General features: G+C 51.6%; 5 protein-coding genes and 1 non-coding gene across 9 annotated transcripts in view; 4 read left to right on the top strand and 2 right to left on the bottom strand.

The window, feature by feature from the left end:
* The first annotated feature begins 2,469 nt into the window (after positions 1–2,469).
* Positions 2,470–13,310, top strand: USP49 (ubiquitin specific peptidase 49). The gene is made up of 5 exons (XM_036867686.1): positions 2,470–3,810; positions 5,443–5,647; positions 8,439–8,547; positions 9,101–9,306; positions 10,244–13,310. The coding sequence occupies exons 1-5, from the start codon at positions 2,488–2,490 to the stop codon at positions 10,432–10,434; spliced, it is 2,034 nt and encodes a 677-aa protein (XP_036723581.1). The 5' UTR covers positions 2,470–2,487; the 3' UTR covers positions 10,435–13,310.
* Positions 7,801–7,873, top strand: TRNAW-CCA. The gene has a single exon. It is a non-coding gene; the product is annotated as a tRNA-Trp (tRNA).
* Positions 13,311–16,638: 3,328 nt separating the features above from the next.
* TOMM6 (translocase of outer mitochondrial membrane 6) lies at positions 16,639–18,134 on the bottom strand. Its single transcript, XM_036869874.1, has 3 exons — positions 17,826–18,134; positions 17,178–17,282; positions 16,639–16,955 (listed from the first exon to the last, which is right to left on the bottom strand). The coding sequence occupies exons 1-2, from the start codon at positions 17,951–17,953 to the stop codon at positions 17,186–17,188; spliced, it is 225 nt and encodes a 74-aa protein (XP_036725769.1). The 5' UTR covers positions 17,954–18,134; the 3' UTR covers positions 16,639–16,955; positions 17,178–17,185.
* A 193-nt stretch (positions 18,135–18,327) lies between these two features.
* Positions 18,328–22,659, bottom strand: PRICKLE4 (prickle planar cell polarity protein 4). Of its 2 annotated transcripts, none has more exons than XM_036869873.1 (6): positions 22,117–22,659; positions 21,497–21,604; positions 20,660–20,797; positions 20,163–20,366; positions 19,382–19,586; positions 18,328–18,911 (listed from the first exon to the last, which is right to left on the bottom strand). In XM_036869873.1, exons 1-6 carry the CDS (start codon positions 22,288–22,290, stop codon positions 18,538–18,540), a joined length of 1,203 nt encoding a protein of 400 aa, XP_036725768.1. In that variant the 5' UTR covers positions 22,291–22,659; the 3' UTR covers positions 18,328–18,537. The 2 variants fall into 2 exon arrangements, with proteins under 2 accessions (XP_036725768.1, XP_036725767.1); XM_036869872.1 differs by having other exon boundaries at positions 22,114–22,659.
* FRS3 (fibroblast growth factor receptor substrate 3) lies at positions 18,905–33,855 on the top strand. Of its 3 annotated transcripts, none has more exons than XM_036869870.1 (7): positions 18,905–19,204; positions 26,814–26,957; positions 27,981–28,069; positions 28,979–29,165; positions 31,182–31,343; positions 32,176–32,333; positions 32,617–33,855. In XM_036869870.1, exons 3-7 carry the CDS (start codon positions 28,004–28,006, stop codon positions 33,529–33,531), a joined length of 1,488 nt encoding a protein of 495 aa, XP_036725765.1. In that variant the 5' UTR covers positions 18,905–19,204; positions 26,814–26,957; positions 27,981–28,003; the 3' UTR covers positions 33,532–33,855. The 3 variants fall into 3 exon arrangements, with proteins under 3 accessions (XP_036725765.1, XP_036725764.1, XP_036725766.1); XM_036869869.1 differs by lacking the exon at positions 18,905–19,204 and adding an exon at positions 25,035–25,186; XM_036869871.1 differs by lacking the exons at positions 18,905–19,204; positions 26,814–26,957 and adding an exon at positions 25,035–25,186.
* A 21,313-nt stretch (positions 33,856–55,168) lies between these two features.
* PGC (progastricsin) overlaps positions 55,169–60,223 on the top strand; it is an 8,630-nt gene continuing 3,575 nt past the window's right edge. The window contains exons 1-5 of the mRNA XM_036869250.1: positions 55,169–55,264; positions 57,252–57,402; positions 57,814–57,931; positions 58,893–59,011; positions 59,648–59,847. Coding sequence (XP_036725145.1) covers positions 55,206–55,264; positions 57,252–57,402; positions 57,814–57,931; positions 58,893–59,011; positions 59,648–59,847 — 647 coding nt within the window. The 5' untranslated portion in view covers positions 55,169–55,205. The remainder of the gene's footprint in view (positions 55,265–57,251; positions 57,403–57,813; positions 57,932–58,892; positions 59,012–59,647; positions 59,848–60,223) is intronic.

Consider the following 60,223-nt stretch of genomic DNA (forward strand, 5'->3'; position numbering starts at 1 on the left):
TTTTCCCCTTTTCATTCTTTTATTACTGACTTTCTTTTGTGTCCCCAGTAATTGGTTGTAAGCATCATGTGTATCCAACTTAAATTCTTGATTGGTAATAAGTAGCAAAAAGACAATTCATTTATTTACCATTTTATCTTTTAAATGTATGTCTTTTTTAATTTGGCTATGCCCTACAAAAAGTAAACAGAAATGGTTATTTCAATACTGTTCTGGTCTGTGTGGAGAGGTGATTCTGACAGAACACCTTTGACTACTCAAGAGTTGAGCACCCACAAGTCTTGAAATTATAAAGAATTATAAAGAAAATTTTCTTTTTTAAAAAGAAGAATAGGGAATTCCCTGGCGGTCCAGCGGTTAGGACACAGTGGTTTCACTGCTGTGGGCCCGGGTTCGATCCCTGGTCAGGGAACTAAGATCCTGCAAGCTGCACAGTGCGGCCAAAAAAAAAGGAAAGAAAGAAATATAACACATGATCTCCTCTCTGAAGGGTTAGGAAATGGAGAAATACATCCACAGAAATGACTTAAAGGGCACTTAGCAACAAGTCAATAATTAGAAAAATAATATAGTAGAAACTAAATCCTGACAGTACTCAAAGGAAAAGCATGATCTGACTTGATGGAAGATAATCTAGGTTACTTTCCTTTGTATGATTTAAGGATTTCTTATATAGGGACATGGCCTCTGCCCACTGGAATGGGCAATTTAAAAATGGGAAGGATCTCTGGTTTGGTCCTGTGGTATATTTGTGGGGTTTAGCAATAGGGCCAAGCCAAAAAAGGCATCTGGAAAACCAACTAAAGGAACTACTCAGAGTGCTTTGGATTTAGAACTTCTCTGGGTGACCCCATAGTCATAGAACTGTATTTGCTCACAGAAATGAAAGTGGGCAAGAAATGGGGTGAAGGAAATCCAGTTTATAAGAGGATCTGCCTTTAGGGAATTTAAATGCTGGTATTGGGGGGGGAAATAGTCAAGTTTCCAAAGAATAAAAGGTTTTCTTTTAAAATAGCCTCTTTCCCTTGGAAAAATTGCTTATTCGGCTTCTCTGATGAACAATGTTGAAGAAGCAATGTTAGAAAGACAAAAAAAAAAAAAAAAAGCTCAGTATGCTACCAATGTTTTTAAAAATAAAAAGCATTTTTACATATATCATCCAGAAGGTTTGCTTTTTTTTCCTTTTGTCTCGGTAGTTTGGTTAAATACTGTAATACCAGTAGCCACTACACCTCTTGTCCTACGAGTCAGATTTGTCTAGTTCTGTACTTAACTATTCTTTCAGTAAGGAAGGTAAACGTTTTCCCATCCTTTCTACAAGATGTAAATGTTCTTTTCAAAAAGACACTTTGGCTTAGTCCCTCAGGATTGCTGTAACAAAAATATCATAGACTAGGTGGCTTGTGAATAACAAACATTTATTTCTCACAGTTCTGGAGGCTGGGAAGTCCAAGATCATGGCACCAGATTCCGTATCTGGTAAGGACTAACTGGTTCATAGCCATATGGCTGGCTTTTCACGGTGTCCTCACATGGAGGAAGGGGTGAGGGAGCTCTTTTATAAAGGCACTAATCCCATTCTTGAAGGCTCATCCCATGAGGGTCAAGCCATTCTTGACCTAAGCACCTCCCAAAGGCCCTACCTCCTAATACCATCACCTTTCAGGGTTAAGATTTTAGCATATGAATGGGGTGCAAACATTCAGACCACAGAAGACAAAATGTTAGATTGAGGCTCAGTCTACCTACTTAGCCGGATCTCTGGACTCAAGAAAATAAAAATGATACTTTGTACTGCAGAGGACTTTCTCTTTCTTACCATTTATCTTTTTTACCCTATCTTCTTATCTCTACTTTGAAATACAGTGAAACCGACCTGAGATTGCTACTTGAGAGTAGCAATTATTTGAGAGTCTTCATCTCTCCTACTGGTATGTGAAACGCTGTCTATGTCTCTCCTCTCCTTTCCTCTGCCCTGTCCCTTTTTGCATGCAGCCAGGATCTTGTCAGTATGAGACAGAGAGGCTTTCACTTCCAGGACATCATCAATTCAGAGATGGTTCAGAATACAAGTTTCTTTCCCCTGGTGGCCAGTTGGGTGCAATGTGAAATAAGGGTAATGACATTTCCAAATCAGCCTTACGTAAAAATTAGCTGACATTCAAGAATTAAAACAGCCTTGGAAAATGTAAACTTACACATTAGGGCTAAGGTCTGTCGTTTAGTATTTTATGATTCTGTCTTTTTAAGGAACTTAACTGTCTTTCTGTTATACCCAGTCTATGCCAAAATTGCTTTTCTTTTTCTTTTTTTAAACTTCCTTCCAAAAGAACCAGTTTTGAATTGAAAACTAATGAATATTGAGTGGAAAATGCCGGTTGCAAGCCTTTTTCTAGGAAAATATTTTGCTGAAAGCTTTCTCTTTCTCCCTCTCTCTTCGAGGGCCCTAATCGTGACAGGTTGAAAGAGTGAAGACTTCCATAAGACATGGATAGATGCAAACATGTAGGGCGGTTGCGGCTAGCCCAGGACCACTCCATCCTGAACCCACAGAAGTGGTGCTGCCGGGAGTGCGCCACCACCGAGTCCGTGTGGGCTTGTCTCAAGTGCTCGCACGTGGCCTGCGGCCGCTACATCGAAGATCACGCCCTCAAACACTTCGAAAAGACTGGACACCCGCTAGCCATGGAGGTCCGGGATCTCTACGTGTTCTGCTACCTGTGCAAGGACTACGTGCTCAACGACAACCCGGAAGGGGACCTCAAGCTGCTGAGAAGCTCCCTCTTGGCGGTCAGGGGCCAGACGCAGGACCCGCCGCTGAGGCGCGGGCGGACGCTGCGGTCCATGGCCTCGGGCGAGGACGCCGTCCCGCCGCAGCGCGCTCCTCAGGGACAGCCGCAGATGCTCACGGCTCTGTGGTATCGGCGCCAGCGCCTGCTGGCCCGGACGCTGCGGCTCTGGTTCGAGAAGACCTCGCGGGGCCAGGCCAAGCTGGAGCAGCGGCGGCGGCAGGAGGCGCTGGAGCGCAAGAAGGAGGCAGCGCGGCAGCGGCGGCGCGAGGTGAAGCGGCGGTTGCTGGAGGAGCTGGCCAGTTCCCCTCCGCGCAAGAGCGCGCGCCTGCTGCTGCACGCGCCCCGCGCCGCCGCGCCGCGCGCACCCGCTGGGCCCCGCCCCGCGCCGCGCCGCGCGCCCGCCATGGCGCCGGGCGTCACGGGCCTGCGCAACCTGGGCAACACCTGCTACATGAACTCCATCCTCCAGGTGCTCAGCCACCTGCGCAAGTTCCGTGAGTGCTTCCTGAACCTCGACCCGTCCAAGACGGAGCAGCTGTTTCCCAGGGCCGCCAACGGCAAGGCCTCGCTCGCGGGCAGGCCGGCCGGCAGCTCGGCCACCGAACTGTCGCCCAGGAGCCACGGGGCCGAGGCCTGCGAGCTCGAGGGCCTCTGCTTGAATGGCGGGGCCTCTCTCAGCAGGAGCCTAGAACTCATCCAGAATAAGGAGCCCAGCTCGAAGCACATCTCCCTCTGCCACGAACTGCACACCCTCTTCCGCGTCATGTGGTCCGGGAAGTGGGCCCTGGTGTCGCCCTTCGCCATGCTTCACTCGGTGTGGAGCCTGATCCCCGCCTTCCGCGGCTACGACCAGCAGGACGCGCAGGAGTTTCTCTGCGAGTTGTTGCACAAAGTGCAGCAGGAACTCGAGTCCGAGGGCACCAAGCGCCGGATCCTCATCCCCTTCTCCCAGAGGAAGCTTACCAAACAGGTCTTAAAGGTGGTGAACACCATATTTCACGGGCAGCTACTCAGCCAGGTAGGTGTGTGCCCAGCCCACCCCCAGCTGCCCACCACACTGGAGCGGGGCTGGTGTAGTAGTTAGGCTTCCCGTGCGTATCACTCCCCCAGGCTGTTGGCCTAACTAGGGTAGCCGACATTTGCCGTAACTATGCATAGCTGAGGGCAGCCACTGTACCTTTTACTGTACTGTGCGACGGCCTTGTTGGTGAATTTGCCTCCTGTCTTAACAGGCAGAGTTTTAGTTTAACTTGCCATATCATTTCACTTTCAGTAAATGTCTTTAATCTTTAATGATGATACGAGTAATATAATATTCCCATTGTTCTAATCAAGTACCCATTGTTGACGTGCCATCCTTTGATCAGTTTTAGGAAATTGAAGAGTTTGCCTATAACCTTGGTTCCATAGTTGTTTGAAAGAGCACTCTACTTTCCAAGGCATTCTTTACATACAAGGGAGGGAGGTGGCTAGGAGGATGCCAAAGGGTAAGCAAGTCTCCCTCCTGTTCCCCATTACCTTTCATTTCCTTAGCCATCTAAGGACATGAGTGAAGACTCATAGATAAGGCTTTGTGAGAATATGCAGAAAGAATTTGTAGAGGCAAAGAGGTGGGCAACTTAAAGAGATTCAGGTGGCTTCCCTGGTGGCACAGCGGTTGAGAGTCTGCCTGCCAATGCAGGGGACACGGGTTCGAGCCCTGGTCTGGGAAGATCCCACATGCCGCGGAGCAACTGGGCCCGTGAGCCACAATTACTGAGCCTGCGCGTCTGGAGCTTGTGCTCCGCAACAAGAGAGGCCGCGATAGTGAGAGGCCCGCGCACTGTGATGAAGAGTGGCCCCCGCTTGCCACAACTAGAGAAAGCCCTCGCACAGAAACAGAGACCCAACACAGCCATAAATAAATAAAAACACACATTAAAAAAAAAAAAAAAGAGAAATTCAGGTAAAACCTCTACACTATGCTACTGAGGTTTTGTGTCCTGGTATTTAGGGTTTTAAAAGAATGATGAGTAGGATGGGAAGAGGAAGTTTATTTAGACTTTTGTTTTTCAGCATGTGAAAGGGGAGTGTTTCTCGGCACTTCCTCTACCCCCTGAGGGTCTGTAGGAAGAAAGGTGCATCTGGGAAGGTTACAGCGGGGGAAGAGGTCTAATCACAAGGTACTTTGAGGCTCTTGGAACACAGGGATCAGTGTAGGGATGCTGCAAGAAACAAGGGCAAAAAGAGAGGCAAGTTGGACTGGATGGAAGGAGCAAAGTCTGGAGAGAACAAGAGTATGAGGATGAGAGAAGCAGACAGGAATCTGCAAATTCTCCATCTCAGATTGATGATGCCTTGACTCCACGGTAACTTTCATCTGTAATACTGCAGCATTGAATGGCAAAGCATGCTTTATGAGAGAAGAGAGAAAGGGGTAGGTAGTAATAACTGTGCTGTGTGGTTTTCCAGTTCCAGCTAGCGTCATGGTTAGAGATACATACCAGAAGTAATATGCTCTAATTCTGTTAAAGTTATGTTTATTATTTTAATATTGCAGTTAAATGTTTTTGGAAAACTATACACTTAGTTTTGGTTGTTATGTGCTAGCAAAAATGTATGTGGGAAGCATGGAAGTTATATAACCTGTAAACCAATCTTTTCATTCTAGGTCACATGTGTATCATGCAATTACAAATCCAATACCATCGAGCCCTTTTGGGATCTGTCCCTGGAATTCCCTGAACGCTATCACTGCATAGAAAAGGGGTTTATCCCTTTGAATCAGACTCAGTGCCTGCTCACTGAGATGCTGGCCAAGTTCACAGAGACAGAGGCCCTGGAAGGGAGAATCTACGCTTGTGACCAATGTAACAGTGAGTGCTGGGGGGAGGGGTAGGTGTGTGTAACTGGAATATCAGTTTAAGGTGTTTCATTTGCCACTTTAGTCAAAAGTAACACTGTAATATTGAGTGGTTTTAAAGCATCTTTTAAAGATTTTTTTTCTCCTATTTTCCTGAAAACAAGCATATGGACATTATATGTTAAAAAGCAAAACAAAACCTAGGAGTTGGGCCTCCTTTGACTCCTGCTGTGATTGACATTAGTTATCTTGGGAGGCATTTGAAAGTATGGATCCTGAAATGGGGACTCCAAGAATGTGAGTACTTAGCTTCATAGTGTACAGGGGTCCTGCTTAAATTCATGAATACAGAGTCTGACAGTTCTTATTTAAAGTTCAGGTGGCATAGCCTGTTTGAGGGCTATGGTATCAGAAAAGTGTGCTTTTGTCCTGAATTTGTAGATTTAAAGTACAATGAAACCAAGAAAGGAAGTTGTATGGTGCATTGCTGTATGGCAGCTTCATAGTTATTTTCACATGCCTGAAAGGTTCACATCTCAGAAGGGTCATAAGGAAGTATTTCTCTGTCATGGCTTTAATTGTAAAGTGGAATTTTTTCCATATGGCTCTGTGAGTATCTTATGCACCCCCCATCCCCACCCCCATGTCTTACCTCACTAACACTTACTGCTTTTGCTAACCCAGCATGTACAGAGGAAATGGAGAGCAAATACTTGGAAGCTGATGTTTGGGTTTTTGGCATATAGAGATTTGGAAACTAAGATGAATGGATTGTGTAGAGATCTGAAATCAATTTGCAGCCATACTGTAGTCTGGACTACAAGTTTTGGGAACAATAATTTTACGGTAGCCCTTTTAATACTTCTGCACATGGTTTTTTAAAGTAGTACATCGTGGGAAACCTGTTCTCTGTGAAGAATCAGGATAAAAATCAAGTCGTACCTGCTATCATTTTGCCATTTTAAAACAAAATTTGAAGTGCTGTATTTGGTTAACCATAAACTCACCTATCCTGTTCCATATTGAGATATAAAGGCAGTGACTTAAATTATCTTATTAGAACATTGTTTTTTCTTTTTAAAATAGTGATTCATAAAGTTTTATACTTGTAAGGAACAGAAGGATGTTAACAGCCTTAACTCTATCATTCTTGGACTTGATAGATTAGGCAAGAAATACTTTTTTTTTAATTTTTGCAAGAAAGGATTGTTTTTCTGGTTGCCATATGTGCCCATTTTTCAGTATTTCTATAGACAGGTTCAAATAGCAGGAAAGGAAAGCTATGGTGAAGGGATGAGATGCATTGATCTGTTGCTTGTGAAAGTTTCAAACCTATCAGTCTTCCACCTTTCTGTGTGGCCAGCTTAATCAAATGGGAGACAGAACTGATCAATCTCAGCTGAATCAGTAGTATCTTTTTCTTTGTGAATTGCATTTTAGGGAAACAAAGCCATATTCTATTATTGTCTTCATCTTAGCTCACTTACTCCCTCTGCTGAGAGTAGCAGTCACTGCCAAGATTCCCAGGCAGAGCTGCAGTAATTTTCAAAAATCTGCTGGTGAACAGGAATGGAAAATAAGGCCAGGCCCCTCTTTGAATTCTCTTTCCGCTCATGCTCTCACATACCATGACTACCAGCCCTAGTAAAAGCTGCAGTCTATTATGAGAAGCAACAGCTACACATCCTATTGTCACAGAAAGCTCCTTGATATGTCATCTGGCTGTGACTTGCTACCTTTCACGAGTGGTACAGACAGGACTTCGAAATCAGATGCCAAGCTCTTCAGACACTGAGACCATGATTTCAACAGCTCAAAGACAATTAGCAGGCACCACAGTGGACCACTAATTTTATATTCCCATCCATTCACCGATTTAATTAATATAATAACAGAGCAGTCATCAGTAAATGGTTATAGAGAAGGCTTCTGATGGAAATTAAGAGAACTTCATTTCCACTGTTTACTTGTGGTAATTTAGAAATGCATTTCACCCACAATTCAGTATCTTTAGAAACAAAATTGGAGTCTCAAGCACTGGTTCTGCTTTGGACTGGGTGTATTTGGCCAGCCTGTCAGCCTTGTCCTGCATGTCTAGCAGTGTGCTGTTACCAAGAAACATGTTTCAGAAAATAGGTACGGCATAAAAATGTAAAACCAGGGACTTCCCTGGTGGTCCAGTGGGTAAGACTCCATGCTCCCAATGCAGGGGGCCCAGGTTCGATCCCTGGTCAGGGAACTAGATCCCACATGTATGCCACAACTAAGACCCAGTGCAGCCAAATAAATAAATAAATATTTTAAAAAATATATATATATATAAAACCAGCAAAGTTTCTTTTCTAAATATTTGTATAGGCCACAAGCAATTCACATGGGGAAAAAGTCTGTTTAAACACGCTGTCCTTTAGTAATTCTGTGTCCTCTTACCTTTTCCCTAAGCCTGAAATATATGCATTATCCCCCATTTCACAGGAAAGGAAACTGAGATTCCTTTCAGACAGTGGGAAGGACAAAAGATGCACCTTACAACTGAGTCAGCCTTCTTTAAGCAGCCATCCCAAGAGTGCCACACAATCACTCCTTTCATCTCAACCAGAACTTCCATGGCCACTCCATGCAGGCATGCGAGGCTGGGAAATGCAGTCTTAGAGAGGGTCACATTGCTCCCCCAAATATAATTGAGGTTTAATACTGAGAAATAAGGAGAATGCATATCAAGTGGCAAGTCACTGTCTCTGCCATAGCTCAGAAAGAATGAGTCTCCTCACAATCTATGTCTTATGCCTTCCCAAACCATATAGGCAAACGACGAAAATCCAATCCAAAACCCCTTGTTCTGAGTGAAGCTAGAAAGCAGTTAATGATCTACAGACTACCTCAGGTCCTCCGGCTGCACCTTAAAAGATTCAGGTGAGCTTGCTCTGGGGCGTCCCAGGTGGCTGTGAGCTGTGGGAATAGCTACTTCAAAGGCTTTGGCGAAGGCAAATGTCTTCTTCGGTGTTGGGAGGAGAAGCCTGTTCCCTAGAGGCCTCACGCTTTCCATGGAGTGTATGGTTCGTGCCCAGTGAACCAAGCTGATGTCGGGGGCCAGGACTGGGCTTCTGCTCTCATGGTCCTATTTAATCAGCTAGCCTGCACTTGGGTGTCTGTGCTTGAACATTTTCTAGCCTCGCTTGGGCTTTTATAGATTCATCTTCAGAATAAAGTGTGAGATAATCTGTGAAAAGGAGGGCAGGAGGTAAAGTACAAAAAGAGTATTGTCTGAACTGCTTGTTCGGGGATTTCTAGTTTCAGAGAACATGCAATATTCACAGGAAATATATGTGAACATTGATTACCACTGTCTTGTGAAAGAAAACCAAATCCAGAAGGTTAAATTTTCTCCGTTCCCTGTTTTACCTACCTCTACCTCTGATCACACATGCCATTTCTTACTAGTAAGAAGTTTATATCCATGTTCTAGGTGGTCTGGCCGTAATCACCGAGAGAAGATTGGGGTCCATGTCGTCTTTGACCAGGTATTAACCATGGAACCTTACTGCTGCAGGGACATGCTCTCCTCTCTTGACAAAGAGACCTTTGCCTATGATCTCTCCGCAGTGGTCATGCATCACGGGAAAGGGTTTGGCTCAGGACACTACACAGCCTATTGCTACAACACAGAGGGAGGTGCGTGCGCTTTACTCTGTGGGGTGGGGGACACAAAAAAGGGTTGGTTTGTCCACATTTCATTCCTTTTATTTAATCTATAGGGGGATATTACATACATTAAAATCCAGTGGAAAGAATTACGAAAGATGGATTCAAATTTTAGATATATCACTAAGTAACAACATTTCATTGTTCTAAGAATTGACAGGAACTAACATGTAAAAGTGCTGAGCACGGTGTCTAGTATGTAATGGTCAGTTAATGCTAGAGGTTATTGTTGTTATTAATACTTCTGCTGTAGACTTCAGTTTCATTCTTGGTTTTGCAGAGACAATATGACCTATCTAACTTCATGGAATCTCACTAGCCTCAGCTCATAATAAAGCTGAGGACACTTACTGAGCACTTACTACAAGGGCCCTTCCCAAGGAGCTTTCAGTCCTTGCCCTCAGAGCAGAGCCTCCCAGCTACTGCGCTGAGGCAGGTGGACTGCAGATGTGTTTTCAGTAGTGTACCCATCCTGAACCCCTCAGCCCTTGGGGTGGCCAGAGTGAGCCTGTAAAAAATAACTTTTTATTCCTTCTAAGTTTTCCTTTATCACTTCTCTCTATTTACACTTCCCCTCTCCTCCTCCTCTTCCCATCTCTTAGCCCCCCATCTCCTGTCTTTGTAGAAAACCCTAATGGGCAGTGAAGAAGCCTGAATGAAATGAAATGAGGACAAAAATTATAGTCGGTCGATACTACAAGCAGTATTGTGGTGGGGTTTGTGGGGTTAAAACCAGTGGTTTCAGGGAAGTCTGTTGGTTTCATTTACTTTTCTCTTCCTCCACCAACAATCAAGGGTTGGATCTATTCAGAACTCCTCTGTCCCTTTCCTCATCTCCTCGTTTGCCTGGTGACTGAAATGTAAGTTGGGTAGTCATTTTCTCTCTTTCTTTCATTTGGTTTCCTAGGTTTTTGGGTCCACTGCAATGACTCAAAGCTGAATGTATGCAGTGTCGAGGAAGTGTGCAAAACTCAAGCCTACATCCTTTTTTACACTCAAAGAACAGTTCAGGGCAATGCAAGAATCTCAGAAACCCAACTCCAAACTCAGGTGCAGTCCAGCAACAACGATGAGGGCAGACCACGGACCTTCCCCTGAATGGGAGGCACGTATCAAAGACTGGCTTGCTTTTAAACTATTGGTTTCTATACATCTTTCCTCGTATAGGAAATAAGGTTTACTGCAGGAACAGATTACTAGGTTTGCCTCACTGGGTCTAGAGCAGAAGATGCCAGGTGACTCATGTGCTATCATAAAATTTGTAGCAACTTTCTTTTAAATGGGTTTAGAAATTCCCTCCTTCGTTAAAACAAATCAAAAGGAGTAACTTCTATGAAGACTCTTTCATCAGTTGCTTCTGAATATAGAGGGATCTGGGTGGAGGAAAGAGGGAGTAAATTGGTCATATCCAGCCATGTTCTTGCTATTACATGATTCCCCTGCTAATCAGGACTCCTTGCAGCACCAGAAGAACCCTCCTGATGTGAGCAGCCCTCGACAGAGCACGCAAGGAGGGGCCCTGGGCTGGCAGCTTGCTGGATAGGATTGGTTCCAAGGCAGGAGGTGAAGTCTAAGGATTTTTTCCTACAAAGGAAGTAGCCCTCAAGGGTTGAAAGTCTGCAGACTTCCTTTTTTAGGGGATAGCAGTTGAAGAGTGGAATGAGATGCATGGAGGAAATTTCTCCATGTGAAATGGGAGGTTTTTCATGTGTCATACTCTCCCTGGCTGCTGCTGTCATTTAATCATACCACATCTTCTGAGATGGCATGAACATCCCTTCATTCTAAAGAAGGAGCAGTTCACATGGGGAAGCAAGAAACTGGTACATGACATGTTCTTTGTGGTACACTGAGCCTAAGGGCACTCCTGGCTACCTAGTTCTGTAGCAAATCCCTGGTTCAGGTCTAGGGCAAGCACGTAGTTTGGTTTAATTTGGTCTTTGGGTCAGTTGTCTGAGGCCTTCTCAGAACTCAGTTAGGGGGTGGGGGTGGGGGGATAGCCAGTGGTCCAGGGCTTATCTAAATGCCTGTCACCCACTTCACCTTGGTGCAGCATGCAGCTTTTTTTAATCTGCAGCTTATTTCCTGTTCACAAGATGTGGGAGCTTTTGCTTTTCTAAGGCTTAGGAATCCTCCTCCTGTATGTCTGAACAGTTTATTGTTGACAGCCCTGGCCTGTTTCCTCCAAAATCTGCTAATCCCTACTGTTTCTTTACCCACCCACACTCAATCCATCAGAGAAAAAAGCAAGAGTGCCCCGTCCTTAACTCCAGTGCTAGTAAAATACATCTTTCTTTTTTAAACTGGGTCAGTTTCTAAGTGGCATGAAATTGCCCAGATAGAAACCCTCTGCCCTGTCAGGCGCCACTGAATTTCCCTTTTCGGTCCTCCGCTTAGACTCGCTCGTAAAAGTGAGCGCAAACCGTAACTCCCACTGTGGGAGTGCTGCAGCCCGCCTCTGCCTGTCGCTCTGAATGCTCGTCTTTTGACTGAGTTTGTCATGTTAACATTTCAATTCAGGTAGAAGTACAGCTGCCACCTGAAGAGGATAGATGTGAAGGGAGTTTGGGGAGGGATGGGAAGTTGGGAAAAGAAAGGCTGAAGAATGAGAGCCAAAGGTTTAGCGATGTTGAGGAACCACATTTCCCGAGCAGATCTGTAGCATTTGCTGTTGACCTCTTTTGAGATGAATTCTCCCATAGGACCTGCCAGACAGCACTGAGACTTGGAGGAAATCAGACAGAAAATGGCTCACCCTGATAAGGAAGAGGAGTGACTATATTTTAAATTAAACTTGCTTTTTCCAACACTGTGAGGTTTCTGTAATATTTAGCTTTTATTTGGAAGCGATAGCGTATGGCATTTTTTATGCTATTTGGTTTGTATTGTCTACTGCAGGCTTCTTTGTACAAGCTTGGCCCGGGCTTACCCTCACCTGGACACTGTTTTAAAGTGTCACAGCTGCCCATGCTGTCAGAGGCTCTGACGTGAGGCTGTATCCCCTAGATCCACATTTTTAAGTTGGCATGATTGGTGATGACTTTTTGTGGCAAGAGAAAAGCGCATTAACTCAAAAAAACCCAAGGAGAGTAAAAAGGGAAGGAAAATATAAATTGTGCCTCATCTTTCATTGAATGCTATATTTATTATTCTAGAAAAAGAGAACTTACAAATGGAGAAGTACTAATAGAGCATCTACTTCATCCCTCAGGCTGTCCAGGGGAAAACAAGAAAAACAAACATCTAATAGAAAATTAAAAGATCTTCAAATTTAATTCTTAAAAATAGTTTTATACCAAGTATTAAGGATTATTAAGCAAAGGACTTTGTAAAATAAGTGCTTAACTTAGCTGAGCACACATTGTATCAAATTAACAAAATCATTTAAAATGAGTTGGAATAGAAACCAATACCAGAGTCCTCAGTGAGCTGCACACACTTGAAGGTGCCCCTGCAGTGAGACACCTCAGGTACCCAGAGGCAGCAGCACTAGACGCTGTTGAGAAGTTAGTATTTATGGAGATTTTAATTAAAGAAAAGAGTTTCCTGCTGCATAAGGCAATGGCTGTTGTGAGGGAAATGTCCCTTTGCCTTTAATTTATTACATACTGGAAGTAGATGAATTTCTTAGTTGCATCTCACTTTAAGTCGAAACATTGTAAGGAGAAGAAAATAAGAACCGGGTAGAAGTTGACTAGATGCTGCCAAATCAAACCCAAGATCTCCTAACTGAACCTTACGAGCCTGCTTCTTTCCCAGACAAGTAGTTGGAGTCCCTTTCTAGGAACCCTTTGTAGTTGGCTGGTGTGTTTACTTTCTGCTGTAGCCAGCCAAGATGAATGCACCCTGGCCCCTCAAAAAGGATTTTACCTCAGTCTAGCTTGACCCTCATACTTGTGGTTGCCTCTGACAGCATCCATGCTAGTGTTTTTTTTTTTTTTTAAAAAAAAAAAAAAAAAAGATTAGGAATGCCCTCAATGGCCAGGAACTGAAGCTCTTAATTAAAGGTGGGCAGACCTCTTGCTTGCTTTCATCCAGTCCCTCTCAGGCTGATGGGGGCAGTGCCACACTGTAAAGAATTTCCAGATGTCTCTTACAATGTCATGAATAAAATTGGAAACTACAGAAGTGTTAATGTGTCCTATGGACTCAATAGCAGAGTTTATTTTTGTTTTTAATGGCAAGGCTTCTAGAGTCAGTGATTGTATGAGTTCCCTGCTCAGGCTATGCTTACAGTTCCATCAAAGTGCAAGAACTAATGAGGTGGGTTGGCTGGAAGTGGAGCATGGCCCTAGCCAGGTCCCAGCATAAACACAAGAGAGGTCAACAGTAGTACAGAATGAAAACTTGGTTGGGTGTTGGGGGTTGGGATGTGGGTGGGCAGGGAGGGAGAAATGGAGTTTGTTTTACTTACTGATAAAGCTTTGTGAACTAATTTTATACGATTCATAAAATTTGGTGCCTTGTACCCAATTATGGTTTGCATGGGATTGAAAAGATTAAGGGAAAGGATTCCTTCTTGTCATTTCAAGTGGCAAATGGGTCTGTATAGTGTAAAGGACATTTGGTGTCAGACTTTTTAAAAGCATTTCATATCTTGTGTGTGTGAAAGCAAATTATTCTTACCAGCAAGTTCTGAAATTTTTATTGTAATATCCAAAATCTTTGTGTTTGATTATTCATCAATGTCTCCTTTTCAAGGCAGACTGTGTACCCCATTCTTTTTTACCACCCCTTTTATGTTCGAAACATTAACTCAGGCCTTTTTAAAATCAGGCTGGGAGGGCTACCCCTTCCTAAACATATACTGTATTCCTATCTGGGATTATATCTTATAAGTGGAAGGGTTGCTTTTCCAGCTGGTTCAGAGAGCACAAATATTCAGAAAAAGGTCTTTTAGTTTTTCTAATGCTGGGCAACGTATGGTAGAAGTCAAATAAAAACGGTTCCTCCTAAAGTGGTACCTTCATTAGTTCTGAAGTTCTTCTGCACAAAATTTCAGGAAGCAGTGTAGAACACAGTCCCCTATATGTGAACCTTTAGATTGTAAGGCAAGCCAGTGCACTGTGTAATATGCAAAAAAGAAGGCTCAAAGAACCTGTCCCAGCTCCCCAGCCCCATTCCCTGGCAGCTGCTGACTGGGATGGTGCTGAGTGGCTGTGGAAGGGGAAAAGACCCAGCCTGCTCACCTGCAGGGCTATAAACACAGCATGTTCCTTTTACTCCCACCTTAAGGTTTCCAAGACTTCACCAAAGGGTGTTTAAAAAGCTTACCACTCAAAGCACATATAATAATTGGATCCCTCAGCCTAATTAGGTGAGGAGGTTGTATCTTTGGAATAAAACCTCCCGTGGCCACTTAGTTTCTTTACCAGGTAAGTATGAATCTCCCTGGTGGTTCAGATTCTTTTTTGAAGTTAGCACTAAAGCTGAAAAGCGCCTTCTAAATATGACTGTGAGTTTAGTTTATATCTTCCACGTTTAAATTCACCATTTTCTTGGTCTAGGGCTTTGACTTTAACCACTGTGTACTCAACCCAAGCACTGCTCTAAGTACACCACAGCCACTAGAGCATTGAAGTGAATGGTCATTTTTGTGGACTTTCTCCATACTAACTTCTGCTGGCATGTTTCTATTTCAAATCTAACTAGGTTGTGTAAGAGAGTTTCATAGTACTGTCATACTATGTTATGTGCTTATATCCTGTCATATGGTGTTAACTAGCCTGGGCTAAACACCGTATGACAGGATGTGAAACTGACTTCCCTTGAGGAGGAAAGCCAGCACTTTCATTTATGGAATTAATAATTATTCATCAAAATTTGAGGAAATTGTAGATTTGGTAGCTTTAATCTGCTAAATTCTTATCACTTTCAGGAATTAAGCCAGTTTAAATGAAACGTTACCTTACCAGCTTTATGACTTTATAAACCAACAGTGGCACTGTTACTTGAAGCTAAAACATTAAATATTAAATGAAACTTGAATTATGCTTTTGGAAGCTGCCATGTCTTTAATTTTGGCCAGATTTTGATTTTTAGCTTTGAAAATTTTTATCAAATAGAACTGTTCACAATTATGAATAGATCAGGTAGCAGACTTCAAGGATGTAAGTTTCACTCCTATAAAGAACAGGAGGTGCTGGTATTTCTAGTCTTAGCGCAGTGGTCTGATGCAGGCTGAAGGGACTTAAAAGTTTCCTGCCTGGTCACCATTTGCGGGGGGATGGCTTTAAACCTAAGCCTTGCTTCATGTATGTTACCTTTCCCCATCAGATATAAACTTGTCAGAGCATCTGTGGTCCCCATGTAGACTCTTAAAAGGATCCTGCCTTCATGTTAAGCCAGCCACAGACCTGAATTCATACAAGCTCAAACTCCTTCCTCCTGAGAGATGAGACCTCCTCCCTGATTAATGCTCATAAGAGAATGGTGCTTTTCTTGAACATATAAAAAATCTAATTCTCTAACAGCTTTCTTAATCACATTTATGCCAGCAGGATCAAGGACCATTTTATTCTGTTTACCTTTAGTGAACAGATTGCTAGAGACAACACCTGTCAACTAACAATTAGGCCACTATGGTGCATTTATACTGACCCTCCTTTCCAATTCGTGTCCTTTAATCCCATACCAGTTCCGTAAGAGACTCGGCACAGAAAAGTAGTATGTATTTTTTTTAAATGCCTAGTAGAGCAAATCAACTAGAAAAATTGCCAAGGGGAGCCTGTCACTGTGTCCACACCTTTCTAAGCCTATGTGATTCTTTCCATGCCAGTTCCTTACATATTCCATTTCCAAAGAACCCCAAACTCCTGGACAGTGGCACTACCATGAATTTTACGGTCAGAAAATAATCTATTTCCTTGTGAAGGAAGCAGCTTCCTCAAGCAGTGTCACTTCAGTACCCACTGCCCAGGCTTACTTACACCTTGCCTCTGCCTGCACCTCACTGCCCTCAAATCCCACTGTACTACAGCAACAATGCCTCCCTGGTGCCTGGAAAACCCAGCCGGTGCACTAAAATGCTATGCAACACCAAATGACTTCTTCCCTTAGTACTGCTCAAAAATGGAAATTCCTCAACAATATGCTTCATCCTATGCTAACATCAATGAACGGTGGCTACAGTTTCCTTTTTTAATATGAAGCAAACCATCTCTGTTACAATCCATGTTTGGGGCTTGTTCCTGTCTCTCGAATGTGAAATATAAATCATGTTTTTATGATTTTTGTAAATCTTGACTTTTTACACCTTGTTTTTGTAAGCCGAAGTTTCTTATTAAAAGAATAAAATGGCTGTCTTTGTGTACAGTCTTTATTTGTTAAAATACCATTAGAATATTCCTCAGGACAAGAGCAAAGATCATCCCCTGCAGAAACTTTGGAACTATGTACAGAACTTTACAGAACACAGGACAACACTTTAGCTGAACCCTACCTGCTGACCAGAGAAGGGTGTTCTGAGTGGACTCAGCAAAGAAAAGGAAATCAAGCAGGGAAGGAAAGGTGTCCATCTGAATCAAACTTCAGCCGCCATCAGGGCAAGTCTTGTGACGGTCACAGATCGGAGGCTGTGTTTTTGGAAGGTTCAAGTACAGCACAGGGGTTCCATGTGTCTACAATCAGACAACAGGTGGCATTAGAAATGTAAAATTACTAGAGGGAAATTGGTAAGAGACTCAAATCCCTTGGAACATCTGGAGACACATCTAACTAGGAATAGCCAAGGGTTTTACATCAAGTCTCTTATCTATTACTTTGTGAATTGCTGATATAAATTATTTCTTCTCCCACTCTCTAGGACTCCTAAAACAGGCAGAACAGTGGTTGATGCTTACCTTTACGGCTACACCCCAGGCTGAGGTGCCATTAGGTCAATGTCACTCAAGTTCCTGGCCAGCCAAACTCCGGCAGCAAAGAGTCCCAAATTGAGGATCAAGTTCCTGGAAAAAATGCATCCCTTTAACCCTGTGGTCACTGAGTCACGTGTCTTCGGTCAGTGAAAGATGGGCTGGGGGGTGGGGGGAAGCTTCCCATCACCATCCTGGAAACCACCCCCTCCCAAGGCAAAAACACTTTAGAATCGCAAGAGCATCGATCGTTACATAGTAGGTTGCGCAAGACCCACATGGTTATTTAAGGTTCGTTTCTACGTCTAATAAGAGTAGGGTCAAATGCAAAACCCAATTAAGTACTCGTCCAGGGCCGAAAAGCCTGTTTACGTGTTGGCGCCTCCTCTCCCCGGGTCTCCGCGGGCAGGGTGAGATTCTCTAGACAGAGCCCGGTGACTGAAAGGAGCGCTTTGGCCGCACGGGAACTCTCCCGGTCAAGGACCTCAGCAAAGCACAGCCAGAGCCACGAAAAGGCCGAGATATTGGCGGTGTAAAAAATCCGGAGGGCCCAGCCTCGGCGAAGAAGGAAACCTGGCAGGTATGTATACGTGCGCGAAGGGCAGGAGAGCGACCAAGCTCCCGTGCCTCGGTTACCTGCGGAAGTCATTCCTATCGGTGGCGAAGCGGTAGACGCCCCGAAGCCAGTCTCCCATGTTGTCTGGAATTTCGGGAGCTTCATTTGCCGAGCCCGCAGCGATCACGCCGGCCCCACTGGAAGCCATAGTAGCACCACAGCGCTCCGCAAGGTTTCTCACCACGCCCCTTGTCGGCGCCAGCAGATCACGCAACTTCCGGTCTTGCACTTCCGCTGGCTACCCGCCGACAGGGGGCGCAGTGGCTTGAGCTCGGTCAGACGCCGGGAGTGAGAACTCCCGGGCTGCCAGTCCGCGGCCTCTGCCGGGAGAGGGGCGCCGTCCAGCTCCAACCTCCCCTGGTCGGGTTCCACCTCCGGCTCCCTCCTGGCCTTCGGCTGGCCCACCCTGTCAGTCACAGGTGGTCTCTGAGTGATCACTTCGTTGGCTCAGGAGGAGGATGCTGAGGATGGGGCTGCCCAGCCTGTGGGGGTGGGGTAGGGTCTCATTCAAAAGGGGATGCGTAGCTCTGAGGAATGGGGCTCCCCAAGAGTCTCCGTGAAAAGTCATAGAATGTGCGGGCTAAAAGGAAGCACTCCAAATTTGTCATTTCGCCGCCTCTCCCAGCCATGGCCCTGATGGCGATCAGTCTAGGATTTTTATAGGGGGAGGACAGCTTTGCTCTCTCACCTTACAGATCACCTCCCCCGCCACCCTTTTTCCGGGCCGCGCCACTAGCAAATGGTGCAATGCTTCCTGGAGGTGTCGCTGTCCCCAGCTTGGAGATTGCCGGGGGTCTCCCAGGGCCGGGGAAGGCGCTGGCCTAAGAAAAAGCCTTCGGGTTCCGATTCAGAGGAAGAGGAGCAGGTGGCGCAGGAAGCGTCCTCCTTGGGATCAAGGGGAGTCTCTGGGCAGCCCTGCTCTTGCCCTTTGGGTGTCTCCGCCTGGTCCCCAGCTCTACACTCCTGCTCCGGGCTGGATCCAAGCGTCCCCCTCTGGGTTTCCAGACTGGAGCTGGCGGCAGTAGAGAGAATGGCTGCCCGGGAGATGATCGCGGCATTCCGCGGGGCGCGGTGCCCGTCTTCAATTCCGCCGAGCTCCGCCTCCCCTGTTCCGGGCCGGGTCAGAAACGCCCATCTCAGAGCCGCGAGTCTCCCTCTCCCAGACCCGGGCGGGACGGCCGCCAGAAGCCAGTCCCAGTCGGGGCCCAGCCTCCCGCCCCGCCCCCGGGCCTTGCGCGCCGCCGCGGTGAGTCCTCTCCCGGCTCCCCGCCCCTCCCCGCCTCCGCCCAGCAGAGGGCGGCCGCGGACCCAGCCCAGGAGCGAGTCCCGCGCCGCAGCCTCAACCGCGGCGCGGGGTGGGTTCTGGAGGCCCTCGGAGCGCTCCGGCCAGGGACGCGCGGTGAGAGCTGCGGGCCCCGAGGCTCGGGTCTGGGGGTGCGGTGGGGGGGACGGGGGCGCTGCTGGAGGGGCGGGACGGCGTGGGACCGGGACGAGGGTCCCAGCCCGGGAGAACCCCTCCTCAGCCCAGCCCAAGCCGCTGCCCCCTTCCCCTTTGATCTACACCTTCCTCTCTTACCCGGGGACGCCCTGCCTTCCACTGTCGGGGCCGGACTCGAGCCGGCATCCGAATAGCGTCTCTCAAAGCAGCTGGGGCAGCAGGGGCCGCCGCCCGGCAGGGCATAACGTCCCCCGCCCAAGGGCCCGGCGCAGTCCTGGCAGCAGAAGTGGTTCTCGTGCCAGCGCCGTCCCTCGGCCTCGGTGCAGCGGCGGGAGAAGATCAGCTGGGAGAGGGAGAGGGGAACGGCTCATTCATTCATTCACTCATTCATTCATCCAGTAACCACGCCTTATACCCAGTTGACGCTAAAGCACGTCTACAGACATTCCCATTTGATCTACTCAACCACTCTCGGATGCGGGGAGGGCTGATTGGCTTAGCCAGTATCTCCCAGCTAGCAGGTGGCACAGCCTGAAGAAGTGCGACCTGGGTCTCCTGGACGCCCAACCCAGGGTTCCGTGCAGCCTCTTGTGCGGACATTGAGGGAGTTCCTCGCAGGAGCAGGCCCAGCACTGGGCACCCGACGTACTGAGATGAACGTCTGTCTAAGAGTTCCCGCTCTGGAGAAATTCTCTCAGTCCAAGAAAATTTGGGAGACTCTGCTTGCGGTGAGGGAGGGCACAAAGGCAACGAGTCCCAGGTGCCCAGAGCTCAAGTCAGAGCAAAGGGAATACAAAGTTCCCAGGCTGGTTCCTAGTTCTCTGTTCCCCACTCCGTGGTACTGGAAGAGGTGTCCCGTTGCATCTGCCGCGTTGGACCCTGGGCAGACCCCCTCCAGCCCCTCCCCTCGAGGCTGTACCTGGTCACAAGCCGGGCAGCGCGGCCGCAGCAGCTCTGCGTGATGACGGCCGCAGTAGAGACGCCCATCGTGGTAGAAGTAGATGAGGTTTATCAGGGCCTGGCCACAGGCCTGGCAGGCAAAGCAAGCCCGGTGCCAGCAGCGCTGCTCTCCTGCCCGAGCTGCGAACACTCCGTACTCCCCTGGCCTCAGCTGCTCCCTGCACTGCGGGGTGCGGGTGCTGGGCTGGTCAGAGGCCACACCACCCTCCTACCTTCTCTCCTGGCTCTTCCATCCCAACCCCAACCTAACTGTTCTCCCCATATTCTGGCAAGCCCACCTCCACTGCAGGCTCCACGAAGAACCCCTAAATTTGGTTTCCCTTTTTCCTAAACTTTGCCAAACTGTCAATCCCCAAACCCCTTTTCCCCCTCCAGAGTCCCAGAAGCCAGCCCCTTCTGAAGAAGTGAGAGGGCAAAGAGGAGGAAGGGGAATACTGGGGGGAGGGTGCTACATACCTTTTCACAGGTGCATTCTTCAAGCTTGGGAGGTACTAGGCGGGCCACCCCCTGTCCCAGGGCCTCCCGCCTCCGCTGGGCACAGAAGAGCCGCAGCTCAGCCAGCTCCTCCTCCCCAAGGGCCAGGCAGTAGCGCTCCTGCAGAAACAGATGTCCACTGTGACCGGGAGAGCCCCAGCAGGCAAGGTTGAAGTTTGACTGGAGAGGGGAGGTTTAGCTGCTGGGTCAAAGGAAGGTTGTGAAACCTCAGGGAGGTGCAGGAGATAACAGCACAGAAGGGCACTGAGGAGAGGGAAAGAGGGAAAAGAACTGGCATAAGTCCACCTCCGTCTCACTGCCCCCACCCCAAGAATGGTGATTGCTCAGGTCCTGACAGCCCTACAGCACTTAGCCCATCTCCATATATTTAGATCCTGGCTCCCAATGAGCTGTAGCTTAATATCACTTCCCACTGTATTTTCCCTATTTATTCCCTATTCTCCTGCCTCGCCTCCCCAGCTGAACTGTAAGCCTTTAGACTGGGCACACATAGGCCCTCAATAAATACTTAACCACCATACTCTCTACATTTGTACATTCCATTATCAGTTTCAAAAGCTGGTCATATCCATTTTCTCATTTGCTCTTCAACTAAGCATTGTGGTGGGCAGAGCAGATGTTACTGCACCCATTATGTAGTTGTGAAAGCTCAGGCTGGGGGTGGGGGATGACTTCCCCCAATTAGTGGCAAAGCTAGGCCTTAAATGCACGTCCCCTGCCTTTTGGACCAAACTTCTTCCCACGGTAAGTAAAGAAAGGGAGGCAAGAGAGAGGAAAGCTGGGGAGAGGGAGACCCACATCGCTGTCCTGCGGAGGGAGCTGCTGCAGGAGGGTCCGGAGTCCAGGCCAGCTGGGGGCTTGGTTGGTGTCCAGGCCAGGGTTCCCCAAGCTCAGGACTTCAGGATCCTGAGGAAACGCAGCAAAAGGAGAGAAGCAGAGCTCGGCTTTTCCTTCCTTCCCCTTCTTTCCTTCCCTCTTCATTGCCACCTCTTCGCCAATCTGGAACAACATCCAAGCACCCCCCTCCATTTGGAGGATCCTCCTTCAAGATCACAAAGACAGCTGATCCACTCCCATGTTTGTGGTCTGACTGAGGCAGGTTAGGGGGGGCACACTCCAAAACAGCTTCCTTCTTATGCTTGAAATCACCCCTTTCACGCCTTAGGGCCAAAGTCCCTAGGTTCTGCTTTTACAACACAGACCCCCTAGGAGAGTATTCATGTATTCATGTGGATAAGTTTAAAGAAGTCGAACCCCTGTGTCCTGAGAGGGCTGTAGGGACAGGGATTCCTGCAAAGAGAAAGGGCTGCAAGAAGCTGGGCACAAAGGCTAACTACCTCCCACTTGGTGGAAATGGGAAGAGGCCCAAAGGATGGAGGGGATGTTGGTCTCAGAGGGAAGGGCAGGACCCCTACCACCTGAGCAGAGGTTTCCTCAGGGTCCTCCTCTGGCCCGTGACCTGGGTTGCTGTCTGAGTTGACTGGTGGATTTGGCTCCGGAGGGGTCAGCCTCTCCCCTCGGTGGGGCCAGCCAGAGTTCAGCAGTGACATTGGTAGCAAAGTCTGCACAGAAAACAACAAGACGCCTCCCATTTATTGGGCCACGACAGTGTGCTAGGCAGGCTAAATGCTTTATGGGTGTTATCTCCTTCAGTCCTCCCAACAGCTATGTGAATCAGGTGGTGTTCTTATCACCATTTTACAGATGGCCCAACTGAGGCTTGCAAAGCGTACATGGTCTGCCCAAGGTCACACAGCTAGTAAATAGCAGAGCCGGATCTTGAGGCCAAACCTTTCACCTCCAGAGTTTCTGAAGCTCAAACTCTGGGGTCTCCCAAGATTGGGATGGAGGAAACAGGAGGCCCATAGTGGAAGGAGAGGGCATTTTGCCTTTCTGGTGAGCCTTTGGGTAGACTGGCCCCTTGTTCCCCACCTCCCCAGCCATAGCTCCCACCACTTCTCACTGTGCACTCAGCACCCAGTGAGCCTACTTCCTCACCTCTCTCTGCTTTTCCCGCTGTAGGCTTGGGCTGGGTGAAAGGACCACTTCACCGGGAGGCCCTTCTCAGCCTATCCAGCTCATACCAGCTGTCCTTTCCCCGAGCTCCAGAAATAAGTACAGTGGGTGCCACAAGATTTAGCACCTAATGTTTCTCTTTGCTCCCTGTGTCTCTCTCAGCTCCCCATCTAGTCTATCAGCTCCTCCAGGACAGACGAAATCCTGTGCTTCTATCTTCTATCTCTAGTGGCAACTTCATTGGATAATTCAAAGTGCATCTCTTCAGCCCTCCTCTGGGCAAGCCCTGGTATGGCCACAGTATCTTGGGGATAGGAGGTGACTACTGAAGTAGAAAAGGGATGGCCCCTGCCCTCAAGGAGCTCATAGTCTACTGGGTAAGGCACAGATGAAACCAGGCAGGATGGGGCCAGGGTTCTGGGCAGATATACACAGCACCCTAGGAAGAAAAAAAAAACAGAGGAAACTTTTCTAGAATGTTTACCCTGTGCCAGGGACTTTTCCAGCATGTTACATAATATAGTCCATCCTCACAACAATCCTGTGAGGTAGTTTCTATTATCCCATTTTACGGTTGAAACAAACTGAGGTTAAACTTGCCTGAGGTCACGTTAGAAGGCTAAGGGAAGCTTTAGAGGAGGAGGTTGCGTTTGAGAGCTGGGTTGTATTCTAACGGCAGCTGGGCACAGGAGGGCACCACCAAATCCCTGGCCTCTATAAGACCCAGCTTTGGGGCTGGGGACAGGGTTTGGACTGTGACAATTATAGTGCTTCCCAGCCCGGAGCCCCCGCCCTGTGCCACCCTTCCCTGCTTCCTGGCTCCACACCCATCTGCTTCCTTCCTGTTCTGTCCCTCAGATCAGGTTTCCTGTGGAAGGCAGCCAGGATGGGCTGTTCACACCCAGGGCCAGGAGTAGCCATGTCCCCTGGGGCTCCAGGCAACAAGAGATGCTTGGGGGAGGGGGTGGGCATCGAAGCGGGGTATCGGGCCCCAGAGGAAACTTGCACCCTCTCTTCCAGATTAGTTCTAGTTTGCATGAAATCATCCCACACAGGAACAACACTCAGAAATCAGTCTTCACCCCTCACCCTTCATCCCCCCAGGGCGGCATAACTCCACGTCCACTTAGCACTGGACCCCACTTACGTGCTGGATTCCTTCCAGAATTCCCCTCCCCCCTTACAAAAGGGACAAGACTGAACCCCCTCCCCGCCCCCGCGCAGGTGTAACCAGTCTCAGGAGTTCCACCTTCCCAACCCACCCCTGCCCTGAAGTGCAGAGTCTAGGGATTGGGAAGTGGCGGGGGAGGAGGAGGGTGTAAGGGATGGAAGGTTTCCCGGGACAGTGAGAGGAAGAAGGGGAAGAGAAGTGTCTGGTCCCGCCAAGTGCCCTCTCGACAGATCCCCAAAGTTTTTTCTTGGGCATGCGGGGCCCACCTCCGAAGTGGGACGCGGTGTGGTTCCCGAGTCAGCTGGGGTTCCCAGTCTGGCTGCTGGGAGTTTAGGGGAAGGGACGGGACTCCGCCGGGGTCTCACCCTCGCTGCGCGCTGTTGTCCGGGCAGTTCTGGACAGACCCTGCCGTCGGGCCCTTCACCCAGTTCCCACCCTCAGGCCTCGACACCCGCCTCTGCCCGCCCCGGGAGCGCGCCTTCCGCTCCCACGCCCCACGCGGGCCCTGCCAGCCCCTCCGGGGCTGGTAGAGCCGGACGGGGGGAGGGGCCTAGAGCTGCCGACTGAAAGAAAGCATTTGAGGGATCTCGGGTGGAAAGTGTGCAGGCTCCACTGCCCCCGTGCCCATGGGCTTAGCACTGGGACCGCGTCCCGGCGGGCGCAGAGCAGACCATCGGGAGCCATCGTTATGCCGGGTCCTCAAGCACTCGCGGAACAGAACGCCTTTCAGAGCCTGCAGGTCCCCCCAGACCTTCCTTCTTGTCTCCTAGCCCCGCCCCTCTCTGTGTGTCCCCACCCCACCTAATTCCCTCCCCCTTGTCCCCAAGCCCTTCCTGGGGTCCCTCGTCCTGCCCTTCTCCCTTCCATCCCTTCAGGCTCCTCCCCTAATCTTTCGTGTTTCTCCCCCGCCCCGCCAGCCGCTCGGATCCTTTTTCTGATCCTGGGAGTGGAAACCTTTGGTTCTACCTCTGGTCCCCCTCAGCCCCGCCCCGAGCCCCGCCCCCGCCCCCGCCCCAGGCTCCGCCCCGCCCCCGCCGGGCTCTCTCAGTCGCTGGCCCTGAGCGCCCTCTGGCGTCTGCGCATGCTCCCTGCTCCCTACTGCAAAGTCCTCCAAAGGGACCTTCTAGGCTGCGCGCCGGTCGCCCCCGATCGGGTCTGCCTGCCCGCAGCGTCTCGTTGGTGCTACCGGTGACCTCTGACCCCGCCGCCACGGGGAGGGGAGGCCTTAGCTCCGGGCGGGTGGCGGCTGCTGAAGCGGGACCCGGGACCGGGGCCCGGCGCCGCCCGGGCCGCGGGGCGATGTGAGTCGGGGCGCGGCGGGGCGGGGGCGAGGCGGCTCCACCGAGGCCGCACCGCGCCGCGCCGCAGTCTCCACTCCCTCCCAAGGAAGCCCCGGGCGGGCGGTCGGTGGAAACCTGGGGCTGGGGGCGGGGATCCAGGGACAACGCGCGGCCCTGACCTCCCCTATTCCTTCCCGGTATCTAGAAATTCGCCTGTCAACCCTGTTACCTAAATCTGTCTCTAAGCCCCCAGAACCACCCCACCCCCACCCCCGGACACACCTTCATGTGTCCTGGAGCCCTCAGAACCCCTCACTCCTGCAAATTCCCCTGATACGCTCACAGAGCACCATTCTCTCCTGGATGCCCCCAGATGCATCCACCGCCCTGAAATTCCTCTGAGTCTTCATGTCCCCCATTCTCCTTGCACCGTGCTCAAATCCAAAAAATTTGTCCACATTTCCCTGATCCCTCTCATACGTTTTGAGTCCCTATAACCTCAAACTCCCACCCCCAATCTACACCTGTCTCAGACCAGCGACCCCTCCTCCTGTCCCACCCGATGTAACCCCCCTCGTTGGACTGTCATGATATGTCCTGGTATCTTAAAGAGAAGTGAAGGGGACAGGAAAAGGTGCAGCGCCCTACCCCATCTTGCACCTTGTAGTTCTTGGCTTCACCCCCAGACTCCCTGTTGGTGGCTCAAGCCCCAATATTTACCCAGCTGTCTGCCTTTAGGCTGTGCATACCTTCCTCATCCTGCTGCCCCCTTCCAGAGAGTAAGCCAGACCAAGAGGGTAGGCGTCCTTTTACCTGGGAAGTGTCCAAGGATGCAGAGCACCAGGGGCCCTGGGAAATGACCTTGTTTTTCCAGAGCAGGAGGGTGGGATTTCAAGGATCTTCAGGGTACCGGCTTGTCGACTTGTCCACCTAGGGCTCAGATTACTGAAATTTTGATTGATTGTTAGCATTTATGTTAACTTTTAGGCCTTTCAGAGTTTGGAGAACAGAAAATCTATCAAGCTTCCACATGTGAGATTGAAGGAGCTTGTCCTAGAAGAGGAAAATGTTGATTTTAGCTATGTTTGTCCTACAAACTTACCTCTAGAGGTTATTGAAGCTAGAAGTTCCACAGTTGACAGATGTTTCCCTTCAAAACTAAGGCCTTGGGGTGGGAGTTGGGGGTGGTGATGGAGAATCTACTTGGCAGACTCTCCCAGATACTTAGTAGCAACAAAAAAGACTACTGGTTTCCTGAATCATAAGCCATTGCTCTTTCTAATACATCTTAGTGTCCTTTTGAGAAAGCTCTCTGTAGAGTTCAAGTTCTCAGCAAAGGTAAGGTGGTGATCTTGATATTGGTTGTAACAGGATTCAGATGGGGTCTAGAGGTGACTTAAAATGTCCTGGGCTGCCTCAGACTTCAAAGTCACTGATGCCAGGGGAGTCTGTCCCTCTCAGGGCCTATGGGGCTTAGAATTTGTGGTCCCTTTGCTCTTGCTCTCACTTCCTTCATTGGTGTTTCTATCCCATTAGGGCTGGAATAGATATCCAGGTGGGATGGACTGACGGCAAGTCAGTTTCATTAACAACTGGGGGTGAGAATGGAAGGTTTCCACTAACCTGTGGTCTCTGTCTCCTATGCTAGGTGAGCCCCAGGTGTGTCCCAGGGAGATCCAGGTGACTTCTCTGCAGACTGCTTGCCATGACACCCCACCAAGAACAGGGGGAATAAAGTGGGGATCCTTCCCCATGCCCCTCCCATGGTCAGCTCCCCGATGGCCTGGGTGAGGTGAGAGCTGTGTATAGGAGCCACTTTTCTGGAGTTTTCCAAGTTGGGAGGAGTAGAGGGTGCAAGTCAGGATTGTTCAAGGCTTTACACTTTCAGCGGGAATTCTAGAAAGATACCTAATCCTGCTGATTCATTTCTTGCAGAAAGTTGCAAACCCATAACTTCTGGTTGGAATCGGTCCATGTGTTTGCTTGCTCCCTTAGGTCACTGTAGCCTGGTGGTATCACCTCCATCCTAGGCACAGGCCCAACTGTTGTGGCGTCTAATTCGAGTGCCATAATCCTTGAGGAAAAAAACAGATATTAAGGCCTCTGTTCTCCCCTTTGGACAAAGGGGAGCAAACCCAGCGTTTATTTTTTTAATGAAGAAATACCAACTCAAGGTTATATAAGTAGTGCTCTGTTTTAAATGTTCAATCTTCTGAGTCTATCTCTTGACCATAATGTAACATCTCATTTGAAGAGAACATCAAAAAGATAAATTTGAGGTGGATGTTGGGATGGTGGTGAGGAAAGAAAAGAGAGGATTTGGATGATGTGGGAGGAGTGAGGTGGAAAAGGAGGAACAAGGAGAAAGGTCCAGGCCAAAGTGTCTGGGTCTCCCAACTACAGTTTCTTCACTGAATCTGGAGGAGGGCACTGGGCTGGCACCCAACTCCTGATGCAGATCACTTCGTCTGGGTCCCTACTTTTAACCATGCTTTTCCTGCTGCCCAGACTGCCCTTCCCTGTCATTACATCAGTCAGAATCCTACATACTTCTTAAGGTCCAGATCAAATGTTGCCCCTAAGAAGCTCTCTCCATCCCTCCATCAGCATTAATCCTTAACACGTCCTAACTTGAATTAATGTTTATCCAGTGTGTGTCTGGCCCTGGATTGAGAATGTGAACTCCTTGAGGGAGGGACTGTGAGTCTTAGACAGAGTAGGTGATCAAAACGAGGTGGTTCGGCCAGAGTTCCCCAGAGCAGGCCCTTTGGGAGCTGACCTCGATGACCTTCCTGTCCCTTGTGTTTTTCCCTAGGGCGGGCCGGCTGCTCTGACACCATGGGGAGCTGCTGCAGCTGCCTGAACAGAGACAGCGTCCCAGACAACCACCCCAGCAAGTTCAAGGTACCCACAGCCCCCTCCTCTCCCACATTCCCAGCACGGCCTCCTGGGCTCGGCCCGAGCTGTCAAGTTGCTTCAACCTCCCTAGAGAAGGTGAAATGACTGGCTGAGGTTGTGGGCTTCGCAAGCTCAGGACCTCTGAGCAGTGCCAAGGAGAACGGGCTCAGGCCACTGCCTTTTTTGTGGCTCTTGGTATTACTAAGAATGAAGAAATGCTGTAATAAGAGTAGCAAAGATTGTGCTTTCAGAATGTTCACTCCTGTCAGTGTATCTTTGTAACTTTACATTATAACTTTTCGGAGAAAACAACAAAAGTCTGTATTTGTGAATTAACATGTGTCGAGTATTTCAAACAGTGCTTAACACATGTTAAGCACAGTATTAGTGTTTGCTGTTTGCTTTGGGAAGCTGAGGCCTGGCCCAGTGGACCTGGGTGCACCCCCGCCTTGCTCCTTCCACCTCCCTGTAGGGGGCGCCCCCTCCTCACCCCGGCATCTTGAGGCCCAGGTTTCTCTTGCTCACCAGAAGAGGGAGCCCTCAGCAAGGTCCTGCAGTTGGGGAGGTGGTGGAGGCCTTTATATTTGTTCTGCTTGGGTTTGATTCTCCCAGGGTCTTAAGATTTTGAACTTACAACAGAACCTATTCTCCCATTAACATCTGGTCCTTGGATACCAGCCATGGACCATTTAGGGTCATCTAACTTTGCACGTCTAACCATCTGACCTTGGGGGTCGACTAACCACCCCTCCCCTCACTGCCCAAATGACAAAACTAAGACCTAGAGAACTGTAGTGGGTCAGCGGTGCTGCTTCATCCGTGTCCCAGTAATTGTGTGGGATTCCCAGTGGCTCACGGACCTGGACACACTTGTTGGACTCACCCATTAACCCTTCTGTCCCCTGCCCCTGCCAGGTGACGAATGTGGATGATGAGGGGGTGGAGCTGGGCTCCGGAGTGATGGAGCTGACGCAGAGCGAGCTGGTGCTGCACCTGCATCGGCGCGAGGCTGTCCGCTGGCCTTACCTCTGCCTGCGGCGCTATGGCTATGACTCCAACCTCTTCTCTTTTGAGAGTGGCCGCCGGTGTCAGACTGGCCAGGGTGAGTACCAGCCCCTGCCTCACGCTGGGATGGGGGCTTGTGTGCCTGGGACAGGTATTGGGGCTGGAAGTCGTAGCTTGAGGGACAGTGGGGAAGTCTGTCCACTTGGCAGGTGTTGCCCAGAGAAGGGAAGGGTTGTGGCCAAGAGCACACAGAACTAAGTGGACTCCCAGGCCAGTGCTTTTTCTCTTCGATCATTGCAACTCCGGCCTGGGTGGCTCTGTGAGGTCATTTGTTGCACAGCCCACGGGAAGGAGCTAGTGCTCCCAGGCCTGGGAAAGCAAGCAATTCCTCCTCCCTCTCTTACTCTAGTTTCAGGGTCCCTCTTGCCCCCTAAGTAGGAACAAACTGAGCCCCAAGTCATATACCCTGGTTCCTGTGTATAATGAAAGGTCAGGCAAGAGCTCTGGCTGCCTTGGGGCTGTGTGGCATGGGAATGATAGATTTGGGGAGGTCCGTGGTATACAGAGTAACCCTCGCGAGGTTAATCTTTGTCTCCTGTCACCTGTGGGTGGTGGAGTGTGAGGTATTCTGCCTTCTTCCCCTTTCTCCCTGCAGCCAGAGGTCAGGGAGGGGTGGGTTGTTGCATGAAGTCAAGGCTGGGGCCAGCCATGGCTCTTTGAAGGGGTGGCATGGTCTGGGCCTTCTTTGAGGACACAGGCCTAAGCTCTGCTAGAAGGAATCCCACAAGGGATTGTGTTCAATGCAGTGCGGAGGTGTGACTGCAGGGATGGAATGAGCAAGCTCCTCTGATGAGGCCACCAACACAACAGTGTGTCTCTGAGGTTGTACTGGCTGGGGGAGCCCGCCCCTCTGTGCACCTTACCTTTGGAACTCATGAGGCAGAAGCAGTTAACGCTGGCTGAGCAGAGAGAGGGGAGGAAGGGGCCTCTCTGCTCCTGGTGGTGATTAATCCACACTGGAGATCCCAGAGGAGCTCCCTAGGCCCCAACACAGGGTTCTTCTAAAACTCCAGGCTTTCCCAGCCTTTTCGAAGCTCTTGACGTATCTTGGAATGAGCTATAATAAATAGAATAGAATGAGGAAAGAATAGCCCTATTTCTTCCCCTCCTTTCTATCCTTCTCATCCCATTCCTGCAGACCTCATACCCCAACCTAGTTTGTCTTTGTTTGGAACGTGCACATGTACATCCCAAGTGGCTTCCCCTGAGTCCTGGGTCCCACTGTTACACAGGGGGAGTGCAGAATCCCAGGCTGGCCCAACACCCCAAGAGCATCTTTGGATCCCCTGAGTCATGTGTGCTCAGCCCAGTCCTGCTGTGCCAGGACCGTGAGTTGCTGCCTTGGAGTTTGAGGGGCTGTAAGGCTGGCTGCATGGAGGAGCCACGTGGTTGCCTTGCCATATTTGTCCTTTAGCTAGTCAGCCCATCCTTCCTTTCTGCACCAGACTTCAAGCTCCATAAGGCCAGGGGCCTATACACAGTAGACAGTCACTCTCTGGCCTGGCACTGGGCTAAGTATGCAGTGAATAAGCAGTGAACAGGACAGACCCTCCCACCCTCAAAGAGCTTAGAGGCTGTTGGGCATAGAGCTGAGGGCTGGTGCCCTGGCGGAGCTCATTTTTCCGGGGAGTAAGGGGTGGCAGGCAGAGGAAGATGGGGGCAGCATGTGAGGTGGAGTGGTCACTCATCTGACACTGTCCCTTCCACTTTGATTTTTTACTTCACTTCCCTTCACCCTGGTGCACACACATCCTTATGAAAAGGATTTAACCTCGGAGGAATGTAGCTGAAGTATTAGATCTTAAGATGGTGGTAATGGATAGAGTGTGTTAGGGTGGGCCGCGGGGGCCTGGGGCCAGCTCCTCCTGTGGCTCTTAGACTTTGGAGGGTGCTGGGGAGAATGCTCAGTGTGAGGGCCTCTCCCACCCCTCTGCAGGCCTGGGACTGGAGGTCAGGGACTTGTCCTGAGCTCTGTGCATCTGTTCAGCCTCTCTAGTCCTTCCCTATAGGACACAGGGTCAGAGGAGCCTCATTTCTTCCTCTCCTTCTTCAGGGATATTTGCATTTAAGTGTTCCCGGGCCGAGGAAATCTTCAATCTCCTCCAGGATCTGATGCAGTGCAACAGCATCAATGTGATGGAAGAACCGGTCATCATCACCCGCAACAGCCACCCGACTGAGCTCGACCTCCCTCGGGCCCCCCAGCCTCCCAATGGTGAGGAGAACCCCCACCGCCTCAGCACCCCAGTGCACACGCACATGCACGTACAAGCATAGCCCCAGGAAGCACCAGTCTTGGAGGCATGAGTCAGGCAGGCAGGCGAGGGGATGGCTGGGTGAGCCAGGCTTCCAGGACCGTCATCTATCATCCGACGACTCCTAGGGATGGATAAGTCCTGGCCTGGGCCAGTCAGGTGACTCAAGTGGAGGCTGGGGAGTCCAGGGTCTTGTACTGATGGATGGTCGGGGAACAGACAGGAAGACATTGGGTTTCCATGGAAACGGCAGTCTGGAGCTGTTTTGCTTCCTTCCTTCTGTCTACTGGATCATACCCATATACCTTTCCTGACGGGACGGCTTATGCAGGCATCTCTGCCCACAGCTGTCTGGAGAGGTTCCCACAATTTCTGCTTGTTCATTCACTGAATCACACTGAGCACCTGCTCCGTGTCTGGCACTCCATCGGCTGGCCCGTGGGGGACAGAAGAAATAGGAACATGGTCCTTGATTTCGAGGAGCTTCCCTGGAGCTCAGTGGCAGAGCTGGAATGAGGTGAAGGGTCGGTCCAGTGACATGGTGTGCCTTAAGTGTTTCAGATAAGGCTGTGATGGGGAAGTGGGGTTCAAGCTGAGCTGTGAGGGAAAGGGCAGGGTTTGGAGAACAGATACAAGGTGAAGATAATGGGGGACTGCCAGTTCAGCGGGGCTGACCCCCTGGGGGCCTTGGGAGTGTCTCCCCTCCACTTGGAGGAGTCCCAGGATGCCACACACACGGTTGTAGGTAGTTGCCAGGTGGTTTAAGGACCCCCTTGTCTCCTGTGTGCCCAGCTCTAGGCTACACCGTCTCCAGCTTCTCCAATGGCTTCCCTGGCTGCCCGGGAGAGGGTCTGCGATTCTCAGTGCCCCGGCGCCCCTCGACAAGCAGCCTGCGACACCCCTCGCTTGGGGAGGAGTCCACCCATGCCCTCATTGCCCCCGATGAGCAGGTGAGCAAGTGGCTGCCCGGCGTCTTCCTGTGGGTCTGGGTGGGGGTGGGGGACCGGGAAATATGGCACCTCCTCCCAGTGAGGATCATGAGAGGGAAGAAAGTTGATAGAGTCCCTTCCTGTCCCGAGAAAGGGAGGCAGCTTCCCTGGAAGGTTAGGAGGACAAGGAAGAGGAGGAGACTGCAGCTCCTTTTCCCTGTGCTTCTCTTCTCTCATCCTGTCCCCTGTTCTCTCCTTCCTCTCTGCCCTCGGACCCTCCTGCCCTTGGACTCTTCCCCCGCAGTCCCACACCTACGTCAACACGCCAGCCAGTGAGGATGAGCACCGCAGGAGCCGGCACTGCCTGCAGCCCCTGCCTGAGGGCCGGGCGCCCCTTGCCCCGCAGGCCTGGGGCCCCGAACAGCGGGACCCACAGGTGTTCCTGCAGCCGGGCCAAGTGAAGTTCGTGTTGGGCCCCACCCCGGCTCGGCGGCACATGACCAAGTGCCAAGGCCTCTGCCCCAGCCTGCATCACCCGCTCCACCACGACAATAACAACGAGGGCCCTTCCGAGTGCCCAGCCCGGCCCAAGTGCACCTACGAGAACGTCAGTGGGGGGCTGCGGCTTGGGGCAGGCTGGAGACTGAGCCCGGAGGAGCCCGGCTGGAATGGCCTCACCCAGCGCCGGGCCGCGCTGCTGCACTACGAGAACCTGCCCTCCCTGCCCCCCGTGTGGGAGAGCCAGGCCCAGCAGCTGGGGGAGGAGGCTGGGGATGACGGAGACTCGAGGGACGGGCTCACACCCTCTTCCAACGGCTTCCCTGAAGGCGAGGAGGATGAGACCCCACTGCAGAAGCCCACCAGCACCCGGGCTGCCCTCCGCAGCCACGGCAGCTTTCCTGTGCCGCTGACCCGCCACCGAGGCTCCCCGAGGGTCTTCAACTTTGATTTCCGCCGGCCGGGCCCCGAGCCCCCCAGGCAGCTCAACTACATCCAGGTGGAGCTGAAGGGCTGGGGTGGAGACCGCCCCAAGGGGCCCCAGAACCCCTCAGCCCCCCGAGCCCCTGTGCCCACCACGCACCCTGCCCGCAGCTCAGACTCCTATGCTGTGATTGACCTCAAAAAGACCGTGGCCATGTCCAACCTGCAGAGGGCTCTGCCCCGAGACGATGGCACTGCCAGGAAAACCCGGCACAACAGCACCGACCTGCCGCTGTAGGGACGTCCCTCCACCCGCCTGGCAGCCTCCGCCTCCCGCTCCTGTGCTCTGAACCCGCACGCCCGGGGTTGGGGTTGCTTCGCAGAAGGGCCCTGAGGCGGGACCAGATGCTTCCCCGCACTGGCCGGAGTCCCCAAAGGTATCAGCCACTGAGTCTCCCGGTCTGCTCTCCAAGTCGGGGACAGAAGAGGGTGACCAGGTGAGGAGGAAGACGCGACGTAAACTGTGAAGGGCCCCGTGATTGCATTTCGCACCCTCTCGTTATGTCATCTGTCTCGTCTGTCGTCTGTGTGTTTTTTTGGTTGAAATTTGGAAACATTTTGTACCTGTTGATTTTATTTATCAGTTTATTTTTCTATTTATTGTTTTAAATGTAATTTAACATATTTATTATTAATATAATTATTTTTAAATTCTGACCTGGTGGATGATGTCGAATTCGTAGGGAGTCTTTCCTGGCACGGTGCTGGGGTGGGAGTCGGGGAGGCCTAACAGAGGTAGGGGTTTCACTCTGGGAAATTTGGGGTGATTGTGGTTTTTGTGTCGAGTCATGACCATTTCTTTTTCTCCTCCAAGAAGCTGCGGCCCAGACTGAAAGTTGCCAGGGGTGGCTGCTCTGTCAAAGTAAAGTGACAGGACAGCTAGAGTCCTAGATGCAGACAGGGGATCGGTAAGGAAAGCTACCCTGATGAGATAAAACCCTGACTCTCTGAGGTTGGCAATGTGTGGGGGAAATTTGGGGGGGCGGGGCGCTACACCAGATTCACCTCTGGAATCCCTCACTGAGTCTCCCTTCTGCCACCAGGTGGGTCCCATTGGGTACTTAACTGCTCTCCTGTACCACCTTGGTCCAAAGGTGGACCCTGGATCCTCCTTCGGCACCGTCAACATGGCAAGGTCAAGATTAGAACCTTTAAACAGGACTTTAATAAAAACCCAGGAAGAGCAAAAAACAAAAGGGGAAAAACAGTGTAATATGTAACTAAATAATCTGACTTACAAAGTAGGACTTTCCCAGAGAAGTACTCCCCGGGAATGGACTCTTTGGGGCCCCTCTGACCTACTGCAGGGGTGGCCCCCTGACAGCCACCGCATCTGAACGTCTGCCTGGGAGCCCGCGGTCTGTACAGGGCTGCACACGCCACCCGCCCAGCGCTGGGGTTGCGGAAGCTCCCCTTCCCTGTCCGGAGGCTGCCTCTTCTCTCTTCCTCCTCCCACCAGCCTCCCTGCCTCAAGACTCCCTGTCTCAAACCCCTGAATGGTTAATCTCCAGGAAATCCAGTGTCTGCCATGAGGCACTCAGGGCCCTGGTGAGGAGTGGGAGCAGGGTTTGTCCAAGACTTAGGGACAAGCCTTCTTGTCTCTGGTCACCGTTTGTACCCCAGCTCCCTGCCCTGTGGAGCGAGCAGACCTGTCCTCCACACCAAGGAAACAGGCCAGCATGGGGCCCACCCAATTCCCTTCTCCTCCTGCTGTCTTACCACTGCCTGGGTCTCAATTCTGGGAGCGCCCTTTCCCCTGGGCGGGGATTAGACCAACCGGCTTCCAGACCTGCCTGACCTTGGGTGTCACTCTGTCCAGGAAATGGGCAAAGAGGAATGGCTACAGAGGATGTGAGAGGCCCTTCACCTGGGGCCCAGTACGGTCCCAGGGTACAGCTGGCACCGGACCCTTCTCTCCTTTATATGCTTTAGATCTCTGGACCAGAGGAATCACCTGCAGCAGGCTGGATTCATGCACTTTTCCCCACACTGCGGTAGGGCAGTACTGTCCTCTCTCTGCAGCTCACCCAGACAGGCAGCTCAATTCTGCTTTCTCCACGTCCTCCCGCGCTACCCCTGCTCCTCCTTTTGGTCTCCACAGTCAGGAGCAATGGACTCTCCAAACAGGATGACCAAGATGGAGGGCAGGCATGGCCGTGCCAGGACCAGGCCGAGGGCCCCTGGCTATGCTAGTGTCTCATGGGTGTGCTCAGGACCCTCCTCATTCGTGGACCCCGTCATCGGGGAGTCAGGAGCTTGGCTTCAGTCAAGAGGCCGGGTTCTGCTGCTGACTTGGCTATTATCTCTGCTCTCTTGAGCGTTTGGTCACCCCAAATAGGCCTCGGCTTTTGCCCCTGGAAAACACGGAGCTAATTGTGAGAAGTAGCCAATGAGATGATGAACGTGGCACCACTTTAGAAAGCAGACCGACGTGGGCAAGCTGTCTTAACCCAGCTGCTCCCCCGGAAAAAAACCACTGGCCATCACAACTCTTCAGCCCCTGAGACCGACCTCAGGCTCATTGCTGCTCCTTTGCTGAACAACTCAAGGAAGAGCAGTTCCGCCTCACTCTCAGGGGTCCCCAGGTCTTGGTCAGAGCCTGGCGGTTCCCCCAGAGCAAGCTGTAGTCGCTTCAGTCTGCATATTTGTGGGGCATTGGGTGGGGGTCCAGGGCATGTCCCAGGAATTGGCTTCCAGCCCAGTGTGGCCGCCAACCTTCCCCGTCCCCTCCCCAGGTCACTGCCTCTGACCACAAGGTCTACTCTAGGAATTTTCCTCTGGTGGAGCGGGTAGGGTATGAGCGGACGGCTTTCCTGGCGGGAAGGGGCGGGTGGGAGTGATGCCCAGGAGGGCGACTGCGGCTCCTGTGTCTGAGCCTGCCCTGCCAACATCAGGGCGTGGTGTGCGGACAGAATCTGTTTCCATCACCATCATCGTCCAGTGATCCCCACCAACATGGTGAATGTTTGCTGACTGCTCAGTTCTCTTAGTTAGAATCAGGCCCTACCCACCCCCTGGGCGGCCCTCAGGAAAGGACAGGAGCCAGCATCCTGTCCAGGAGTGACATTTCAGGTCAGACCAGGAGGGGCCCTCCCGGAGCCCACCCGTGGGTAATAATAGCACTTTACAAGGGTATAAACAGGGGCGGCTTTCCACAGGGCCTTATAGACCATTTATCTCTTGCAGCTCTCTGGGCTGGATTGTTATCACCACAGTGCAGAGGAGGAAGCAGGTCAAGAGGTGAAGTGACTTGCCTCAGGCCATGAAGTTAATTAGTGGCTTGAGCTGGGGCTGCCTGCCAGTCGTGTGTCTTTCCCAGGCACTTCTCCCAACCTGGTCTGAAGGGGCTTCGTTCCCTCAGGTGGGCTGCGGGGAGAGCGTGTTGGGTGCTGCCCCGGACAGAAGTGGGCCAGGTGTCGGCAAGGGCCACATTCCCCAGTGTTCCCACTCAGGAATCTTTTTGAATTCCAAGCCAGGGCCTTGTCTGGTTGACAGCAAAGTGAACCTGATTTCCCCTAGGGTCGGTCCAATGCCCACCCACGGACCCTGCCCCTCTACCCTTTCGATGCCTTGGAATGGTTCCTATTTTGTAGGTGGGTGTGCCGGAGGGGGCCTGACTTCGCCTGCCCCCGCTGCCTTCTCCTCCAGGCATCTCAGCCCCACAAGAGGCCCTGAGCTCTGGCGGGTTCTCTGACCAATACTTTCAAGGGGAGTCATACAGGCGGAGGAGGGTTTATAATGAGGGACCCCCCCGAGACCCCAGAAAGGCCATGGGAGGCTGAGGCAGGGGTGAGAGGGCCTGTGTGGACCCCTCAGGGCTCTGTATCTACAGAATCACAGAGTCCAGGATGGAATCTTGTAGGTCAGCTAAGCTGGGACCCATACGGGGATCCCTTCAACAGGATTCCTGGAGATGCTTATCAGGTTTCTGCTCACACACTCCCCAGACAGGGAGCTCACGACCTCACAAGTACTCCCTCCACTTGGGTCTTATGATGTCCCTAAAACCGTCCCTCAGTGCGTCCTAATTCTGCTCATGGACCCACATACCGCTTAGTCTCTCTGCCAAGGGAGCTGAACTTTGAAACTTAGCATTACCACTTGCTAACAACTTGACCTCTTCATGCTTCAGTTTCTTCATCTGTGACACAGGGGTAATAACAGTTCCTCTGTCTTGAAATTGTGAGGATCAGGGAATTCCCTGGCGGTCCAGTGGTTAGGACTCCGCGCTTTCACTGCCAAGGGCGTGGGTTCAATCCCTGGTCAGGGAACTAAGATCCCACAAGCCACATGTTGCGGCCAAAAAAAAAAAAAAAGAAATTGTGAGGATCAAATAAGAGAATGTCTTCCCAGCATGACCTGCGCTCTAGACGTTATGCTTCTGCCTGAGATAGCATTCACTTCACTGGTCCTTCTTGCTCTTGGGACCTTAGAGCTGGCATGCCACCAGGTCTTTCCACATAAACATCTGCAGCATTCCTTGCCCCCCAGCGGCTACCTGATGTTGGAGTTCTTGGTTTGTTAAGTCAAAGTCTGAACCCTCCATTCATTCAGCTGGCATTTCTTGTTGTTCGTCTGGGTCTGTCCTGGAATCTAGAGGCACCAACCCTTGCGGTGAACCTGGAAGTGACAGGAAGACATAAATGGGGCTGGGAGGGAGTTCTCTGTGGTTGGTGGGTCACAAGGACTCGCTGCGACACGTGGGGTTCTCAGCCTAGCTCTTCTGGAAGCTTCACTCTGCCTGCTAGTGGTTGGTAGGGAGCCTTGCTACCACTTGCCTTGCTCACCAGGTGGACCCCTCTCTTGGCCTCTCTGGGGATGGACATTCCTGCCTCAGGGACCCCGTGGATGCCTGTGGACTGGGGCTGGGGAAGTCAGGCAGGTGGGCTCATCGCTCGTGCTCCAGCTGTGCGCTGTCATTATGCTCATTCTTAAGGGATTATTAATATAATGACCGAGCTAATGAGCAGTGCGGGGGGTGGGGAGGAAGCACCTTAACCCCACCTGGTGCCTGCTAATTAACGGGGGGTCTTTCCTCAGCTGTCTTTTCTCCTTCTGGTCAGCTCTTTTAGGTGGGGAGGTCTGGCCCCTTGGGGGTCCCGTCGCCTCCCTCCACCTGCCTCTCCTTTAGCCTGGCACGGTTCCTCTTTGGGTGAGAAGATCCCAGAAAGAGTGTGGCTGGGACAAGACTTGGGAGTGAGGAGATGGGGGAATGGGGACTCTGGCTCTGGGGAAGAGGAATGTAAAAGCAATGAAACCTCTAATCTTGACTGCGTGCTGCCTGGGCTGGGGAGAGCAGGGCAGCTGAGTCTGAGGAGGGCTTGGGGGGGAGATGGGAGCAGCCATGGAAGGAGGGGTAGGGGGCATCAGGCTGGGTGGGGGTGGGGAAGTTTCCAGGTGTTCTTTGAGGCACCTTGCCTCTCTGGCCCAGATGGGCTGGTGCTGGCCAAGATCTTTCCTTTTGAGCTCCTTTCCTCTTGGGATGAAAGGTCCTGGGGAATCTATCAATGTATTGCTATATCAGGGTTGGGGTGGGGGACCCCATGCACGGTCATGCAAGTACAGTGGCCTTGATTTCCCAAGCCACCGTTAGACATAGCAGGTCCAAGTTTCAAAATCTGGGTCATGGGCGCTGAGTCCTGACAAAGCCCCACCTCCCCAGATCTCACTGTCTAGTTGGAGAAGCGAGGCTCACACAAGACAGGATTACAGACCACGTGCCTGTGCCATTTGAAATCTGTGTGACCTCAGACAGATCACTCAGCCTCTCTGAACCTGTTTCCTCATTTATTAAGGGAAACTAATAATACCTACCTCCCAACGTTGTTGTGTGGTAAATAAGAAAATGCACATAAAGCGCTCCGTGGGCGCTTGACACAGAGCCCAAGTTTTGCTCTGCTATGGTTGTCATAGCAACAGTCAGTGATGTGGGGAAGCTGGCCATAGGGGGACCATGAAGGGTGGGGAGGATTTGGGGAAGGAATTGGAAGTGTGGGCCCCAGCAATTAAGCTGGGGGAGTGGGGCCGGGAGGAGAGGAGCAGGTGGGGCGGGAGCTAGATGGTCAGGGAAGGAGGAGGCAGAGGTGACTGCACTTGACAGGCTTTGGAACAGCAGGCCGTGTGTCCACATGTGATTGGAGGGGGTAGCTGTGGGGCTCCGACCAGACCAGGTGTGGGCATTCACCTGTCCACTCACTCAACAGATATTTATTGAGTGCCTGTTATATGCCAGGCATGGAGGTGGGTGGGGACACGGCAGCCATAAGGACAAATAAGGCCCTGCCCTCATGAACTTACTTCTACTAAGGGTGAGACGATTAACCAGCTAATTAATTAAATGAACTAGTTAACTTCAGGGAAGACATAACTTTGAAGAAACTGCAGAAGGGGCAATGTGATTGAGTGGAAGGAATGGGCCACATGTCAGAGAAGACCTCGCTGGGGAGGTGGCAGTGGGGGGGAGGTGGCAGTGGGGGGAGGTGGCAGTGGGGGGGAGGTGGCAGTGGGGGGGAGGTGGCAGTGGGGCAGAGGCCTGAAGAAGGCTGAGTGAACAGCTAAGGGAAGGAAGATCCAGACAAAGGGACCAGCAAGTACGAAGGCCCCGTGGGGTCGGGAAAAGTGACAGGGTCCAAGGAAGCCTGTGCAGCTGGAGAGGGGTGATGGAGGGGGAAGGATCAGGGGGAGGACCTAGGACACGCAGGGTTCTATGGGCGAGGGGAGGTGACTGGATTAGCTGTTGGAGGGTTGGGAGCAGAGACTGACTTGAGGTCTAATAGGATGGCTCTGGCTGCTGTGTGGAGGTGGGAGGAGGGGAGGCATGTAGAAAGGGCAGAAGTGGGGAGACCTATAAGGAGGCTACTGCCGTAATCTAGGGGAGAAATGACAGTGGCTGGGAGCCCATTGGTGGCAGTGGGAAAGGAGAGAAGAGGACAGATTTGGGATATGTTTTGAGGTAGACCCAATGGGACAAGGGAAATGATAGGGGGCGAGGTGTGGGAAAGGAGGTCTCTGAGGTTTGGGACCTGCTCCTTAACCAGGCCCTACAGGGAGGGATGCCTTTTACTGAATGGAAGAAGAATGTGGGGGGAGGAGGGACAGATTTCCTCCCTGTGGGAGACCTGGGAGAATGCCCCTTAACACAGTGACCCATCCCTGGGGCCAGAGGCTAAAAAGTCAGGTCCTCAGACGCCATGACTCAGAGCTGAGGGCTCCACTGTGCGCGCTCCCGGGGCCAGGCCAGGCCTTGCAGAGGCCCACCTTGCTGCTCCCGCACCTGTGATTCTGTGTCTTTTCTCTGCCGGACCTGCGACCAGGGGAGATCTGGATGCTGAGCCCCCATCCCACCCCCAGGACTTTGGGAGGTGAGGCTGCAACGATGCAGGTGGGAGGGGGCACTACCGTCCAGAGCAGGCCTGGGGGATCTCAGCACACAGAGGGTGGCCCATGTAGGCAGACAGAGCCCGGAGGACAAGCCACTAGAGGCTGGGGCCAGCACTGAGCAGTGGTGACACCTTATCCTACAAAGGGACAAAGGTGAGACCCTCAGAAATCCTCCTGGAGTCTCCAGATCACGATCTCAGCTTCCTACAATCTGGGCCGGGTGTGGGGAGTATGCCTGGACTTGGCAGAAAGCTGGGCCAAGGTCAGCCAGACCCCTTCCAGACATGCTCAGAATCTGGAAAAGGGGATGTTCAGCCAGGAAAGCAATAGGGGTGGCTTTGGGGAGTGTCCAGGCCTCTGGATCCTTCCTCTCCTCCACCCCTGCTGGGTGCGTGAGGACCCCCTGAGGTTTTGGGTTTCCCTGTACAGTGGGCATGCGGAGCCAAGCCCTCCAGATGCCAGGATGTGGGGGAGAGTTGGGGTGGCTGCCGGTACCTGCCCGAGGTTGCCTGTCCCCAGCTCCCTGTCCTGAATCCCTGGCCCCCTCCTTGCCCCAGGTGTCCCCCACAAGGAGCCCTGAGCAGAGGGAAAGGCCAGGCAGGCTCCACGCTGCCACTCACAGGCCCACCTCTCCAAAACCCAAACTAGATGGGCTGGGATCTGGGCTGGGGCCAGCTCTGGCTCCACAGTCCTGGGACCATAACCGCGTCTATCTGAGGCCCACTTAGGGGCTGTGGGATGGGAGAGGTGACGGAGCTTCCTGGGTCCATTATCAGTGTTTGGTTTGGGACTTTTGGAACAGACCCAGTTCCTGCTCCTTATCCAGGCCCTGCTGATTAGATTCTCTGGCCTTTGATATGCCTCAATCTGGGACACAGGACTCCCCTTCCTGCTACCCAATCCCCAAACCCCAGCACTCCCCACCCACGGAGACCTGGTCTGTGGCCAAGGCCAGCTCCATCCAAATAACCTCTCCCCATGGACTGCCCAGCACCCTGCTGCCCTCACCTGGCCCCCGCAAGGTCTCAGGAGGACATGGGGCACAGGAGCACGGGTTGCTGGCCCCTTTGGACAGGTCTGGGGACTTAAAGGGGAGACTGGTCAAGAACAGCAGAGAGTCTCTGGAAGTTTCCAGCCCCTACTGTCAAGTGGGCCACTCTCTCTGGGGGAGAAATTGAGGGAGGCGGTGCAGATCCATGGGGTGACCCCATGAACAGGGTAGTCAGGTCTGGCCTGAGGTTGACTGTCTTATGCTAAAGCCAGACCCCTTGTCCTCATTTCTGCCCTGGGAGATGCAGTCGCACGGAGGGGCTTTCCCTGGTCCAGATGCTGCACTGAGAGGAGGTCCTGGGCTTACCTCTCAGCAAGGGCTTAGAGGGGACATGGCCAGTTCGGAGGGGAAGTGGGGAGGAAGGCAGGGAGAAGGAGGGAGGCAAGAAGGAGGAGGGAAAAAGAGGAGAAGGGAGGACCACGTGGAGGAAGAGGTGGAAGAGGGGGAAAGGAAGGGGAGGACAAGGGACAGGGTGGAGGAGGATCATAGGAGAGTTTCCTTGTTGCCCAGCTTAGAGGAAGGTGTGTCTGGGCACACGCGGAGACACACACAGCTGCCTCTGGGGGAGCCAGAGCTCATGCGCAGCCCGGGCCTGGATGTGAGCAGGGAGACGGGCAAGCGCGTCCCTGAATATGTATGTGTGTTTGTACGTGTACATCCCAGACAGTGTGAGCGTGGGACCCTTTCAGCATCTTGCATCATGAGCCAGGACACACATGCATACACACAGACACACACACACAGACAGATACAGACACACAGACACAGACACATACACACAGACACACACACACACACACATACACACACACACACAAGCACTGCATAGCCATGTTGTCTGAATGGCACTCTGATTTATTCTATTCCAGTCAATGGCATTTAAAAAAGAGCCCTTGGGCTTCCCTGGTGGCGCAGTGGTTAAGTATCCACCTGCCAATGCAGGGGACACGGGTTCGAGCCCTGGTCAGAGAAGATCCCACATGCCACGGAGCAAATAAGCCGGTGCGCCACAACTACTAGGCCTGCGCTCTAGAGCCCTCGAGCCACAACTACTGAGCCCATGTGACACAACTACTGAAGCCCTCGCACCTAGAGCCCATGCTCCACAACAAGAGAAGCCACCGCAATGAGAAGCCCACGCGCCACAACGAAGAGTAGCCCCCGCTCACTGCAACTAGAGAAAGCCTGCATGCAGCAACGAAGACCCAACACAGCCAAAAATAAATAAATAAAATAAATAAATTTATTAAAAAAATAAAAATAAAAAAGAGCCCTCTTCAGAATCTACCAGATTGACTTCACCATCAGCTAACGGGATGAGACCCTCGGTTTGAACGGCACTTTGCTGAGCGGGTCTGCACATGGATAGACTGGGCACAGGGGATGCTCGGTGATGACCTGTGACGCGTAGCGAGGCCTGGTGGCCCCTTGCCCTCTCTCAGGCATCCCAAACGAGGACACTTGGGGCCCTCAGGGCCTCCCTGTACAAGGGCATCACCCAGCAAGGGGTTCCCGAGCCCCACCCAGCTCGCTGGCTCTAAGGGCCACCTTGCAGACTTTCTCCTGAAGCCTCGCCAGGCCTCCATGCCCACCAACAACACAATAAAGACCCTGCCCCACCCCCCATGGGGCCCCCCGCCTGCCCCAGAGGGCAAGCTATAACCCCTTCCCTCAGGGAGCCCCGGTCAGAGGGGAGACGCGGCCCCGCCCTCGGGGAGCCCCAGTCTGAGGGGAGACATAGCCCCCCCCTCGGGGAGCCCCCATCTGAGGGGAGACGCAGCCCCATTCTCAGGGAGCCCCGGTCTGAGGGGGGATATACTTAAAGAGTCAAGAAAATTGGACAGTCATGTATAAGAGTCCAAGTCAGGCCCTGAGGGAGCTGTTGGAGCCAAAAGGTGGGGTTTAGGTCACTGCAGGGACCAGACGGGGTGATGTGGAAGTGAGGAGAGAGGGAAGGAGCGGGGTCCTGATCTCCATTCCTGTTCCTGACGCTCAGGTGCACACACTTCCAGCTCTGTGAGCCCTCCATGGACGGACTCCTCGCCGAGGCCACCGCTTCTGTGCCACACAGGACCCGCATTCTCACAGAGTCCTGGGAGTAGAGCCTCCTTCCTGCTGAGGGAGGCTGCAGGGCCCTGGCCTCCTGAGGGCCACTCCCACGGGCATTCTCCTCCTGTGGCGGGGCAGATGCAGGGCTTGGCCATCACCAACCAGGGGTTTGGCCTAAGCCAGACGGAGCCGGACACCACCTTTGAAAGCACTTTGATGGGATAAAGGGCCTGGTCTCCTCTTCCATCTCTGCAGTGGGGTTACCACGGGCATGGATGGCTTTTCCAGACGAAGCCTGATTCTAGAGCCCGTGGTCAGCTTCTATCTTACCAGGCAAGAGGACCCCTGCCGCCTGGGAGCTTCTTCTTCTCTCTGCAAATGGTACTGGACAGGGGCTTATGGAGACCTGGCCGGAAGCCTCACCCTGAGCCAGGGGCTGTGGAGGTACAAGAGGGCTGACTCGGAGAGTAGGCTCCAGAAATGGGGGTCCAGTCACCCCACAGCTGCCTCCTACACAGTCTGACTATGTCTCTGGTCTGCAGCTGACAAGATGACATCACCATGGGAGAAGTCACCTTTGGTAGTGAGACGAGCCAACTGTACACAGGTGAGGTCTATTGGAGCCCTGTGGTTGCCCAAGTTACTGGCAGATCATCTTCCACGGGTGGGGAGATTCAAATCCTATTCCCCCACTAAGGGAGGAGGCCTGGGGGGCTTCCTTTGGGAAAAATGTAGGGCTTCTCCCAGCCCAGGGCAGACCCAGGGACTGCTTTAAGGGAGAGCCTGCATGGAGGCTGGGGGAGGGATGACATGACCTCTGACCTCTAATGATTCCTACAGGTTATCCATAGGGCACCGTCCCACTGACTGGTGCTCCCAGGGCTGCCTGGTTGTCATGGACACAGGCAACTCCCTCATCATTGTCCCTGAGCAGATCTGTGGTCAGCTGACACAGCTCATTGGGGTCCCAGAGAACAGCCGAGGAGAGGGAGGCACACCAACCCACTGTCACTGGGAAGTCAAAGGACTCTCACCTGAGGCGCTCCTTCCAAATTCCCTGAGGGTGTGCATGTCATTTCCCTGCCAGCTGCTTCATGCCAGGTGCAGTGGGATCTCCCTGCCCTGCCTCCTCCCTGCCCCCTCTCCCTCAAAGGCTCCCCTAGCAACAGCCCTTGCTCGTATTTCTGCCCTACCGGCTTGGACTCCATCTTGGTGCCTTCACTGGGGCATTCATCTGGGGTGGGGACATATCTGCAGTTGTGGGGGAGAGGAAGGTTGGGAGGTTGAGGGACCAAGGAGGAAGGATTTGGGTGCAGGATGGATTTCCAGGCTGTGAGACCAGCCACCTCTGTCCCCGGAGCCCTGGGGGAGCAGATTCTGACCACCTGTCTCTGCATCCTTTATCATTTCTCCAGTTTGTCACCAACTACAGCAGTGGCCAGAGCCCACTCACCAGTCCCTTCACCATCAGTGGCATCCACTTTCTCTGCTGGGCCCTCAGCACCTCATCTCTACGATTCTCCCCATCTCTCTCCCGCTTCTCCTTCATACCTGGGCATGGAGGCGGGGAGCCCATAGAGCTCTTGGGATGTCAGATTTGCATAAGACCTTAAGGATCATCTTACCAACTTCTTCCACAAGCGTAATACCAGGAACCACCATTTATCCAGAACTTTCTGAGATGCCGTATGTGGAGTGGTTGAGGTCCAGTCTGTCTGCATTGGGATCCTTGTTCTGCCACTTCTGAGCCTTGTGACCTTGGGCAAGTCACTGAGCTTCTCTGAGCCTCTATTTCCTCATCTGTAAAATAGGGACAATACAGTGTTTACCTTATGAGTAAGGTCCTGGTGAGATTAAACAGACTGGTAGAATTAGAGCAATTAGAAGAGGGCCAGGCACACGCTGAGCACCCTGTAAGTGCTGGTGGCTATTCCTGGTTCAGATGCTGAGCCGAGGCTCTGTGTATATTTGCTCTTCACATCCTCCTGATAATCCTGGAAGTGGGTACCACTATCACCCCAACAGGTGATGATCAGCCCCTTCTTCAACCTGAGACTTGGCCCTTACCACGTGTGGGTGGTCCCCATTCCATTTGTCCAAGAGGGATGGTGGTCACGGGGTCCTCTTTAGATTATTCAAACCTCCAAATGTGGTGGGCCAGGCCCTGCTTCTCTCCCAGCCTTCCATCCTGCTCCTATCTAACAAATATGCATGGAGTATCCTCTGGACCTCCTCTTTGGGGGACACAAAGGAGGGAGGACACACCACCCTGCTCTCTGAACACTTGTGATTGTTTATGTGACAGATGACAGCTGAGAGTGGAAGACTGTGTGTGTGTGTGCGCACACATGTGCTCAATGCCATAGAGATCAGTGTTTTTCAAATCGCAGCTCACAGCACATTAGAAATCAGTTCAGTTGATTGGAACCAGCACTTGAGAAACAATTAAATAGAATAGGAAAATTGGGTGCATCCCATGTACTATGGACTAGAATTTTTACTGGGGGGGGGGGTGAAGCTTTTGTTTTCATTAGACGTTGTATGTATGTGTATATAAGGTTATGATGTAAAATATATTTCTAGGGGTTTCCTTGGTGGCACAGTGGTTAAGAATCCGCCTGCCAACGCAGGGGACATGGGTTCGAGCCCTGGTCCGGGAAGATCCCACATGCCGCGGAGCAACTAAGCCCGTGCACCACAACTACTGAGCCTGCGCTCTGGAGCCCGTGAGCCACAGCTACTGAAGCCCGCGTGCCTAGAGCCTGTGCTCCGCAGCAAGAGAGGTCACCGCAATGAGAAGCCCGTGCACCGCAACGGAGAGTAGCCCCCGCTCGCTGCAACTAGAGAGAGCCCACGCCCAGCGACGAAGACCCAACACAGCCAAAAATAAATAAATAAAATAAATAAATTAAAAAATATATATATATATATTTCTAACTGTGGATTGTGGTTTTAAAAAAGCCTGAAAGCCTCAGGTCTGGTGGTTGGGCCTCTGCCCCCTTCAGGGGACCCCTCTCACTGCTATACTCCAGCCTCACTGGCCCCATCACTTCCTCTTTCCTACCTCAGGCCCTTTGCAGGTGCTATTTTGCCTGCCAGAAATGTTCTTTTCTCACTCTCTTCACCTGCTTAACTTGTATTCATCATGCAGAACACAGCAATGGGTCATATTATCTCCCTCCCTCAACTGATGAGAAACTGAAGCTCAGAGAGGTTAAGTGACTTGCCCAATGTCACAAAGCCAGGCAGGGGTGGGCTGGGATTTGAACCCAGGCTTCTCTGATTTCAGAGCTCAGGTTCTTTCCTTAACCCGTGAGACTTGCCTACTGACAGCTTCACTTCTTTTCCTCCGGGTCAGTGCAGCAACGGCCTCATGGGGTTTCAGCCCACGTTCCTGCTCTCAGAGTGCAGCCAGCCCCCATGGCTCCCTGAAAACGTCTTCCTGAGGGTCTGCTACTCCATCTCTGACGTGGGCAACGACAAGGTGGGCCTGGCTGCTGCTGTATAGACCGGCTCTGCCTTATCTTCCTGGTCAGAGGCACACCCTCTGGGTCTCTGGGTCTCACGGAAGTTGGGGAGCCCCCATTTTCACTCACTCTAGCCAAACTCTGCTCCTCAGGGCTGAGAGCTGGGAGACCCCAAATAAAGCAGCTGTAGGCTCTGGCTTTGGGGAACAAGGTGGCTGGCTGGGGAGTTAAATAGGGGGGTGAGATTAGTTCGACTTTCATGCCCACTCAATACAGGTCATTGGGTCCCAAATCGAGTCATTCAAATACCACCCTCATGATCTCTGCACTATCTGGGTGTGGCCCCCGGTTAGAATCCGCTGACGTGGGGGGGTGGGGCAGAGGCCTGGTCAGGTTTCCCTGCCAGCGCTCTGGCTTGTGCAAGGTGCCATTCCTGGAGATGTGGGACAGTAGTTTGGGAGGACGTTGAGCTGGCAGTGTGGACAGAGCCACAGACATGGAGCCCCCACTTTGGCAGGGCGGCTGACCCTGTGCTCACAGCTGTCCTGCCTGTCAAATGGAGAGGGCCACCTCTGGGCAGTGCCTTGGTGGGGGGACAGGCTGGGAGTTCCTGGCTGGATTTCACATCTAGGAGACTGTCCCTCCCCATGGGGCCCAGGGCTGGGGAGGTGGAGGGAGAGGAGAAATCGAACACCTAGACTCTAGGGCTGGGGGCCCTGGGGTCCTCAGGTAACTGAGGCTCTGCCCCTCCCCGCAGTGGCCAGCCTAGGAGACTAACTCCTCAGTGACAAGGATTTCAGGCTGTAATTCTGCTGCTTCCTGACATTCCTCGGTTAGGAGGATGTCACAAACACCCCTAGTCCGTGAAATCAAGGGTGTGATGTGTCCAATATGTATCTGTGTTAAAATATATGATAATAGATACACAGCTATGTGGAAAAGACATGTTCATCCTCGTTGCACCTGAAATCATCTCTGCTTCTCTACTCTTGTGGACAATGTTAGCCCAGGTGAGGGTGCACTGCCCACATCAGCCTGGGACTCCCTGAGCTGGGGCTGCCTCCCGCTTCATCTTTTGGGGGGGGGGTCTCTGAGGACAGGTGTTCTGTCTACTTGCTCCTTTTCCTTCTCCTCCTCCTCTTTTTTTCTTTCTTTCTTTTTGGCTGCGCTGTGAGGCTTGCGAGATCTTGGTTCCCCAACCAGGGATAGAACCCGAACCCTTGGCAGTGAAAGCGCAAGAGTCCTAACCACTGGACACCAGGGAATTCCCTTCCTTCCTTTTAAAATGTGACTTTAGGGACTTCCCTGGTGGCGCAGTGGTTAAGAATCCGTCTGCCAATGCAGGGGACACAGGTTCGATTCCTTGTTCCGGGAAGATCCCACATGCCGCAGAGCAACTAAGCCCGTGCACCACAACTACTGAGCCTGCGCTCTAGAGCCCGCGAGCCACAACTACTGAGCCCACGCACCACAACTACTGAAGCCCATGCACCTAGAGCCCGTGCTCCGCAACAACAGAAGCCACCGCAATGAGAAGCCCATGCACTGCAACGAAGAGTAGCCCCCGCTCGCCGCAACTAGAGAAAGCCTGCGCGCAGCAACAAAGACCCAACACAGCCAAAAATAAAGCAAAATAAATTAAAAAAAAATTTTTTTAACATAAGACTTTTAACTGATGTTTAATACACATACATACCGAAAGGTGCACGTATCATGAGTATCCAGTACTGACTTCTCACAGACCCACGTGACCGGAACACAGGTCAAGAAGCAGAACATCATCGGCCCTAACCAGAGGTCCCTTTTCCTCTTCAGCCCCTGTCCCCAGCCCCCTGCCCACTTTAAAGAAAAAGATTCTGACTCAGCTGATAGTTATTGAGGGCTTGCTCTGTGTTAGCACTTTAATAACCATGGTTTTATTGGATTATTCTAGCAACCCTGAGGGGCAGATGATTATCCCTGTTTTACAGTCAGGGAAACTCAGGGTCGAAAGGGTAAGTGAGTTATTGGGGTCAAATGGTCAACAAGTGGTGGAGATTGGTCTCCTAAAGTCAATTCCATGTCACACATCAGCATCACATTCTTAAATATATACAAAGAGAGGTGAATGAAGAGTTTGAAGTAGGGTCCATAGGTCATCAGCAATAAATCTGCATGGACATCTCTGATTGTTTGCCCAGAAACATCCCCTTACTTATTTTGGGGACTTCTCCTGTCTAAAGTCTTCAGAAGGCTTCCTGAGGGAGCTGTCAAATTCTTACAGGGCTCTGCCTGCTGGCCACAGTTGGTTGGTCCAAGAGTGGGCATTTGACCCAAGATGGGCTAATCAGAGAGCTTTCTTGGGAATTTTGGTTTCATTCTTCCTCTGGAAATGTAAAACTCGGATTCTGGTGGTCAGTTATGTGGAGAAAGGCAGCCTACAGTGAGAGAGAGAGAGAGAGAGAGAGAGAGAGAGAGAGAAAAGGGAAGCAGGAATGAGAAGCAAAGGTCCTGATGATGTTTGGATCCCAGATTTCAGTTGACCCCTGAGGCTCTGCCCCATCCTTCCTCTTCCTGCAGCTGGGCTGCAATATATGACTAGCCATGCATCCAATGCATCCCCCTTTCCACCTAAGGCAGACAAGCAAGCTGCTGTCTTTGAGCAAGGGTACATCAATCAATAGACCAGAGAAAAAACAATCAGCCTGTCTATCCATTTATACACACAGGGATCAATTTCCAGCTGTTTGAGATACAGACAGATAAAATGGACTCCACTATTGAATGGGGATAAGGTAACCTACCTAGTGGGGTTGTTGTGAGGTTGCCTGATTAAACAAATATAAAGTACCCTGCTTGGCACAACGTCGATGATGGGATATTTTGGTAGGGGAGGAAGAGTCCATTTCAAAACCTTGAACCTAGCTCTTCCTTACAGCAGAGTTCTAATTAATAAATGTAGAAGGGATGATGGACATAGAAAAGCACCATTAGGCAAGCACCACCATAATGACTGTTGCAAGCAAGGACCAATAACAGATGTTAAAATTGGTGCACAGAAGAATGATGAAAAACAGGACACTGGCGTAGTCTCAAAGTGTCTCCCCAGAAGATACTTATTAATTATCAAGGGAAAGACAGTTCCTGTACAGTAGAGAAACGTGGTAGACCTCACCTTAACCAAGTAATTAAGGTTAAATCACCAGCAATGAGACCCATCCATATCAGATGCCTCCTGATATCATGCACTGAGAAGGACATATCACCTCTGTGGCTTCTGCTCCAAAATGCATGCCATCCATGAGAAAACATCAGAATAACCTAAACTGAGGGACATTCTACAAAATAACTGCTCAGCACTTTTTAGAAGTAGTGAGGTCATAAAAGACAAAAAAAAAAAAAACCAAAAAAAACCAAGGAACTGTCACAGATTGGAGAAGACTAAGACATGAAAATTAATGTGATGTGGGGACCTAGATTGGATCCTGAATCAGAAAAAGGACATTAGTGGGAAAACTGGTGAAATTCAAATAAGGTCTATAAATTGGTTAATAGTATTAGATCAGGGTTAATTTCCTGGGTTTGATCATTGTACTATGGTTATGATGTAAGATGTTAACGTTAGGGAATTCTGGATGAAAGGTGTACAGGCACTCTCTGTACTATGTAACTTTTTGGTAATTCAAAAACTATATCAAAAGAAAAAAAAAAAGCATAAATCCTTGAACTTGAAAAAAAAATCCTCCATTCCAGTTTGCCCCCAATAAGTTTGATTAAACCAATATAATGATGTAAGTATAAAACACACAAATTTTAAGGGAAAAACTAAAAAACCAAGATAATAGCCGAAGCCGTAACTAAAATTCATGTAGACAGCTGCCGAAGACTTAAGGTTTATAAAGTACCTGTCCTGGGATCTGAGGTGAGGTCTCTTAGCTCTGCAAACTTAATTCAGGGGTTAGAATACACAGTGAAACTCAGATCCCTGGTCCAATCTCACACCCACTGCAAGAGACCCCACTTCCAGGATTCCTCAAAATGTGCTCCTTTAGCCTCTGTTTGAATGATGCTGATAACGAGGAGCTCACTACTCTCTTTCTTTGGTTGATGTTTATTTTGTGCCCAATTACTATTGATAGAAATGAGAAATTAGAATCAACCCAAATGAATAGGGCTAAGTAATGCTACTACCAAGATGATAGAGCACTGTACAGCCACCAAGAGTGATAAGAATGTGGCCTATCTCAATTCATGGAAGTGTGTATATAGTAATCTTCAGTAAGAAGAACAGAACAGAAGTAGTATTTACACACTGATTACAGCTATGTTAAAATCTCAGTGTGTACATTAGGAGCTAGAATATAATTTTGTAATTTAGAATGGTGCAAATAATTGTAGTTTCATGTCACTTTGACTTTTTAAAAAGTAGTATATGTACAGAATTTAAATGAAATTTAGTATCCAGAATTAAAAAAAAAAAATCCTCCATTAAAGGACTCAGGGACTGTCATTTCAAAATTGAGAATGGGTATATGAACACTAGATTGGGAAGGATCCTGAGGCCATGTCTCAGCACCATGAAAGAGAGTGATCTGTTTGATTAGCGATGTCTGCCATGGGTGAAGGATTAGCAGTGGCAGTGTGCATGCTAGTAGCTGCCATCTCTTCTTGAGACACTCCCAGCAATCAGTGTCACTTTTGTAGTCACTCTGAAAGGTGAATGAGCTGTTTAAGGAGCCAGGTGAGGGAAAAGACCTTTTCTTTTAGTTACAAGTGATAGGATTTGGGGCAAGTCACTGGGATATAAGACAGTATGAAATAAATACCATAAGGGGAGGAAAAGCAAAGTCCTCCACAATAGGGGCCAGTTTGAGGGTAGGTGGGCACAGTAGCGAAGGCTTTATGGCCTTTGTACTGGGTCTTGAAGGATGAGGAGATTTTGCAGGTGGAGATGCTGGGAAGGATATTGCAGATGGAGACCACAGCATGGATAAAGGCACAGTGGTTGGAAAATAACAGGCCTCCTGGGAGAAAGCAAGGAGATTGCTGTGGCTGGAGCACAGAGCATGTGTAGGTTAGTAGTGGAAGAGGAGTGTGGAAATGCAGGAAGGGGCCAGCCTGAGTGTGTCCTCAAGGTCAGGGTGATGAGTTTGGATTTTATTTAATTAGCCACAGGGAGCCTTTGATGAGTTTTGAGGCAGGTGGTGCTTAGATGGAGAGGAGACCAGAGGGTGATGAGAAAATGCCTCTTTCCTGGGAAACCATCACTATGAGAGGACTCCAGGCCCTGGATTTTGACACGATCCCTTTAGAGTGTGGGGTGGAAATCAGAGCACTGGGATAATGGGGTGTGGGAGATATAACCACGACCCATTGAGAACAATCCCATGGGCTCCAACTAGTGTTCAGGATTTCCTGAGCTCTGGGCCTAGCCCAGGGAGGTGGAAGCCACAATCTCTGCCTTCTAGGAGTTTCTAGTCTATGGAATGAGGAAACGTACACCAGGAGACAACTGGAGACCAATCCTAGACAGTGTGTGATCTGGCACTAAGGGGAGGGCACCAGCTGGGTGTGCAGTGTTTAGGGGTAGAAGATGAACTTGGTGGGCAGCCAGTGGGTCAGGCTTACTGGGGCTCCTGTCCTTGGTGGGAGGTAGCCCTGGATGACTTCTAAAGTGTCCTCAGACTCTGTACATGCCTGGCTCTAGGAGGAGAGGTCCTGAAGGATGGGCAGAACTTGGACATGTAGAAGGAAGAGAAATGGGCTTTCCAGGGAGGGGGGGGCTGGGTGGTGGCGGGGCAGCCAGGGCAGACAAGGACTTAGGATGTATGGGGACACCGAGGGGACTGACTGAGCTGTCAGGTCAGGTTGGGTAGGCGGGGCAGAAAAGCCCCAGGGCCTGGCTGCCAAGCAGGGTACCCTGGCTCGATGCAGTAGGCCAGGGATACTCAGAAGGGATGTGGTGTGACTGGGGTTTGGGGACAGTTAGCCCACAGCCATCAGACTCCTTGGGTCCCGCCAGATAAGGAAAGGGTCCCTGGAGGGCCATGTTGTGGGGTCTGGTTGGCCTCACAAGACTTAGGGGACCCCATGGATTCTGCTATATTCACAGGATGTGGCAAGATTCCAAGGATCCTATGAGTTTCTTTTGCCTGATCTTCCAAACCTGCGATTCCCCCACCCCAGGGAAAGCACTCCCTCCTTACCTTGCCTCCCACTCCAGTGTCCCTGGAGACTGCAGGGAGGAATGGGAGCTGATTTGGCCTTGAGACACAGCCAGGCAGGTACCTCCCTCTCTGTGCCAGGCCCGGGTGGACCTCTAGTGCCCTCCCTCCCCTCCCCCATCCAGGGCCAGGGGAGACTCCAGGGCTCTGGCCGGGCAGTGGGTGGAGATGGCCAGAGTGGAAAGTCCCCACGGGCTGGATTATATCGGTGTTTGGCAGGCCGGGTCTTGGCCTTCTGCCTGGGGCTCAAGAGCCTGACAAATCTGTTTGGAGCCCTGAGTGAGGGGTGAGGTGGCAGACAGGGTACTGGTGTGGGGACTTTTTCCACTCACCCCAGAATGGAGAGTTCTCCAGTGCCAGGTTGGCGGGAGCTGGGCCAGCTCCAGGTCACCTCAGGCAATGAGAAGCTTGTAGCTGGGAAGCAGGCAGGACCCGGAGATGAGGGACAGAGAACAAGACAGATCAGGCTCGGGAGCAGGAACGAGGACAGACGAGAGCTGGGGAAGAGGGTAATGGGGGACACAGGTGTTTTAGGAGAACTAAAGACGCGGGCAGGGACTTCCCTCGTGGTCCAGTGGTTAAGACTCCGTGCTCCCAATGCAGGGGGCGTGGGTTTGATCCCTGGTCGGGGGACTAAGATCCCTCATGCCGCACAGTGAGGCAAAAAAAAAAAAAAAAGACATGGGCAGAGTCTCAATGGAACAGAAGAAGAGAGACAATGAAGAACAGAAGCAGGGGGCGGTATGTCCCCTCCTCCCATGCCCCTGCCCAGGCCTCCTGTTGCTGCAGATCAGTGCCAGTGGCACAACCAGAAGCCAGTGCGGCTTACTCTGTGGGTGTGTCCTGAGTGCTTGCTGAACTATGATGAGAATTTCTCCAAATGTCCTATTTGACCAGGGAAACCTCCAGAGCTGCCCCCAATAGCTCTGACTTCAGCCACTGGCAACCCAGCCCCTCCATCTGCATCTGTGCTAACAATACCGCCACCATCACCACCATCAGCACCACGCTCACCACTACCATTATCATTACCATCATCCTAGCTACTGACCCCATCAACCCCCAGACACTCCTAACTGCATCCCCCAAGGGGTTGGAGGTGCTGGAACCAGGACTTAAAGTCAGAATCTCTGAGTGCATCACCTACAGACCAGCGATTCTCAACAATTTTGCTCCCGAAAGGGACATTTGGCAATGCCTGCAGACACTGTTGGTTGTCACAACTGGGGGACTGTTGCTGGCATCTAGTGGGCAGAGGCCAGGGATGCTGCTAAACATCCTACAATGCCGAGGACAGTGTCCACAGCGAGGAGTTCTTTGTTCGAAAGTGTCGAAAGCACTGAGGATGAAAAACCTGCCTATAGATCCTACGGCCCTCACTCTGCCCTCCTCTGGCCCTCACCCTAAAAGGCTTACCTCACACCTCTGGTTCCTGCACAAGAAGTCATATTTGCCGCTCCATCTTACGGCAACTTTGATTTCTTATCGCTCGCACCTCCTGGCCTCCACTGCTTGTACTGAAAAGTCAATAAGATGAAAAGTCCTTTGCAGCCACCCTCACAAGGGAAAACATACAGAAACAACTGATACGTGGAGCCCAGGGTACGCCCGGGATTGAGGTCATGCTGGTGCAGGGCAGGGAGGCAGGGGCTGGGCCGGGTCCTCGGGGTATAAAGGAGGAAGGAGTGTTCAGGCCTTCACTCCACTCTGACGCCACAACTCTGAGCTGCTTCTCTGCTGTGGCCAGCTGGGAATCGGCATCATGAAGTGGATGGTGGTGGCCTTGGTCTGCCTCCAGACCTTGGAGGCGGCCGTGATCAAGTGAGTCTGGGGCCTGGCTGCTGGGGCAGGAGCCTGGGCAGCCTTTTTTTTTTTTTTTTAATGAACTACCATAGACTGGATGGCTTATAAACAACAGAAATTTATTTCTCAAAGTTCTAGAGGGTGGGAAGTCCAAGATCAAGGTGCCTGCAGATTTGGTGTCTGGCGAGAACCTGCTTCCTAGTTCATATACCCCCATCTTTTTGCTATCCTCACATGTTGGAAGGGACAAGGAAGCTCTCTGGATGATCTGCCTCTGCTCTGGGACTTCTGGACAGGGAAGGCTCCCTGAATCGGTATAGGATAGGACTCAGCGGTGGGAGGAGATATGGCCTCTGCTTTCAGGGAACTTCCAGTCAAAGGGAGAAGCACCATCCCTTCCCCCACTGATGAGAAAAGATGGATCGGAAACAGGGAGAATAGGGGTGACTACCACCCAAGCAGACGCTGAACGGCCGGTACAATTATTTCTAGATAGGGAGACGTTTGCTAGTATTTTCCTTAAGGCCCCCAACTTATTTGGCAGACGTCAAAATCATCTAAGCAGAAACACCAGTCATGTAATCTCTATACGCTGAGGTGTCAGGGGATAGGGAACGAGGCGGCACAGCTCACAGGACATCAGGACTCCTGGCCTGCCACACTGCCTGCTATTCTACCACTAAAGAGTGATTTTTTGGCGAAGAGATGGCTCCTCTCAGAAACTTCTTTGAATATGCAAATTCTGTAGCTGTGATGGGGTGAAGCAACCATCAGCCTTCATAGCTCAAGGTGAATGGGTTTAGCAGAGAATTTCTGGACAATGAAGGGTCTTGAGGGAATGGGGAAGAGATGGGGAAAGAAGTGAAAGCAGCAGGAATTCTGGAGCCTGGAACAAGGCCTGGGTGGACCCGCAGAGACCCCTAGGCAATGGCAGCAAGCAGGTCTGGGAGGACGTGGGCAGAAACCCATAATTCAGTACATACAGTTCCAGAGCTGATTTGGGCTCCGGACCACCCAGGCCAAACTCCCCACTGTCCCTGCATCCTGAGAGGAGCGTGAATGATCCAGGCCAGACAAGTAGCTGCAGGGGCAGAACTAGGAGCCTGTTTTCTGAGTCTCCAGTCTAGTGCTCTTCCCCTGGGCCTGTGCTCTGTCACAGCCAGCCGGCACCAGGTGCCTGACAGCCACTGTACCAGAGGACTCTCTTTGGGGTGAACTTTGCCATCTATGAAACTTTCATTTTATTTTATTTTATTTTATTTTATTTTATTTTATTTTATTTTATTTTTTTGGCCACACTGCGCAGCATGTGGGATCTTAGTTCCCTGACCAGGGATCGAACCCGCTCCCACTGCAGTGGAAGTGCAGAGTCTTAACCACTGGATGCCAGGGAAGTCCCTCTGAAACCTTTTTAAAAAATGCACAAATTGGGAATTCCCTGGCAGTCCAGTGGTTAAGGACTCCGCACTTTCACTGCTGAGGGCGCGGGTTCAATCCCTGGTCAGGGAACTAAGATCCCGCAAGCCACACGGCACAGCCAAAAAAAACAAAAACAAAAACAAAACAAAACAGAACAAAAATGTGCAAATCCTACAAAGGGTAATGTCTGAAGTTCCTCTCCCCTGCCTGGGAAAGTGTTTATGGGATATCTGAGAGTGGAGGACCAGGGTGGGATGAGGACCCATGAGATGGGGTGGGGGCATGCATGGGTGAAGGCAGTTGTTTTCTGAATCTCAGAGCAAGTCCTGAGAAGAGTTTTGAAAGAAAGAGAAAGAGAGAGGAAGAAAATGAGAGGCAGAGGGAGAAAGAGCCAGAGAGAACCAGAGATTGAGACAGAGATGGAGAAAGAGGGAGACACACAGACACGTACAAGCTGCAGACACAGGGGGACAGAGCGGCAGGGAGCCTGAGGCAAACAGTTAGAGATGGAGAGAGAGAGAGATTGGGATATTAGAGCCTCTGTAGGAAAGAGGGAGGTCCTGCCCTGACCCCAGCCCTCCTGCAGAGTCCCCGTGAAGAAATTAAAGTCCATCCGTGAGACCATGAAGGAGAAGGGGATACTGGAGGACTTCCTGAGGACCCACAAGTACGACCCCGCCCAGAAGTACCGCTTTAATGACTTCAGCGTGGCCTCCGAGCCCATGGACTACATGGATGTGAGTCCTGACCCTCCCCGGGGCTCCCCTCTCCCTGCTGCCAAAGGCGGAGGGCCAGGCCTGGGCTGTGAGCTGCGCCCTTCCTCTCTGCACCTTCCCACCCGGCCCCTGGGCCTGCCCCCGTCTCTCAGACCTGCCAGCCCGGAGACTTCATTGGCGGGCAGAGCACTCAGGGGCCCCTGCTGACCTGGCAGCTGAGTCCACAGAGACCTTTGCAGCTGCCCCGGGCAGGCTTGGACCGAAGGTCTGTGGGTTCTGGGCGAGCGTGGAGGGCAGGCTTGGGCCCCTGCTTCTGGTGCGGGCTGTGGGGCTGGTCACTCTATCACTCTGTTCGTGGAGGAGGCTGGGCCTGATGGTCCCTGGATCCCGCCAGAGCTAACAGCCTGCCCATGTCCCCCCTCCCCCGCCCAGGCTGCCTACTTTGGTGAGATCAGCATCGGGACCCCACCACAGAACTTCCTGGTCCTTTTTGATACTGGCTCCTCCAACCTGTGGGTGCCCTCTGTCTACTGCCAGAGCCAGGCCTGCAGTGAGTGCTAGGTTGGGCAGGGGAGGGCGGCTGGCAGGGCAGGGCACTGACACCCTCTGGGGAGGGGCCGCACTTCATAAAGATTGCTGGGGAGAGCTTCAGTTCTGGAAAGGACCAGGGACTTGTCCAGGGTCACATGGCACATGCCCAAGCCAGAGGGAAGAAGCTGGCCATGGAGCTGGGTGGCACCTCTGCTTTCCCTGCTCACCAATACGTATCCCTTCACCTACTCCAGCCCAGCCCAGCCCACTCCACTCCATCCTGTTTGCTCTGCGCAATGCCATTCCATCCTACTCCACTCTACAACACTCTATCTATGCTACTCCACCCCATGATTTACTAAGTTCTTACTGAGTATCTCAAGGGACACGGGAGAAGGATATAGATGTGGTCCCCTCCCTGTAGTTGTATTTGGAGACAGGAGATGTTCACTTCCTAGGGCTGCCTTGGTCCCTGCCAAAGCCTTGGGGTTTGGGTCTTGACACCTCTAGTCCAGAAGGTCCCTCATTGGCCCCATCCTAGGCTATCTCAGGATCCTGGTGTGGCCAGCTTCTCCTCGGGGTGAGGTCAGGGTCAGGGAACACACAGATGCCCTGGAGGTTCATTCACTCCTTCATCCAACGAGTAATTTCTCGGCACTCGCCATGTGTCAGGAGATCTGCTGGGGGTCAGGGAGATGAATAGATTCTATATAACCTGCCCATAGGGAGGTCACCATCCTAGGGCATCTCAAGATTCTGTAGGTCAGAGGGGGCTTTGGAGTCAAGGCTGGCCAGTTCTTGTGGGTCTTCCCACGCCAGGAATGTCAGCTGGCCACCACCTGACTCAGTGGCCGTTGGGGGGTGGGGCGTGGGGGAGTGCTGAGGCCCCAGGGTGTGAGCTCAGGCTGGGAGACAGGTGGGCAGCCCGGCAGGCCTGAGAGTGGGCCAGCCTGACTTCCCAAATTTTCCTTCCCTTGCAGCCAGCCACACCCGCTTCAACCCCAGCCTGTCCTCCACCTACTCCAGCAATGGGCAGACCTTCTCCCTGCAGTATGGCAGTGGCAGCCTCACCGGCTTCTTCGGCTATGACACTCTGACAGTGAGTGATGCTGCCGGCTGCCCCCGTCCCTACCCCCAGATGTGGGGAAGGTAGTCCGGGGCTGTGAGCTGGATTCTAACCTCCAAGTTCTCACAGTCTCATGGGCAGACTTAGATGGAGGCCCTGGAAAATATGGGAAACACCTAGTGCTCTACCGTACAGGCCAGAAAATCAGTACAATAAAGGCTCATCCAGGGACTTCCCTGGTGGTCCAGTGGTTAAGACTCCGTGCTTCCACTGCAGGGGGCATGGGTCTGACTCCTGGTCGGGGAATTAAGATCCCGCATGCCACAAGGCGCAGCCAAAAAAAAAAAAAAAAAAGCTCATCCATTCACTCATTGAACCCTCACTGCGGGCCATTATGTGCCAGGCACCGAGGGCACCACAATGGTTGCGATGACCTGGTCCTTAAGGAACTTAAAGCCTCGGGAAGAAGAAGGTTGGGGTGGGGAATGCTGCAGCAGTCGGGGATGGCTTCTTGGAAGAGAAAGTGGCTTTTGCAAACGTGTCAAGAAGAGAAGCAGCAGAAACAAAGGAGGGATGAAGAACAGACCCTTGAGGGGTCTGAGGAGGGGGAGCCTGGGGGAGGTGGGTGGAGTTACACTCGTCACCTTCCATCCTCTCTTTCCCCTCCAGGTCCAGGGCATCAAGGTCCCCAACCAGGAGTTCGGCCTGAGCGAGAACGAGCCGGGTACCAATTTCCTCTATGCGAAGTTCGATGGCATCATGGGCATGGCCTACCCTGCCCTGTCCATGGGCAGGGCCACCACCGCCCTGCAGGGCATGCTGCAGGAGGGTGCCCTCACCAGCCCAGTCTTCAGCTTCTATCTCAGCAGGTAAGGAACCACCTGGTGGTCCCCAGCTCCCAGCCCATTGCCCCCGTGGCCCTGGACGGCTGAGGTTCAACACTTTGGGATTTGAAGGCCTCCCAGCAGGCATATTTGGCAGGGCCTTTCCTCCTGGGCTTCTGACTCTTCCTCCTCCCCTCCCCAACCCCTGCATCTGTCCCTGCCCACTTGGCCTCTTCTTTGTATTTCTTGGCCACGACAGTATCTCTCCTTCCTCCGGCTGAACCCTTCTTTGAGCATTGCTACTGCTTCTCCACACCTCTTGGGCTTACCTCCTGCCCAGAGCCCCAGTTAGCTCACTTCCTCCTGACCAAATGTTCTCTACCTGGACACCTCTTTTGTGTAGAAATCTATTGCTTCATCT

Source organism: Balaenoptera musculus, chromosome 11 (genome assembly GCF_009873245.2).
Source record: "Balaenoptera musculus isolate JJ_BM4_2016_0621 chromosome 11, mBalMus1.pri.v3, whole genome shotgun sequence".
NCBI lineage: Eukaryota > Metazoa > Chordata > Mammalia > Artiodactyla > Balaenopteridae > Balaenoptera > Balaenoptera musculus.

Excerpts from the sequence above, each read along its gene's own strand:
- FRS3 (XM_036869870.1), top strand. The coding sequence starts at position 28,004 with ATGGGGAGCTGCTGCAGCTGCCTGAACAGAGACAGCGTCCCAGACAAC. Across the intron at positions 28,070-28,978 it reads ACCACCCCAGCAAGTTCAAG|GTGACGAATGTGGATGATGA; the intron begins GTACCCACAGCC and ends TGCCCCTGCCAG. Across the intron at positions 32,334-32,616 it reads TCATTGCCCCCGATGAGCAG|TCCCACACCTACGTCAACAC; the intron begins GTGAGCAAGTGG and ends CTTCCCCCGCAG.
- TOMM6 (XM_036869874.1), bottom strand. The coding sequence starts at position 17,953 with ATGGCTTCCAGTGGGGCCGGCGTGATCGCTGCGGGCTCGGCAAATGAA. Across the intron at positions 17,283-17,825 it reads GATAGGAATGACTTCCGCAG|GAACTTGATCCTCAATTTGG; the intron begins GTAACCGAGGCA and ends CATTTTTTCCAG.
- USP49 (XM_036867686.1), top strand. The coding sequence starts at position 2,488 with ATGGATAGATGCAAACATGTAGGGCGGTTGCGGCTAGCCCAGGACCAC. Across the intron at positions 3,811-5,442 it reads ACGGGCAGCTACTCAGCCAG|GTCACATGTGTATCATGCAA; the intron begins GTAGGTGTGTGC and ends TTTTCATTCTAG. Across the intron at positions 9,307-10,243 it reads TTGCTACAACACAGAGGGAG|GTTTTTGGGTCCACTGCAAT; the intron begins GTGCGTGCGCTT and ends TTGGTTTCCTAG.
- PRICKLE4 (XM_036869872.1), bottom strand. The coding sequence starts at position 22,290 with ATGGGAGGCGTCTTGTTGTTTTCTGTGCAGACTTTGCTACCAATGTCA. Across the intron at positions 20,798-21,496 it reads TCCCTCCGCAGGACAGCGAT|GAGCGCTACTGCCTGGCCCT; the intron begins GTGGGTCTCCCT and ends CTGTTTCTGCAG. Across the intron at positions 19,587-20,162 it reads GCTGCCCGGCTTGTGACCAG|CTGATCTTCTCCCGCCGCTG; the intron begins GTACAGCCTCGA and ends TCCCTCTCCCAG.